At 40.8% G+C, this 72,089-nt stretch overlaps 2 protein-coding genes across 7 annotated transcripts; one reads left to right on the forward strand and one right to left on the reverse strand.

Annotated features, from left to right (window-relative positions):
- The first annotated feature begins 359 nt into the window (after positions 1-359).
- ZNF792 (zinc finger protein 792) lies at positions 360-33,815 on the forward strand. Of its 6 annotated transcripts, XM_067720180.1 has the most exons (5): positions 11,725-12,111; positions 22,519-22,645; positions 23,541-23,663; positions 24,277-25,575; positions 33,145-33,815. In XM_067720180.1, the coding sequence occupies exons 1-5, from the start codon at positions 12,079-12,081 to the stop codon at positions 33,162-33,164; spliced, it is 1,602 nt and encodes a 533-aa protein (XP_067576281.1). In that variant the 5' UTR covers positions 11,725-12,078; the 3' UTR covers positions 33,165-33,815. The 6 variants fall into 6 exon arrangements, with proteins under 6 accessions (XP_067576278.1, XP_067576281.1, XP_067576276.1 ...); XM_067720177.1 differs by lacking the exons at positions 11,725-12,111; positions 33,145-33,815 and adding an exon at positions 360-483 and having other exon boundaries at positions 24,277-27,486; XM_067720175.1 differs by lacking the exon at positions 33,145-33,815 and having other exon boundaries at positions 24,277-27,486.
- A 9,261-nt stretch (positions 33,816-43,076) lies between these two features.
- On the reverse strand, positions 43,077-50,553 carry ZNF30 (zinc finger protein 30). Its single transcript, XM_067720805.1, is given in 6 exon segments — positions 43,077-43,906; positions 44,115-44,181; positions 44,183-44,256; positions 44,258-44,907; positions 48,815-48,947; positions 50,545-50,553. Coding segments are annotated over 6 exon segments (1,605 nt in total). The 3' UTR covers positions 43,077-43,234.
- Positions 50,554-72,089: the final 21,536 nt, after the last annotated feature.

A 72,089-nucleotide genomic window follows, 5' to 3' on the forward strand; every position in this document is an offset into this window, starting at 1 on the left:
CACATTATGAAAAAGGATTCAGGAAGACTGGTTAGGTAAGCACCACACAGATACCCGTACTGCAGACAGCTACAATCAGAGCCAGGGTGGTCTTCTCTGCTAGAGGCTCCCGCCAGAAGAGAGAGAGTGCTGGCCATTTCCTCATCCTCTGAGAAGTGTCAGTGCTTGTTGCTACAAGGAAATACTCTGAGTGAGTTTCCCCTTGAGAAATAAGGGAGGCAGGCAGTACTTAGGTCCCTGAGATGCAATAAAACACCACAGGCAACAGAAAATAATGGTTTCAGGGGAGGATGTGTTGGTGCACCTGAGTGCTAATTTTTTGATCCAAGCAAAAATTCATTGGGTATCTACTGTGTTGCAGGCACTGTCTTAGGAAGTGATGCTACGGAAGAAGATAAGACATATAGAGCCATCATTGCAAATCAGAATCCATTCTAAACGATGCAAAGACCTAACCGTAAGGCACAGAAGCCATGAAATACTGTAAGTATGGAAGAGTATTTTTTTAAATTAATCTCAGATTTGGAGTGGTCTTTCTATGTATGATGTCATAAAAATTTTAAATGTTCACATTTTTTTAAAGAATGAAATAATGCCATTTGCAGCAACATGGATGGACCTAGAGATTATCGTAGTAAGTGAAGTAAATCAGACAGAGAAAGACAAATACCATGATATCACTTACATGTGAAATCTAAAATACAACACAAATAAACTTATTTATGAAACAGAAACAGACTCTCAGACACAGAGAACAGACTTGTGGTTGCCAAGGGGGATGGGGGGTGGGGCAGGGGAGGGTTGCAAGTTTGGAATTGGCAGATGCAAACTATTATATATAGACTGAATAAACAACAGGGTCCTACTGTATAGCACAGGGAACTATATTCAATATCCTGTGATAAACCATGATGGAAAAGAATATGAAAAAGAATACATATATATGTATATGTATATATATCTGAACCACTTTCCAGTACAGTAGAAATTAACACAACGATGTAGATCAACGATACTTCAATAAAATATATTTTTAAAAAAAAGAAAAATAAGAAAGTCTCCCAGTTCAAAGCTCCTAAGATTAAAAGGCTAATTGGAAACACCTGGATGTTTTATTCACCCAGATGAACTTTGGAGTCACCCAGATGGCCGTTTGGTCTCTCCTCAATTCCTTGCCTGAAATTTAGTCTATAGCTTTAACAAAATGAGAAAATAAACTAGATCAGCTCCTCAATTGGCAACAGTGAGCAATTTTTACTCCTTCCCTGGAACAAATGGTATTCTTTTGCTTCATCTGCCAAAAACAGATGGTAAAGGTGGGCAAGGAAGAGAGCCACCTCGGGCAGGACTCTTTCTCTATTGGCAATTAGATTTTATTAACTCCCTATATCTTATGGTTATAAATATATCCTTATCATTATTCACATGTCTCTCATTGGATCAAAGCCTTCCCATGTAAGAGGACCACCATTACTACTGTTGATGAATTTCTGTTAGAATGATTTTTCTCCACCTGGGAATTCCTCTTGCCCTGTCTGTTGAGTGTGCAAGTGGACTCTTAAATCTAAAATTGCATATTTTAAGGAAAAAAAATTTTTAACTGGAAAAAAAGACATCTAAAACTGCAAAACTCTCAGAGGAACCTGGCTTCCATGGTCCAAGGTTTTACCTGGCTTCGATAACTCTCTATCTTCACCAACAAGGCCACATCAACTCTTCCTCTATGAGATAATTACTGGAAGACCCATGAGAATTCCATACATGTCATGGGCTATAGAAGATTCCAATTTGGTCAGTTCAGACATTCTCTACTATTAAAATGAACTCATTAACTTATCAATTTACCCATATTTATCACTTACCAATTTATCCATACTCATCACCAGATTAATGTTGTTTTTCCTCCTGTCCTCCCATCGAAACTACTCCACATATAGAAATTGGAGATCTGGTTCTCTGGAAATGGCATTATCAAAGATTAACCTTGGACCTCATTGAAAGGGTTCATATCTGCAAGTCCTAACTCCCCCACCCGCAAACAACAGTACTGTAGATCACATCCTCCACCCCTACACTTTTCTTGGAATATCCTCTGTCCACAGCACTCGTGTAAACTCCAAGAGAGCCCTGATTTATTTTTTATTAATAATAGACTTTATGTTTTTTAGAATTATTTTATTTTATTTTTAACATTTATTTATTTGGTTGTGCTGGGTCTTAGTTGCAGCAGGCAGGATCCTTAGTTATGGCTCCTTAGTTGTGGCATGTGAACTCTTAGTTGCAGCATGATGTGGGATCTAGTTCCCTGACCAGGGATCGAACCCAGGCCCCCTGCATTGGGAGCACGGAGTCTCAACCACTGTGCCACCAGGGACATCCCTAGAATAATTTTAGATTTACAGAAAAAAAAATGAGCAGATAGTACAGAAGTTTCCTCTATACTTCTTCCCTACACACATAACATCTTACATTATCTGGTACGTTTGTTACAATGAATGAGCCAATATTGATACATTATTGTTAACTGAAGCCTATAGTTTACTCAGATTTCCTGAGTTTTTAATCTAATGCACCTCTTATGTATCAGACTCCCATTCAGGATGCCATATTACATTTAGTTGTCATGTCTCCCTAAGCTCTTCTTAGCCATGACAGTGTCTCACTTTCCTTGTTTTTGATAACCTTGACAGTTTTGAGTAGTACTGGTCAGGTATATTGTAGGAGGTGCCTCTATGAGAATTTATCTCATGATTTTCTCATGATTAGACTGGGTTAATGGGATTTGGGGAAAAAGAGAATTGAGGTAAAATGTCATTTTCCCCACATCATATCGAATGTGCTACGGTATAACAAGAAATATATTTGGTCTTTGTCTCTGGTTCCTGAAAAAATCTCCCAAAGCCCTTGGTATTTCCTGAGTGATAGAAATGTCTTTGTTATTCATAGAGACCTTTTTTTTTTTTTTTTTTCGGTACGCCAGCCTCTCACTGTTGTGGCCTCTCCCGTTGCGGAGCACAGGCTCCGGACGCGTAGCCTCAGCGGCCATGGCTCACGGGCCCAGCCGCTCTGCGGCATGTAGGATCTTCCTGGACCGGGGCACAAACCTGTGTCCCCTGCATTGGCAGGCGGACTCTCAACCACTGCGCCACCAGGGAAGCCCCATAGAGACCCTTTTGAGCACACCTGAGTTTATGTTAATGAGGTGACTTAGGGTAAGGTCCCTAGATAGGCTTAGGATGGGACCATCACCAAAAAAGACCAAGTGATTTAAGGTTGGAACTTTCAGCTCCATCAGCCTCTGGGAAGGGAAAGTGGTAGTGGTTGGAGGGTACAGATTAAACTCTATAAAAACTCTTGAACAACAAGATATAATGAAATTCTAAGTTGAATTTGGTGACCTCATCCATGGGGACAGCATATCATGGGGACAGAAGCTCCTGCACTTGGGACCTTTCCAAACCTCACCCTATGTATCCCTTCAACTGGCTTTTCATCCGTATCCTAATAGCCTTTGTAATAAACTGGTACACATAAGTAAATGTCTCCTTGAGCTCTGTGAGCCAGTCTAACAGAGGATCAAATCCAAGTAGGGGGTTGTAGTAACTGCTTTTTTTTTTTTTTTTTTTTTTTGTGGTACACGGGGCTCGCACTGTTGTGGCCTCTCCCGTTGTGGAGCACAGGCTCCGGACGCGCAGGCTCAGTGACCATGGCTCACGAGCCTAGGCGCTCTGCTGGATGTGGGATCCTCCCGGACCAGGGCACGAGCCCGTGTCCCCTGCATCGGCAGGCGGACTCTCAACCACTGCGCCACCAGGGAAGCCCGGTTGTAGTAACTTCTGATTTATAGTCAGTTGGTCAGAAGCACAGGGGACAATTTGGACACGCAAATTGGTGCCTGAAGTGGGGGCAGTCTTGTGGGTCTGAACCCTTAACCTGTGGGATCTGATACTATCTCCAGGTAGATAGTGTCAGAATTGAGTTAAATTTGTAGGACATCAAATCAGAGTCTGCTGAGAACTGGCGAATTGCTTGGTGGTGTTGGAAGACACACATCAGAATTAGAGGTACACAGTATCAACTATCCTGGCTTTGCCCAACCTCAGCAACTTATAAGACTGATAATGAAATAAACCATGATAATCCTAAAAAAAAACCATGAGTAGAGTACACATTCTTTTCAAGCTCACATACAACCAAGATAGACCACATCCTGGGCCATAAAGCAGAGCTTAAAAATTTAAAAGAATAGAAATCATACAACGTATGCCTTCAGACCACAATAGAATTAAACTAGAAGCCAATAACAGAAACATAGTTGGAAAATTCTCAAATATTTAGAGATTAAACAATGCAGTTTTAAATAACATGTAGATAGCAAGGGTATCTCAAGAGAAACTAAAATATATTTTGAACTAAATGAAAACAAAAATATAGCTTACCAAAATTTGTGGGATGCATTGAAAGCAGTGTTTAAAAGCAGTTGTTAACAATTTATAGCATTGAATTTATACATTAGACAAAAAGAAATATTTAAAAGTCAGTATAGCTTCCACCTTAGGGGGAAAAAAGAACAAATCAAATCAAAGTAAGCAGAAGAAAAAAAAATTAGAGCAGAAATCAGTAAAACTGAAAACAGAAAATTAGTAGACAAAATCAACAAAACTAAAAGCTGACGCTTTGAAAAGATTAATAAAATTGATAAAATTCTAGCCAGGCAAACTGTATTACTCTGCTCATGTTGCCATACCAAAAGAACAGAGTAGGTGACCTAAACAACAGAAATTAATTTTCTCACAGCTCTGGAGGCTAGAAGTCCAAGATCAAAGTGCTATCAGAGTTGATTTCTGGTGAGACCTCTCTTCCTGGCTTGTAGATGGCTTCCTTCTTGCTGTTTTCTCACGTGGTATTTCTTCCCTGTGCATGTGGAAAGAAAGTTATCTCTGGTGTCTCTTTCTCTTCTAATATGAACACTGATCCTATCAGGTTAGGGCTCCACCCTTATGACCTCATTTAACCTTAATTACCTTCCTAAGGGCCCTATCTCTCAATACAGCCGCTTTGGGGTCTAGAGCGTCAACATATGAATTTTGTGTGCAAGGGAACACAATTCAGCCCATCAGAATTAACAGACTAAAAAAGAGAAAGACACAAATTACTAATATCAGAAATAAAGGAGAGACTATTCACTACTGATCCCATGGTCATTAAAAGAATAATAAAGGAATATGATGAACAACTCTATCACAGATTTGATAACCTAGATGAAATGGGCCAATTTCTTGAAAGACATAATCTTCCAAAACTCACACATGTAAATTAGATAACTCAATTAGACCTATATCCATTAAAGAAATTGAATCAATAATTAATAACTTTTCAAAACAGAAAAAACAACAATAATAAAAACCAGGTCCAGATGGGTTCACTGGTGAATTCTACCAAACATTTAAGGAAGAAATTATACCAATTCTCTAAAATTTATTCCATTAGACAGAGGTAGAGGGAATATCTCCTAAGCCATTCTAAGAGGCTAGCATTTCCTTAATGTCAAAACCAGACAAAGACATTACAAGACCAGTTATAGACCAATACTTACTATGAACACAGATATAAAATTTCTCAACAAAACATTATTAAATGGAATGTAACAATATATAAAAAGAATTATACACCATGGTCAAGTGGGTCATACACTGCTGGTTCACCACTGGAAAATTAATGAAGGTAATCAATCTCATCAACAGATTAAAGAAGAAAAATCACATGATCATATCAATAGATGCAAAAAAAAATGCATTTGATAAAAATCTAACATCCATTCATGATTTTAAAAATCTCAGCAATCTAGGAATAGAGGGGAACTTCCTCAATTTGATAAATAACATTTTAAAAACCTATAGCTAACATCTTACTAATAGTGAGAAACTAGATTCTTTCCCACTAAGACAGGAACAAGACAAGGATGTCCCCTCACATCATTCCTATTTAACATCGTACTGGATGTCCTAGATAATGCAGTAAGATGTGAAAAGGAAATAAAAGGTATACAGATTAAGAAGGAAGAAATAACACTTTGTTCACAGATTACATGTTTGTTTATGTAGAAATCCTAAAGAACTGACCCCAAAACCCTCTCAAAACAAACAAACAAAAAACCTCCTGGATCTAATAAGCAATATAGCAAGGCACGTGGTTAATACACAAAATATACAAAAATCAGTTTCTTTCCTATATACTAGAAATGAACAATTGGAATTTGAAATTAAAATACAATACCATTTACATTAGCACCAAGAAAATGAAATATATTAAAATATAAATCAAACAAAATATGTACAAAATCTATATGAGGAAAACTATGAAACTCTGATGAAAGAAATCAAAGAAGAAATAAACAAATGCAGAGATATTCCATGTTCATGGATGGGAAGACTCAATTTTGTCAAGATTTCAGTTCTTCCCAACTTGATATACAGATTTGAAACCACATAACTCAGATTGGGGCTTGAATCCACTGTGTTTTAATTGAGATCGCACCTGGTCTCAGGACTTAATTAAGCTCAGGTTCTTTATGTCTCATCACAGAAAGAATTCAGTGAGAGACAAGGTGATAGGTAAGAAGTGGATTTATTTAGAGAGATACATATTCCAGAGACAGAATATGGTCCATCTCAAAAGGCGAGAATGGCTTTGGGAGGAACATACTCCACAGACAGAGTGTGGGCCATCTTAGGTGAGAGGCCCTGAAATATGGAGGTGGTTAGTTTCTATGGGCTGGGTAATTTCATAGGCTAATGAGTGGGAGGATTATTCTAACTCTCTGGGAGAAGGGGCAGGGATTTCCAGGAATTGGGCCACCACCCACTTTTTGACCTCTTATGGTCAGCCTCGAAATTGTCAAGGTGCTGGTGGGTGTGTCATTTATCATGTTAATGTATTATGATGAGCATATAATTAGGCTCAACGCCCACTAGAAGTCGAATCTTCATCCATCTTGAACCTGGTGGGTTCTAACCAGTTTATGTCATACCCTCAAGGGCTATGTCATACTTTTAGAGTTTGTACCATGCCCCCTTCCCTCCTGTTTCAGATTCAAGGCAATTCCAATAAAAATTTTAAAAATCCCAGGAAGTTATTTTGTAAATATCAACAAACTGATTCTAACATTTATATGGAGAGGCAAAAGACCCAGAATAACCAACCTAATATTGAAGGAGAAAAATAAATTGGAAGACTAACACTATTTGATTTCAAGACTTACTATAAAGCTACAGTAATCAAGGCAGTGTGGCAAAAGAATAGACAAATAGGTCATGGAACAGAATAGAGAGCTCAGAAATGGACTCATACAAATTTAGTCAACTTGTCTTTGACAAATGAGCAAAGACAATTCAATAGAGCAAGGATAATCTTTTCAACAAATGGGTGCTGGAACAACTGGGCATCCACATACAAAAAAAAAGAAGTAAGGTCTTTACACCATCCACAAAAGTTACTCAAAATGGATCCAGATATAAATTAAAAATGCAAAATTAAAAAATTCCTAGAAGATAGCACAGGAAATTTAAATGACCTTATGTTTGGCTATGACTTTTTATATACAATACCAAAGGCACAATCAGTGAAAGAAAAAAACTGATAAATTGAACTTTATTAAAATTACAGAGTTATGTTACCGAGTACAAGCTTGCTAAGCTCGCCTCATGACAGGCCAATAAATCGGAGACGAGGTACTGAGGCAAGGAGTATGACTTTATTTGGAAAGCCGGCAGACTGAGAAGATGGCAGAGTAAAGTTTCAAAATAACCATCTTATCAGAGTTTGGATGCCAGGTTTTTTTTATAGCACAGAGAGGGGGAGGAGATGAGGAAGTAAAGTAAAAAGGCCATAAGTTTTGCAAATATCACCTGGAATGGCCAGCCTTGGGGAGGGGATGTGTTAATTTCTTCTTTCTTGTAGCCATCCACAGGTGGACAAGGTCTGGATGTTTCCCTGAACAAAGGCACTTCAGTTTAACATTCAGGCAGAGGGGCAGGGCTCCCCGAGGCAGGCCATTATGTACAGACAGTATCCTTTTAGTGAACAAAAGTAGTGGAAAGCAAAGGTTAAAGTAAAAGAAACAGATCTAACAGGTAGTCAGATTTGGTTCTTCCCTGTTACAGTTATAAATATTTTTACCTTCCTCCTGGACAATAAAAGGGACTTGGAATATTAATCACTTTGTCTCATTTCAATTTCTATGACTTTTCTGGTATGCATGCGTAGGGGAGCAGGATTTGCCACCCTAAATTATGTCTCTTTGGCACTTTTTTTTTTTAGCCGGGCGGGGCCAGCATGCTAGTTCGATTCTAGTTCGCTCAGGATTCTAGTTCCCTGCCAGGGATCAAACCTGTGGAAGCATGGAGTCTTAGCCACTGGACCGCCAGGGAAGTCCCAGCATATTGTTTTAAGCTGGTTATTTTCTGAGAAACAGACAGGAGAAGGGCTCTGAAGACAAAGTAGGAGTTGCCTTCGTGTAACAAACATTTCCATTTGTAAGGGAAATCTCCATTGTGTCTCCCTGGAAGAGAAGGATGAGCAAATCTCTAGAAACTCTTATCGGGTGGAGATTTAAATGTGCATCACAATCACCCTTGTTTACTTTGCTATTGCTGGTAACCTCCCATAACTGACTCCTCCTACTCTCAACATCCGCTTTGATCTTTTTTTTTTTTAATGGGATTTTAAAAAATTAATTTATTTTTGGCTGCATTTGGTATTCGTTGCTGTGCACAGGCTTCCTCTAGCTGCAGAAAGCGGGGGCTACTCTTCGTTGTGGTGGGCGGACTTCTCATTGCCATGGCTTCTCTTGTTGCGGAGCTCAGGCTTTAGGCACGTGGGCTTCAGTAGTTGTGGCACGTGGGCTCAGTAGTTGTGGCTCGTGGGCTCTAGAGCGCAGGCTCAGTAGTTGTGGCACAGAGGCTTAGTTGCTCCGTGGCATGTGGGATCTTCCTAGACCAGGGCTCAAACCCATGTCCCCTGCACTGGCAGGCAGATTCTTAACCACTGCACCACCAGGGAAGCCCTCCTCTTTTGTCTTTAGCTGAAGATGTTATTTAAGGTGAGGGTTTCAGCCATTTTGGTGAGTTACTCAATTTTTCTGGGTCTCTCCCACGTATACATGATACTAAACCTTGTTTGATTTTCTCCTGTTAATCTGTCTCATGTCAATTTAATTCTTAGATGAGTCAGAAGAACCTAAAAGAGTAAAGATAAATTTCTTCCTCCCTGACACATGGTAATCCCATCATTCTATCTCCACAAGGAAATATTATTCATGTTTCATACAGATAATGAATAGCTGTATTAATCAGATACACTCCTCTCTCAGATCCTCATTCCTAGAAATACAGAGCTTTCACCTGGAATCACTTTTTATTGTTCTTAAATACAATCTTTAGAATTGCATTTTCTGCAGATTAATTTCTCTTTTTTTTGGCTTGAAATAATCTTATTTCATAAAAATGGAAAATTCTTGAAAGATGCTTTGACTCTGCATAGAAATCTAGGTTGGTAGTTGTTGTGGTCTGAACACGGGTTGGAAAAGAATTTCCAGACATAAGGCAGAATGTAAAGAAGACAGAATTTATTAGAGGGAAGGGTCGCTGCCAGAACCGGCCGACTTCCTAATAGTCTGGGAGAGTCGAGCCCAAACATGTGCTATTGATCAGTTTTTATAGCCAGAAAACAAAGGAATGGTCTGAGGTGAAAATTTTGTTTACTGATTGGTCGAGGCACATATACCTTCCTTCTATAGGGTGGGAGTGGGACAGGGCAGATGCCTTTCCTTATTTGGGACAGGTCCTGCTGCCCAGGTGGGCGTCACCCAGGTGGGCTCAGGAATTTCGTAACCATCACAACATGGTGGGGAGGGCGAGTAAGAGTCCGGTAGGGGGTGTAACGCTGACACTTTTTCAGGCAGGGTCGTCCTTTTTCCTTGGAGCACCAGAGTAGTAATTCCTTCAGTGGTTTGAATAGGTCCTTTCACTGTGTCCCGGAACCACAGCTATGTATTGGGAATGAGAGATGACAGATAACTTATTTTGTTTATAATCTCCTGGCCTTAGGTTAGGTTGGGAGCGTAAATACTAAGACTGAGATTGAACCAGTGACTAGATGGGGTTTGGGTTGTCATATAAGAGAGAGGCTGAGAGTATTGACTGGGTAGGAGTAGGAAATGGGTTAACAAATTGTTCTTGAAACTGGTTATATTCTCACCAATCCTTTTTTCTCTTTCTGTTCACCAAGCATCCCTTACATTTAATTTGTACCATGTAAATGAGCTTGGGGTGTCGACTGAAAAAAATGCACCACTTAAAATTGAAGAATTATGTTATATTTGGGGCATTACCGAGGACTATAGCCCGGGAAGGCGGCCTCTCAGAGAGCTCTGAGGAACTGTTCAGAAGAGGTAATGGAGGAGCCAAGATAGACACAAATTTTTACTGAAAAAAAAAAAAATATATATATATATATAGTAGTCAAACATCAAAAGATTACTGCTAATCACAAAAAAAAGACATCTTTTTTTTAAAAAAAAAAATTTATTTATTTCTTTGGCTGCACCAGGCCTTAGTTGCAGCATGCAGGATCTTTTAGAGGCGGCATGTGGGATCTAGTTCTCTGACCAGGGGTGGAACCCGGGCCCCCTGCATTGGGAGCACAGAGCCTTAGCCACTGGACCACCAGTGAAGTCCCCAGACATCTTAAGTTAATGATTTCAGTGTCTTTCTATACATGGGAAGATGCAAGTCTGGGCTCACTGAAATTATTCCTTAGCTATGCAGAAACCATGTGCTAGGCCCTGTTACCTACCTTGAGATATATAGTGTTATTTCTCCCTTTTTTTTTTTTGCGGTATGCGGACCTCTCACTCTTGTGGCCCCTCCCGTTGCGGAGCACAGGCTCCGGACGCGCAGGCTCATCGGCCATGACTCACGGACCCAGGCGCTCCACGGCATGTGGGATCTTCCCGGACTGGGGCACGAACCCGTGTCCCCTGAATCGGCAGGCGGACTCTCAACCACTGCGCCACCAGGGAAGCCCTTATTTCCCCCATTTTATTTACTGAATGTTAATGAGAGTCCCTTTTCCTTAAACTGGAATCCCCCGGAAGGCTTGTTGACACACAGAAGGCTGGGTCCCACCCCCAGGATGATTTCTAAGTGTCTAGGTTTAGGCTATTGCCTGAGAACTTGCATTTTAAACAAATTCCCAGGTGATGCTGACGTTACGGGTTTGAGATGCACTGAATTAGAGCAACATTTAATGTTAGTACACAAAGAACCCGTAAATTAGATATTAGCTTCATTTTTCCATGTAAATTAGGGTCCTCGGGAGCCTGAGAGGTAAAGGGGCCAGCTACGCCCACACAGGTACCAGGGGGTCTCATATTACAGACCTCTGAGGGCGGACGGGACTTGGCCCCAGAGGCCTGGGGACAGCCCCTTAAGGAGGTGCAGCTCACGGTGCAGCTCGGCCAATGTCAACCAGCAAGGTCCGCTCTCCTGCCCCGCCTGCCTCCCTCCCGCCTCTCCCCCGCCGCCCCCGACCAGCCTGGCCGGATGCAGGACAGAAAACACGGTCTATTAGGCTGTGCCGGTGCGTCACCGGCTGGCGCTGGGCCAATGACAGCCCCGGGGAGTGTCGTTTCTTAGGGCCGAGGAGGTGGGGGCCGGAACTTCCTGCGTTTCAGCGCAGCAAGTCATTTCCCCGGGCCGGTGCGCCCCGAGCCGTGGGCCCGGGGCTGGGCCAGTACCGCTCTTCCCAGCTGGTTTTCCGAAGCGGTCGGGGAAGGACAGGGAGGCCAGGACCCTCCTCCGCGCCTTTGAACTAGTCGTGAGCCCCTGGGACGCGGTGTCCGCCAGGGTCCCGCCGGGTCTCCGCGGCCCCAGCGGTGGCATCGGGCTCTGGGTGCCCTTGACCCCGGGGAGACTGAAGTGCCACCTCGCCCCGGGCAAGGCGACGCGGTGCTAGGCTGAGCCCGCGATACCCGCCTCGGTCGCCCGCCTCTTAGGGCCCCTGCGTCCACGGGCTGCGATGGCGGCGGCAGCGCTGATGGACCCGGCGAAGGTGAGTGGATGGGCTTCAGGCCCTCAGCCGCTCAGCCCCCCACCCTCACGTGCCCGGCGCCGGGGTATCAAAGATGGGCGATGCCCTACGACTTCACTTCTTTTTCATCTTTCTGCTTTTGAGTCCCGGGTCTCCGAGGGTTTGAGAGGGCGAGCAGTCCCTCCCAGCCTAGGGTCCTGAATCCAGGCCACGGATTACAGAGAGCAGTTCCCATTTCTAAACTCTAGTGGGATGAGGTGGGAAAGGGTTTCCTAGGCACGGGAACCAGCACTTGCAAATGCCTGATTGACCTGGGAGTGTTCAGAGAGCAGGTGGGCTGAGGTCAGCCCTGGAATGGCGGGGTGGGGAGCTGGGGCTCTCTACTGAGAGTGTTGGGAGCCACAGAAGGTTCAGAGCAGAGGAGGAAGATGATCTGACTTCGGTCTTAGCAGGGCCCTATGGATGCTGAGTGGAAAATTGACTGCGGGCTGAGGGTGAAGGCGGGGAGAGCAAGGAGTAGGCTGTTGCGGTACTGCAGCCCATGTGACTAGGGCAGGTGGCTGGAGGCCGAAGGAGCGACTGGATTCTAGGTGTGTCTTTTAAGCTAGTCTGACCAGATTTTCTGATGTGGAGGCCGACAAAGAAAAGAGGTGACGTGATGGTTTTGGGTTTTAGCAGGTGGAAGGATGGATGAACCGTCAACTGAGAAGGGGAAGTTGGCTGTAGGAGGAATTTTCAGTGGAAACAGAAGAAGTTAGGTTTTGGCCACGTTGAACTCTGATGTTCCAGGGACCCCTGCGTGAAGTTGAAGGTTGAGGAGCCAGACACACAGTTATGGTGTTCTGGGGAGACTTAGTTTAGGTTATGAGACACCAAATATACAAAGGGACAATTGAAAGACTATATGTAAAATAGAACTCTGACCCACAACCTGCAGCAATCTGTCCAGGCAACCAACCCTCTTATCGACAATAAACAACCCAGGAAGCCATCCTGCTGAAAGTTAGCCTCGCAGGAAGCCAGATTGCCATCTCTAGTGACAATCCAGAAAGTTAAACAGTAACTTCTGTAACAATTGGCCCCCAAAGACCAGGGCTTAATAGCTGACAACTCCTCTAGTTTTTGTTCCTACTTCCAACAGAGGACCAACCAGGGAAAGCCAAATATGCACCCCTAACCAACCACATAGGATGCCCTGCGCCTAGTTAGCCTGCCCACAGCTTCCCCATGCCAACAGGGCGTACCTGAAGCCTTCCCTTTTTTTCCACTTCTAAAGCTTTCCCGCTCCTCTGCCTGCCTCTGAGTCTGTGCCAGCGCATAAGCGGTTGACTCTCTTTCTATAGCAAACTCAGAGTAATTAGCCTTTGCTGTTCTCATTTGGTTGGTCTTTATTTTCACAGTTAGAAACATCAAGGGACTTCCCTGGAAGTCCAGTAGTTAAGACGCCACGCTTCCACTGCAGGGGGGGGGCGGGTTTGATCCCTGGTCGGGGAACTAAGATCCCACAAGCCGTGCGGCGTGGCCAGAAAAAAAAAAGAAAGAAAACAAAAAAAGAAACAACAAAGATGTGGCATCTGGTGTGTGGGCAAGGGTGTGTCGGATTTAGGAGGGTGAAACTTCGGGTCATGGTGGCAGTGATGTTAGGGGGAAGGGGGAGGGTGGGGCCTGAGAACTGAGAACGGGGTATCTTGCTGGCTTGTTTGGCATCATAAAGACAGATGAGGGAGAGTTAGTGTTCATGGTGGTGGTTGGGCAGGGTGCTGTGTGTAGGGAAAGGTGGGTCTGGCAGGTGGCCAAATTTTCCTGGGGGCACAGATATGAGAAGGGGGGCTAAGCCTTCATAGTACTGGAGGTCATTTTTCAGTGAGGCCTTGGCTGGTGCTCATTCAGCCATCTTCGTTCTCACCAGGGCTTTGTGGACCCTTGAGGGGGCCTGGGGATTTTCAGTCGGGCTGGGGAATCAACTCAGGGGCAAATGGGGCAAGATGAGAGAGCCGTTAGACCCTGGTGGGTGGGGGGTAGGAGGACCGGAGCGGTTGGCTTTTGAATGAGTGACTGATGAAGGGACAGAAGAAAAGGGCCAAGGGCATCTGATGTAGTCCTGGGTGGCTTGGATTGAAGCCAAGAACGGGGCCGAGTGGGGAGGCCTTCACATCAAGGGTGGATGTTGCCCTTGGCAGTGGGAGCCACAGAAGGTCTGGGGCAGGATGGGATCATGGCTGTATTTGCCAAGAATTCTCCGGACTGCCAGGGAGGGGGCAGCTTCCTCCTCTACCCTTCCTTTGAGTTCTTGTGGTTGGACTAATAATAAAAGTAATATTAACAGGAGAAAAACGAATTTTAATGCACATGAAGGTCTCACAGAAATGGGACCTAAAAAGTGGCCACAGCAGGCAGCTTTTATACTTATTAGACAAGGAAACAATACATTTGTGAGGAACTGACTGGACAAAGAAACTTAGGTTTTGGGTGCCCAACTAGTGAAGAAGCTAAGCAAAGTTCGGGTTTCAGGTAGTAAATTAAAGAAGTAACAGGTTTTATTTACGTAGGTTTCTTGGCCCAAATTCCCCATCTTTGGCAATAAGGGTGTTCTTTTTTTTTTTTTTTTTTAATGTTTATTTATTTATTTATTTGGCTGCGCCGGGTCTTAGTTGCTGCATGCGGGCTCTTAGTTGCTGCATGCATGCAGGATCTAGTTCCCTGACCAGGGATGGAACCCGGGCCCCCTGCATGGGGAGCGCGGAGTCCTAACCACTGGACCACCAGGGAAGTCCAAATAAGGATGTTTTTTATGTCCAGATGCAGGGAGTGCACTTTTTGCGTGAGAAATTTATTTCCTGTTTTCAGGGAGACAGAAAGGAGGGTCGGAGTGTCCCTTGTGTTGGCTGTTTCTTCAGTAACTTTAATTCAAAATAATCAATATGCCATTGAGAAACATTTAGGGGAGGCCTACCTCGGGTCTGACAGTTCCCTCTGAATCGTCCTCTGTGGAGAGACAGAATGGGTTAGTGGAGTCCTACAGTTCATTGAACCATTTTCTTAGTTCTGAGAACAGATTAGTTCAGTTAAACAGTTATACCTTATTTTAGGAGGCAGTGATGCAGGGGGGCTTCCAAAGCTAGGCCTATGTGCAAGCAATCAGGTATTTAATAGGAGACATTTCTAGGGAATCAAAAGAAAAACAAAGGTTAATGATCAGAGCAGATTATCAACCAGTTTATAGACCAGGATGCAGTCAGTCAAGAAGATTTCTAGATGTCAGGGTTGAAGCATCTTTTGCAGTTTGAAATGTCTCTGATGTCACCAGGTGTTCAGGAAAACTTTCTGAGTGGCTCATACAGTAAAAGGCACGAGGATAGTTTAAATGTGAGCCGTGGTGGCAATTTCTCTGAAGTTTATCAAGTCGTTTAGCTTCAATTTGCAGGGCTTCAGGAAAAGGGCAATTTTAGTTCTCAATGATTCCAACTCAATGATTCCACACTCAGTTTTAGTTCTCAGTGATTCCAGCTCAGAAGGGTGAGAAAAAATTGGAAACGTGAAAGAGTTGTAGCCAGATATTGGAGGAAACCAGAATAATTCAGGATCCAGACCAGTTTTCAGGCAAATAACAAAACCTCAATGAAAACTAATAGCACTAGAATCATATATACAAGTGTGCATTATAGTTTCTACTGAAACATAATTTTGTTCTCTAAAATCACTCTCATTTCTACCAAAGATAGCCAAATCAAGACGAATTTGTTTGCAGAGTAAGTCTAGATTCCATGAACTTGGCCTGATTATTTATACAGGTCCAGCAAGAATAGGGCTTAGCCATATAGGCTCTTCTGAATCTGCTTTGCTGGAACTTTTCATAAGGAATTTCCAGATTGAACTCTTAATAGCCTCTCGAGGCCAGGAAGCCACGTCAGACTTATCATCAGACTTGCCTGTGATACCTGTAGAATTGGGTGAATTCCTCTCTTGAGATCCCCCAAATATCCTGAGGTTCCTGTGCCTGTCAGAAGTGACCGTCCTTACTCACGTGGTAAGGCGCTGGGAACCCTGTTAGCAAGGTACCAGGATGCTTTTCCAAAGGCTTTGATTGGCCCATAAAGTCAATTTTGGGAATTCCCCGGTGGTCCAGTGGTTAGGACTCCTCGCTTTCATTGCCTAGGGCGCGGGTTCAGTCCCTGGTCAGGGAACTAAGATCCCGCAAGCCGCACAGCCAAAAAGAAAAAAAAATAATAATAATTTTAAAGTAAAGGCAATCTTAGTTCCTTCAAGCTGTCTGGTCATATCTGAGTCTACATGTGTCTCTCTCAAATATGACTTTCCAGTCAAAGCCGTGGCAAGATAACCAGTGTTTCTAATTGTGTCCTATTATGAAGAGAACAGATTCTTATTGAACTTATGCAAGTAACTGTATTGCTAAGAAAATAATACTCACAGAGAGTTTCTGAATTCTGGAGAGATCAGGTAGGGGGAAAAAGATAAATGTTTCATTTTTGCTTACAAAGGTATAATTTACCAAATTGCTGTAAATCTTTTAAAAAAAACTTCCTTGTATTTGGAAAACAAAAGGTTAAAAAATCAGTAATATTTTAAACAAAAAGTCACAAAAATTATAATCATATTCATCAGTTCATTCAATCCCATGTAATTAATTCTTGTTCTGCTCTGAGTCCAGTTCTTCCGTTAGTTCTGTCAACTTTGCCTGATGATTGAGGATGAGAGCAACAGTGATACTTCCATGAAGTTTGTGAGGTTTTTTTTTAAGGCTCCTATGATTTGCCCCGTAAGGTGGATGCCTTGATCACTGGAGATTGTGGAAGGTATACCCAAATGGAAAACACATTTTTAAAAACCGTTTCTTTGCCCTTGTGAGGGCATCAGCTTTGTAGCAAGGGAGGGCTTCAATCCATCCGGAAAACATACATGTAATAATAAAAACATTCTGATAACCCATACGTAGTGGCAGTTGAATGAAGTACAGCTGCAGGTGCTCAAAGAGTCCAGAGAGAAAATGTCTGAGGCTTCTGGGGACAAAAATTGTTTTTCCCCAGGGTTATGGACTTGACAGGTCAGACATTGCTGGTAGGCTGCTTTTGCAATTTTATAGAAATCTTCCTGCCAATGTCTATTTAAATGCATCTTAAAGACACTATGGTGGGTGAAGGGATGCAAGAAAAAAAAAAAATGAGGTTTGCCAGGGAGCTGGGAAGAACCAAGTAGCCATCTTGGGTTTCCCATAGCCCTGACTGTTCATTTAATTTACAGCTATTGTTTACCCATTTTAATTTCTCTTATTCAGAAGTAGACTGTTACCATGGTACAAGGACATCAGAATGGCAAAATCTGGCAATAGGGGTCAGGTTTTTTGCAGAAGCAGAATGGATTTTATCTTCATGTGCCACAGTCTTTACAGATTCTGTTGCTGCTGCCTTTGCATGACAGTCAGTGCATTTCCCTGATACCTGGGTTCAATCCCTTTAGTATGAGTCTCCATTCTGTTGACAGATAACATTTTATGCCAGGACATATATGACTTCAGAAATTTCACATAATTTCTGGAACACTTGGAATACATACCTATACAGACACAACATAAAGGAGACTTAACATGACTTCTTATGTGACAACAGTTTCCATATAATTTAACATATTAAATACACCTAATTAGTTTAATATCGTTTTATAAGGAGAGAGAATAAATCTTTGAGGGTATTTCAGAGGGCCCCTGAAATATCTCACATCTCAATGTTAGTTCTAAGTCAAAAAGTTTTCATTTAGAATTTGATTTGGGAGAAGTTTGTCAAAAATATCAAAAAATATTTGACTTAAATAGGTCGCTGTGAAGCAATGCTTCGTTATCCACTTAACCAAAGTAATAATTAAAGACTTCTTAGGCAAATATAGAAGGTTATATAGTTCTGAGCAAAATTCAGGTCTTTTAATAGCAATAGGACTGGGTTTACTTACTGAATCAAAGACCTGATAAAGACATAGAACATAAGTAATTACTTTGACAAGACAGAAGATCTTTGTTTTTTTCTAGGCACATTACTTAAAGGTAAAGAAAAACCTTTCATAATCTCTTATTATCAAGAGCAGACCAATAGAAAACAAAAACAAACAACCAAAAAAACTTTGTTCTTTTAACAGAGAGAAAAACAAATTCCAATTTTGTACCAGTTTACTTTGATATTAAAACTTATTTACATAATTAAATTCATTCTAATCTTGTTCCGTCATGACCACACATAAAATTCCTTTCCAAAGAATCCTTTATTCACAAACTTAAAGTTGTCCATTTTAGTTTGTCCCTTGTTTTCTTTCCCATTTAGAACTAACCAGCTTTAGGACAAAATCACTTTCTTCTTCCTTAATAAAAATGTCTCCATACCTTTTCTTATCCCTTATTATATCTGCAGCTTTAATTAACATATATTAATTGGAATCCTAGTGAAAACAAAGAAGTAAACAATTGTGAAATTTATTAACATTTTGTGGTGTGACAAACACAAATACATTTTATAATTTCTAGAAACATGCTATTTCATAGTACAATCTTTCAATAAAGCACAAGATATATTTACTAGAGCCGAACATACTTAGTTTCTCTGTATCAAGAGCCAACAAGTAGGTGTAAACTTAGACTTGTTTAGAAACTAATGTTTCAATACCCTATCGTATTTGGAAATGATTTAGACATCCAGTTAATTCCCATCGTTTAAGTTAACGTAGCAAAACTCTAAGGGTATAAATTACCAAACAGATTTAGGAAACTATTTAAATGGACATATCATAAAACAATTATTGTCTAAAAGTTCACCTAAAAACTCATCACATTTATATCTGTTCAATTTATTTTTAACAATCAGATTACTCATGAAAATTTCATGAGACATTAAAGCAGTTAGTCATTATCTTGTTTGTTCGTTTGCTGACAAACTGCAAAAGAGACAACATTAGCCCGTTTGACTAGTACACCCAGGTAGAACAAAGGTTGTTTATCTACATTACATTTAATGCTAACTCTGAAGATATACCTGTATTAATTTAACCAACAAGTAGCTTTTATTTCCTAAAGATTATCTGAGGATATACCTTCAGGTAACTCTGAAGATATATCTGTATTAATTTAACCAACAAGTAGCTTTTATTTACTAAAGATTATGAGAAATGTTTGGGTTATTTTTTATTACATATTTGAGACTTTTTATATAAAAAAAGTCTTTATTTAAGCCAATTAAATAGATCTCTTTTACAGATTAATTTTGGCAGTGCCATCCAGAGGTAACATACACATATGGACATATAGATAAACTCAACCAGAGATCTCATAGTTCTTATTTTAAAACTTTAGTCATGAATCAGGTACAATAGAAAACTCACTAGTTTATCAGTAACAGTTGGAATGAATTAGGTTATTTGCTCAGCTAGCTTGTCTTTTATTATTTGTGTAGAAGACTTTTAAGATCTGTATTTGCCCTTGACAAGCAATTCTAGGGAGGCTGTGACTTATTAGAGTTTGAGCAAGAAAGTCCTTTTAACAGTGGGTGTTTGAAAAAGCCTCTCTCTCTTTTTTCTTTTAATTTCAGGTTTTACTGATTGAATTAGTCCAGGCTCAGGGTCAGGCTCTGTGGGCTGTGTTTACATTCAAATACATGACATAACTTGAAGGGACAGAGAAAGAAAATATGTTTTGGAGTATACTTGTCTATTATCATAGGTCTTAGGGTAATTATTAAATGTTTTTCTTAAGTAGAGGACAAGTTTGCACCAATATTCTGATCTACTGTAATATCTACAGGCATTTTGAGAGGACTAGGTGAGACCTTGGGACGAGTAAAGTTCGATGGGCTTTGACTTGTTTCTAGAGTTGTACTTCTGGTTTTGTAGAGCTTCATAAGACAAGCTTTGTAAGACAAAGACAGTTGTTTCTATAAATTCTTAAATATTGGCCTCCAGCCCATTTATTTTCTGATTATTTGTAGGAGAGCCTGAGAAATTGCTGAGAAGATGGGGTGATTTTTAAGAAGGAGAATTTATGTTGGATTTTTGTTTTAAGTGTAATTTCTGTTTTTTTTTTATCATTCTCTAAGACTAGTCATTATACCTTTTTTTTTCTTTTTATAGAGAATTTGGTCCTCCCATAAGTACCAGTATGACAGCTGTTTATTATGAGAGCTCTCAATTGTTTTTTTCCTTTTAAATATAGCCAATTTAAAGGATCTATCATCTGGCCATTGACAAGTAGGATCTTATATTTTCACATAGTGACTGAAGCCAATAAGTGTTTTATTATGGCTTAACCAAAGATGCAAGAGGCATCTTACAAGAAGAGTATATAGCCCTCACAAGATCCAAAAAGCCCACTCCCAGAATTAGTCTAAGAAGGTAGAACTCCTTTGTTGCTACAGGTGGTGAGAATGGTGTAGGGAAAATGGTGTCACCAGTGTTCCACAAAAATCTGGGGCGCCTCCAGCCATAAAACCGATAATTTATGGTATCCGGCAGGCGCTACTGGAATGGGACTTTTCCAGCACTAACAACTAATGAAGGTTGTGATGACAGAGGCCCGTTATGGACTGGGACGCCTAATGACAAAGTCCCCTGAGAGCTGGTATGGCCGGACAAAGAGCTTGGCCACCAGATGCACCCCAGTAAATGCACCTTCTGGATGGTAGAGACCAGAGACAGTATTCTCACTGGACACAAAGCCAAGCTCTGAGGACATAAAACAAGATGGAAGGAAAAAACCTCGTCTTTTTTTTTTTTTTTTTTTAATAAAGAGCCCAGAGCAGGACTTCCCTGGTGGCGCAGTGGTTAAGAATCCGCCTACCAATGTAGGGGACAAGGGTTTGATTCCTGGTCCAGGAAGATCCCACATGCCACGGAGCAACTAAGCCCGTGCACCACAACTACTGAAGCCTGTGCGCCTAGAGCCCATGCCAAGAGAAGCCACCACACACAGCAACAAAGACCCAACGCAGCAAAAAATAAGAACCCAGAGCAAAGTTTGTCTAAACAGATGCCGGTCTGGTGAGAACTGCTAATTCACCAGTGTGTGAGGCTGGCTTGAACAGCAGGCTCATAGGGCCTATGCCTGTGTTCTGCCCTCTGGTTCTTCCTCGTGACAAACAACACGACAGACAGAGACAGAGAAAAACAGTGACCATCTCTGGGAGGTGAAGGATGAGGATTCCCAAGTCACTAATACAAGGAACTAACCAGCTCCACAAATATTTTCTCCTGCTAATCTAAATTTAGAGGCAGAGAAAGGGGAGTCTCACCACTTTCTCTCCCACCAGAACTTGCAGGCAGAGACCCGGGAGGCCGACTGGGTAAGAAATCTCATTACCTTCTGCAGTCTTTGTCCGATGCCCCCGGATCTACAGCATCCTCAGGGCGGGAAGCAGGCTCCAGCCAGCCACCTGCCTGGCTCACCAACTGTCAGGAAGAGGGAAATTTCCCCCTCTGCCCCTCTTTTGAGATTTTGTGGCTGGACTAATAATCAGATTGACACAAGACAGATTAATAGGTGAAAAGGAAACAAATTTTAATTCCTGCTCATGGAGGTCTCATAGAAATGGGACCTAAGAAGTGGCCAAAGCAGGCAGCTTTTATACTTTTTGGACAAAAAAACAATAAATTTGTGAGGAATTGACTAGACAAAGAAACTTGGGTTTTGGGTACCCAATTAGTGAAAAATCTAAACAGAGTTTGGGCTTCAGGTAGTAAATTAAAGAAGTAACTAAGTTTGTTTATATAGGCTTCTTGTCCCCAAAATCCCTATCTTTGGTGATAAGGGTGTCTTTCTACCTCCAGATTGAGGTAGAAAGACACCCTTTTACATGAGACATTCATTGACTTTTACATGAGAGATTCATTTCTTGCTTTCAGGGAGACAGAAAGGAGTGTCCCCCTTGTGCTGGCCGTTTCTTAAGTAAATTTAATTCAAAATAATCAATATGACATTGAGGCACATTTTGGGGTGGCCTACCCTGAGCCCCAGCAATACCACGTAAAGAGTGACAGCGCATGGAGATGGCTATGATGTGGGCTGGGATGGGGAGGGGCTACAGCAACGATGGGCATGAAGTGGTGAGGTCCAGGGTTTGAGGGAATGTACAGTCCAAAGAGTGATATGCATGTGGGGAGGGCATGCGAGCTGTTGCCCCCAGGGCCCTGGTACTGGGGACTATGGGCCCATGTTCGTTTGTATCTGTAAGGCATGACATCAGCGACACTAGGGGCCCTGCACTTCAGGCCCAGAGCATTGCTGGCATTGCTGTGGGCTGAAAAGGCAGTCATAGAAGGCATGGAACCAGGGCCTGGGATCTCCTCTGAGTTGGGAAGCTGGGGAGGAGGGTGAACAGGGGATAGACAGGGAGTCCTGAGGAGAGAAGCTGATCATGGAATGAACTGTCCCCATCATGGCAGGACTGTGTGACCTTTGAGGACGTGACCATTTACTTCTCCCAGGAGGAGTGGGGACTCCTTGATGAGGCTCAGAGACTCCTGTACTGCGATGTGATGCTGGAGAACTTTGCACTGATAGCCTCACTGGGTAAGGCTTTCACACCCACCCAGGTGTCCTCAGCTCATCTCTGCCCATCCTCTTTTCCCAAGAAGAGGCTCTTTCCGTCCCACAGCCGGACCGTGGGCACTGCTTCCTTCCCCCCACCTTTTTTAAAAAAAAAATTTATTTATTTTATTTATTTATTTTTGGCTGCGTTGGGTCTTCGTTGCTGTGTGCGGGCTTTCTCTAGTTGCAGAGAGTGGACGTTACTCTTCATTGAGGTGTGCAGGCTTCTCCTTGCAGTAGCTTCTCTTGTTTAGGAGCACGGGCTCTAGGCACGCAGGCTTCCATAGTTGTGGCACGTGGGCTCAGTCGTTGTGGCTCACAGGCTCTAGAGCGCAGGCTCAGTTGTTGTGGCTCACTGGCTTAGTTGCTCCGTGGCATGTGGGATGTTCCTGGACCAGGGCTCAAACCCATGTCCCCTGCATTGGCAGGCGGATTCTTAACCACTGCACCACCAGGGAAGTCCCCCTTTTCCCCCTTTCTGGTATATGTGCGGTGGGTTCCAGAGCTCAGCTGTGTGCAGGGTCCCACGCTGCCCCCAAGCAGCCCCAATACGTGCTGCCCTGAAGCCTTGTGGAGAAGGGTCCCAGAAGGAAGACCAGTGGATCCCATCTGACTCAGCCACTGCCCGCCTGGGTGATCGTCCAGATCTATGACAGTTCTGTTCTGCTCTTTTCCTTTAAAACTAACATTTCCTAAGGCCTGACTGCCAGGAATTCTAGGCACTGGTGGTTACTATTTGCTATGACCACTGAGATGTTCCTGCTAGACCTCCCTTGTGTGTTCCTTTTGTAATATTTTGTTTTCTTTCCTGTGGTCTGTTGTGGGGTAGTTCACCAGGGCAAGTGCTGGCCCCTTACCTGTCCTGTCTTTCCCTTAGGACTTACATCTTTCAGGTCTCATGTAGTTGCCCAGCTGGAGATGGGGGCAGAGCCCTGGGTGCCTGACCGAGTGGACATGACGTCAGCCATGGCAAGAGGGGCATATAGAGGGCCTGGCTCAGGTAAGTGAGAGATGGGGGACCATGTGACATCACTACTGTCTTCAGATCATACCTGCCACTTTTCTCGTGTTCATCGTTGTTTTGGTGCCAAAGCCTTCTATCTCTTCTACCTTTCCTTTCCTGTTCTTGACACATTGCCTACTTGTCACTTCTGCTTTGACTTGGGGCCCCTGGCTGTGTCCCTCACTGTTTCCACAGCTCCCTCTGCAGCACTCTCCAATGTGGACCTGCACTTAATATGTCATGCGATGTACACATTTCCTCTTATAGTCCTTGAACACCAGCTAGCCAGTTGCAATCAGATTTTCCTGGGCCTGAACACATCCTTCTGCACAGTCCTCATGGGTTACCAGCAGCCAGGGCTCCCCTGAAAAGCCTTTGTAGAGAAGTGAGGAGGAGACTTGCCTTTCCACCTGATACTGTGCACATCTTTGTGTCCTTGCTTCTGGTAAGGCCTCCCCTATTTCGTGACCTTACCAGGCACAGCACATTAGAGAAGACCATTCCTTATCCTGACCTCAGGCCTTTCATCTTGCCAATAATCCCATGGACTCATTCCTGTATCAGACTTGCATTTGTGATTGGGTTGTCACCAGCATTTTTCTACTTTCAGATTTTTGCCATGGAACAGAGGGTGAGGAGTCACCTGCTGAGCTTAGTGTTTCTGTAGAAGTGTCACAGGACATGAATCCCAAGGTGGTTCCATCCACCCAGAAAGGCTACCCCTGTGACCTGTGTGGCCTACACCTGAAAGACATTGTGCACCCAGCTGAACACCAGGCAACACATCCCTGGCAGAAACCACATGTGTGTGAGGCATACAGGAGAGAGTTCAAGTTCAATGCCAACCTTCACCAACCACAGATGCAGCAGAACGTGGACAAGCCTATCGCAAGGAACGAAAGCAGCGCCTCGCTTGTGAAGAGCTGCAGAGATGACACATCAAAGAAACCTTTCACACTGAGGGAGAGTGGGAAGGCCTTTGTGTCCAGATGTGGTTTTCTCCAGCACCAGGTCACTCCCCGTGTAGTGGAGCCACACCACAGCTCCGAAGGCGTGGTGGATTTTCCCACTATGCAATGCCGTAAGAAGCGCAGTGAATTTCAGAACGCTCTCAGTGACAAATCCTCACTTGTTCAGCAGAGGACCCACACTGGAGAAAGGCCTTATGAGTGCAGCAAATGTGGGATATTCTTCAGCTACGCCGCTGGCCTCTTTCAACACCAGAGAGATCACAATCGAGGAAAGCCTTATGAGTGTGGTGAATGTGGGACATTCTTTAGCCAGCAGTCCAGTCTCATCAAACATCAGAGAGTTCACACTGGTGAAAGCCCTCATGTGTGCAGCGAATGCGGGAAATTCTTTAGCCGAAGCTCCAATCTTATTCAACATAAGAGGGTACACACTGGAGAAAAGCCTTATGAGTGCAGTGAATGTGGGAAATTCTTTAGCCAACGTTCCAATCTCATTCATCATAAGAGGGTTCATACAGGTAAAAGTGCTCATGAGTGCAGCGAGTGTGGGAAATCCTTCAACTGCAACTCCAGCCTTATTAAACATTGGAGAGTTCACACTGGAGAAAAACCTTATAAGTGCAATGAATGTGGGAAATTCTTTAGCCACTTTGATGGACTTGTTCAACATCAGATAGTTCACACTGGTGAACGACCCTATGGGTGCAGCGTTTGTGGGAAAGCCTTCAGCCGAAGCTCCGACCTCATGAAACATCAGCGAGTTCACACTGGTGAACGGCCTTATGAGTGCAGTGAATGTGGGAAACTGTTTAGCCAAAGCTCCAGCCTCAATAGCCATCGGAGACTTCACACTGGTGAACGGCCTTATCAGTGCCCTGAATGCGGGAAATTCTTTAGCCAACGCTCCAGCTTCAATAACCATCGGAGACTTCACACTGGTGAGCGGCCTTATGAGTGCCTTGAATGTGGGAAAACCTTCAGACAAAGTTCTAATCTGAGGCAGCACCAGAAAGTTCACAAACCAGATAAGCCATATAAGTGCAATGAATGTGAAAAGGCTTTCAGCCAAAGGTCTACCCTCATCCGGCATCAGAAAATTCACACCAGAGAAAGGAGTTCAGAGAATGTGCACCCTCCTTCTTCTGCACGACAGCACCCACTAGAGATTAACTCTGAGAGTGGTCTTTATGAGGGAGCTGTCAGCCAGAAGTTGAACCTTGTTCATCCAAATATCTATGCTGGAGAGATTCCCAATGGATGCTAGATATATTGGAAGCTTTCTGGAGCAGGGTTGCATTTTCTGACCACAAACTTTGCCAGAGTTTTTCTCACTGCTAATGTCTGTGGTAGAAGTCGTCTCAGTTCTACCCACTGGCAGGTCTCCAGAGTGTGCATCAGCCACTTTCCTGTGCTCACAAAAGACAGGCCTCTGTTTGCTCTTTCCAGGAGGGAATCATGAGTAGCCTGAGGCCATGGGAAGATGTCATTCCCTCCCCCTGTGACTGGTTTAGCTGTGGACATGACCCATCTTTGGCCATGAAGACCTGAGCTGGGTTCTACTGGCAGCTTGCAGAGGTTTCCCTTTTTCAAGGACATTTGTTTATCTTGTATGATGCTCATGATGGATTCATCCAGCTTCCACCTTACCCATCTTAACAACTATTTACTTTACATTGCTCTGGTTTGGGTGATAAGAGCCTTATTGATAAAGCCACCTTTAATCTTCCGTGTTCTGATAACTGTGGATTGGGTTGAGAACAGAATTAAGGTCTACCAAACCAAAGGGGTCTCCAAATTTATTGCCTCAGGGAAGAGCAGGATGGCAGAGCGCAGTTTTCAGTCCAGATTTGGCCTCGTTTGTGTTGCTACCCAAGGCATCCTAGGGAAGCTTGTAGGGCTTTGTGGGCCTAATGTTGTGGTCTGAATGGCATGAATTTTTGTGAATCAGCGATTACTCTGAGGAAGGGGAGGTTGTGCAACCTCCAGTGCATCTGGAAGCAGCCTGAGTTGGGCCCCTTGTTTACTGGGGATGCCTCCTATTCCTTAGCACTGTTGAGTAGACACTGTTTACCTGGCCCCTGCCAAGGAGTTATATGCCCTTGATGTCTAATGTTCCAGTATATGTCACCTACTGTAAGACTTACTGGGTCCAGTTGGCAAACAAGAGGGAATGTACCTGTTCTAAAAGTGCATCCACAAATGTTCCCTTAAATGTGACTGTGCAGGATTCAGGATTTGCAGAAGTTCTCAGGACCTCTAGACCTCTGTCCTTATGACTAAGGTCACCGGCAGAGCAAATTATCTAAAGGTTTTGTGGAATACTGCAGGCTCTCTGCATTATTCATGTCAAAGCCATTGCTGGGTTGGCAGGAAAATGGGGACTAAGAGAAGGTAGATCCTGTACGCCAGGGATGAGGCATTTGTGACATAGCCAGCCATCTCTGCTGCCAACACTTGAGGAGAGAGGTAGTAGAATCAATATGGGGTTGCCAAATCTTCTAGTTTTCGAAAATGAGTAGGAGATCAGATTTTTATGTGCAACAATTTCTTTTAATGCTTTGTTGAGATATAATTTTCATGGAATAATTGGCTGTATGTATTTAATGTGTACACTTTGATAAGTTTTAAAATGTGTATACACTCAGGGAACCAACACCACAATTATGATAATGAACTTATCTATCACCCACAAAGCTACCTCATGCCCCTTTACTATCCCTCCTTGCCTTCCCCAGGGAACCATTACCTACATCCCAAGGAAACCATTGATTTACCTTTTTTTCCACTATAGATTTGTTTGCCTTTCCTAGAATTTTATACGATTGGAATCATAAAGTATTTGTACTCTATTTTTGGTCTGTTTTCTTTCATATAGCATAATCATCTTGAGAATCATCCATTCTGTGTGTATGAGTAGTTCATTCCTTTTACTGCTGAGTAGTGCTCTGTTGAATGAATACCACAGTTTTTATGCTTTTTTTTAAATTAAAAAATATCTCATAAAATACACAACATAAAATTTACTGTCTTAACCATTGTTAGGTGCACGGTTCAGCGGTATTAAGTACAGTCATATTGTGCAACTATCACCATTATTCATCTCCAGAGTTCTTTACATTTTGCAAAACTGAAACTATACCCATTAAACAATAACTCCCTATTTCCCCCTTCCCCAAGCCCCTGAAAACCAATATTCTACGCTCTGTAATGGAATTTGACTACTCTAGTTATCGCATATAAATGGAGCTATATATTGTCTTTTTGTGACTGGCTTATTTCACTTAGCATAATGTCCTTAAGTTTCATCCATGTTATAACATGTGTCAGAATTACATTACTTTTTAAGCTGAATAATATGCCATTGTATGTATATGTCATATTTTGCTTATTCATTCATCCCTCAATGGATACTTGATTTATTTCCACCTTTTGGTTATTGTAACTAATGCTGCTGTGAACTTGGGTGTACGAATCTCTCTTTGAAACCCTGCTTTCTATTCTTTTGGGTATATACCTGAAAGTGGAATTACTGGATCATATAGTAATTATATTTTATTTTTTGAGGAAAAAAAATTGTGTTGTGTTTCCCACAGTGGCTATACCATTTTACATTTTCAGCAAGTGTTCTACTTTTTCTACATCGTCACTAACACTTGTTTTTTCTGTTTTTTGTTTGTTTGTTTTGGATAGTATCTATCTTGATGAGTATGAAGTGGTATCTTGTTTTGATTTGTATTTCTGTAATGATTCATGATGATAACTATTGTTTCATGTGCTTACTAGTCATTTATATATCTTCTTTAGGAAAATGTCTATTCAGGTCCTTTCTCCATTTTTGAATTGGATTGTTTGTGTTTTGATGTTGCTGAGTTTTAGAAATTCTATATACTGGATATTAATCTCTTATTAGGTTTGTGATTTGCAGATAATTTCTCCCATTCTGTGGGTTGCCTTTTTACTATGTTGATAGTGTGTCCTTTGATACACAAAAGTTTGAAATTTTCATGAGGTCCAAGTTGTCTTTTTTCTTTTGTTGCCTGTGCCTTTGGTATCATATCCAGAAAATCATTGCCAAATCCAAGTTATGAAATTTTCCAATGTTTTCTTCTAAGAGTTTTATAGTTTTGGGTCTTACATTCAGGTCTTTGATCTATTTTGAGTTAATTTTTGTGAAAGGTAAGGGTCCAGCTTCATTCTTTTGCAGGTGGATATTCAGTTTTCCCATTGATTGATTTTGTCAAAAATTATTTGACCGTATATGGGAGGGTTTCTTTCTGGACTCTATTGTATTCCATTTATCTATACTTTTTTCTTTATGTCAATACCTCACTATTTACATTAATGTGGCTTTGTAGTAAGTTTTGAAATTGGAAAATGTGAGTCCTGCAATATTGATCTTCTTTATCAAGATTGTTTTAGCTATTCAGGGTCCCTTGAGAATCCATATGAATTTTAGCATAGATTTTTGTTTCTGCAAAAAAAAAAATTACTTGGATTTTGGTAGGGATTGCATGAAATCTTTAGATTGCTTTGGGTAGAATCGACATCTTAACAACATTCAGTCATCTAATCCATGAATGTGGGATATGTTTCCATTTATTTGTCTTCTTTAATTTTTTTTCAGTAATGTTTTATGGTTTTAAAATAAAGTTTTTACCTCCTTGGTTAAGTTACTTCTTAAGTGTTTTACTCTTATTGATGCTGTTTGTAAAAGGAATCGTTTTCATAATTTTCTACTCAGATTGTTCATTGTTCGTATATAGAAATGCAACTGATTTTTCTGTGTTGGTTTTGTATCCTACTTTGTTGAATTAATTTATTAGTTCTAATAGTAATTTTGTGGAGTCTTGAGGGTTTTTTAGATTTAAGATTATTTCATCTGTGAACAAAGATAATTTTACTTATTCTTCTCCAATTTGGATGCCTTTTATTTCTTTTTCTTGCCTAATTGCTCTGGCTAGAACTTCCAGTACTATGTGGAATAGAAATGGTGAGAGTGGGCATTCTTTCCTTACTCCTGATTGAAAAGCTGTTAGTTCTTCACCATTGAATATGATATTAGCTGTGGGTTTTTTATACATGGCTTTTATTATGTTGAGGTAGTTTCCTTCTATTCCTAATCTGTTGAGTGTTTTTATTGTGAAAGAGTGTTGAATTTTGTCAAATGCTTTTTCTGCAGCAATTGAGATGATCAAGTTGTTTTCTCCCTTTATCCTGTTAATGTGGTGTTAGATGATTTTCATATGTTGAATGATCCTTGCATTCCAGGAATAAATCCCACTTGAACATGGTGTTTAGTCCTTTTAGTATGCTGCTGAATTCTGTCTGCTAGTATTTTGCTAAGGATATCTGCAACAGTATTCATAAGGGATATAGGTCTATACTTTTCTTGTAGTATCTTTTTCTGGCATTGATATCAAGGGAAATGAATTAATGTGTTATCCTTTAAGTTTTTGGAAAATTTTTGACAAGGATTAATGTTAATTCTTCCTTAAATGTTTGGTAAAATTCACCAATAAAGCTTTCAGGTCCATAGCTTTGTTGTTGGGAGGTTTTTGATCACTCATTCAAATGAATGAATTCATTGAATCCTCTCATTCATTTTGCTTAGTAGTTACAGTTTTATTCAGATATTCTCTTTCTTCATGGCTCTGTCCTGATAGATTTTGTGTTTCCAGGAATTTGTCTATTTCATCTAAGTTATCCACTTTTTTTCATACACTTGTTCATAGTACTTTTGTAATCCTTTTTATTTCTGTAGAATCAGTTGTAATGTTTGTACTTCTATTTTTGTTTTTAGTAATTTATGCCTTTTTTAGTCATTCTAGCTAAAGGTTTGTCAATTTTGTTAATCTTTTTTGAAGAACCATCTTCTGGACTCGTTGACTTTTCTCTATTGTTTTTCTAGGTGTGCTGTGCGTTTTGTTTTCTTTCATCTCTGATTATTTTCTAACATTCTCTGTGATTTCTTCTTTGTTCCATTGATTGTTTAAGGGTATGTTGTTTAATTTCCACAAATTTGTGAATTTTTCAGTTTACCTTTTATTATCAATTTCTATCTTCATCTGGTTGAGGTTGGAGAAGATACTTTGTGTAATATCTATCTTTTAAAATCAATTAAGCCTTAATTTGTGGCATAACATGGTCTATTATGGAGATGTCCCATGCACACTTGAGAAGAATGTGTTTTCTTCTGTTGTCAAGTACAGTATTACATACATTTCTATTAGATCTAATTGATTTATTGTGTTGTCAAGTCTTCTGTTTCCTTATTGATTTTTTTTGTCTGGTTGTTCAATACATTATTGAGAGTAGAGTATTAAAGTCTCCAACTATTACTGTAGAACTGTCTATTTACTCTTTTAATTTAACTGTCAGTTTTTGCTTCATATAATTTCTTGGTCTGTTATTAGGTGCATAAATGTTTATAATTGTTATATCTTCTTGCTGCGTAGAACCTTTTATTGCTATATGAAATATCTTTTGGCTCTTGTAACTTTTCTTTTTTAAATAAAGTCTATCTTGTCTGCTATTAGTATAGCCAACCTCACTTTCTTTAGTTATTTGCATGGAATATGTTTTTCCATCCTTTCACTCTCAACCTACTTGTGTCTTTGGATCTAAAGTTAGTCTCTGTAGTCAGCATATAGTTGGGTCATTTTTATTTTTTTAATTAATTTATTTATTTTTGGCTGTGTTGGGTCTTTGTTGCTGTGCACAGGGTTCCTCTAGTTGCGGTGAGTGGGGGCTACTCTTCATTGTGTTGCACGGGCTTCTCATTGCAGTGGCTTCTCTTGTCACCAAGCATGGGCTCTAGGTGCGTGCACTTCAGTAGTTGTGGGTCACAGGCTCAGTAGTTGTGGCTCACGGGCTCTAGAGCTAAGGCTCTGTAGTTGTGGTGTACGGGCTTAGTTGCTCTGCCTCATGTGGGATCTTCCCGGACCAGGGCTTGAACCCGTGTCCCCTGCATTGGCAGGCAGATTCTTAACCACTGCACCACCAGTAAAGCCCTAGTTGGGTCATTTTTTAAAAATCCATTCTGTCAATCTCTGTCTTTGATTGTAGAGTTTAATCCATTTACATTTAAAATAATTACTGATAAGAAAGGATTTACTTCTGTCATTTGCTGTTTGTTTTCTATATGCCTTATAGCTTTTTTTTTTGTCCCCTATTTCCTGTATTACTGTCTTCTTATGTTTTTGATTTTTTAACGTGAATATTTTAATTCCCTTCCCATTTCCTTTTGTGTATATTCTATAGCTATCTTCTTTGTAGTTATCATGTGGTTACCATCCTAAAATTATAACACTATAATTTGAATTTATACCAGCCTAACTTCAATAACATACAAAAACTCTGCTCCTATACAGTTCCATCTCCAACCCTTTCAGTTATTGATGTCACAAAATTACATCTTTATATACTGTATATCCAAAAACAAAGAATAATTGTTTTGGGAAGTCTTGAGTCATCAATTCTTCAAGCTATCTCTCTTCCCCTTTCTTCTTCTTCTGGCACTCTTTGGTGATATTTCCATTTTTCATTTCCATTTCCATGTCTTTAGTTCTTTGATTATCTACAAGACAGTTGTTTTAAAGTCTTTGTCTAGTAGATCTGCCATCAGGTCTTTTTAAGAGACAGTTTCTGGTGATTTCTTTTTTTCCCCCTTGAATGGGCTGTGCTTTCCTGTTTCTTTGTATGGCTTGTAATTTTTTGTTGAACACTAGACATTTGAATCTAATAATTTGGTAACTTTGGAAATCAGATTCTTCACCTTCCCCAAGGTTTGCCTTTTTTTTAAATTTATTTTTTTATACAGCAGGTTCTTATTAGTCATCAATTTTATACACATCAGTGTATACAAGTCAATCCCAATAGCCCAATTCATCACACCACCACACCCACCCCATCCCCCCCAGCTGCTTTCCCCCCGTTTGTTCTCTACATCTGTGTCTCAATTGCTGCCCTGCAAGGTTTGCCATTTTTATTTAAAATTTTTTTTTAATTGTTGTAGGCTGTCTCTGCTGGTGATCAACCTGAGGTGTAAACTTAAGGTCTTCTCAGGTCTTTTCTGAGCTTGTGCCTTTACATGTGTCATGACTTTCTAAATTCCCCTGTATATGTGATTGCTTTGAAATGTCTTAGCCCTAAAAATCTGGCTTCCAAAAGGAGAAAAGAGAAAAATGAAGGGGGGAATATGTGCTGGTGCAAATCCCCTGGAAGTTGCTTCAACTGGAGAGGGAGGGGCTTTCAACAATGCAATGACGTTTACACAAATGGTTGCGCACTTCTGTGTCTTCACCTCTGCAGTCAGAAGCAGCAATAGATCAGAGCACAAGTCCTCAATATTTAAAGAGCAGGGTTTCACCCATGTTCCCATCAACTGCGTGCAAGCTGCTCCAGGGACACATGCAGAACTGCCAGCCATGGGGCAAGTGTGTGGGGGATGGGTAGCTGTTACAGTGCTACGGGCTGAAATTGACCAAACTGCAATTTAGTGTCTTCAGCTTTCGTCTGGAAGTTGTAAGCCTTTGAACAGACCCCAGAGCTCCAAAATAGGTATGTGAGATACATTTTGTCAATACAATTGTCTAGTTGGGGAGACAAGTTCCTGATGCTTCCTGCTCTACCATCCTCCCAGATTCCTTAATCAAATGCACCGCAATTTTTAAACACTTTCTTCTGTTAAATGACATACAGGTTTTTGGCTATTACAAATTAAGCTACTATGACCATGAATGTACAGGTCTTCATATGGGCCTATGCTTTTATTTCTCTTGTGTTAATATGTAGGAGTGCAATGCCTTTGTCACAGGGCAGGTGAATATTTAAAAATTTTGCAGACTGCCAAATTGTGTTCTAAAGTGACTATACCATATGTGTTTCACCCAGCACTGAATAAAGAGTTCCAATTCTTCCACATGTTCACCAGCAACTGCTATAATCAGTGTTTTTAATGTTTGCTATTCTAATAGGCATGTAGTAGTAGAATCTCATTGTGGTTTTACCTTGAATTTCTGTAATGACTCATAATTTTGAGCATTTTTTATGTGTTTATTTGCCACCCATATATCTTCTTTGGTGAAATGTCCATTCATATCTTTTGCCTATTGTTAAAATGAACATTGGTTGATATTTCTATTTTCATTAACAGGAATACATTGAAACTGCAAAGAAATTTGTTGGAATGTCAGTCATTTATCAGTGACGTCAGTAATTTATTTGCTTAATGGGGTAAAATTTTTTGAGTACTGAAAGAATATTTCCTTGCAATTCTGTGCTGTACCCAACAGACAAAATACACCTTTAAGTTTAATCTGAATTATTAACATACTCTCTACTTTCTTAAATCTTCACATGAAACAATAAATCAAGCTCTGAGTTGTAGTGTTTACCACACAGTCAGTTTCAAGCTACAACATGATGTCTGTGAATGTGAAATTAGGGCAAGGTGTGTAGTAGCACAGCATCATATTCTGTTTCTACCATACGGGGATACATTAAATATAAATACTTAAAGCATGGATAATAGTAAAACGTAGTAAAATAATGAATGATGAGTTTTAAGTATCTCTTAGCTTAAAAAATCCAGCCTTACTCAAGTCTAAACTATACATATTTAACATGTAAAATTTGATACATGTTTCTACCTATGAAATTAAAGGTTTTTCTTGAGCCCTTTGTAATCTCCCTCTGTACTCATCCATCTGCTGGAAACCACTGATCTGCTGTCTGTCACTACATATTTGTTTACATTTTTTTCAGAAAAATTACATTAATCTGGGAGCAGTTTAGGTAGGCAGTTAGAGTTCAATATCCGCTATGAAATTGCAGGCAAGCTGTCTACTGGGGTTGTAGTCTCTGAAGACTTGCCTGAGGCTGCAAGATTCAATTCCAAGGTTTTTTTCTGTTGACAGGAAGCTTCAGTTCCTTGCCACATGGGTCTCCATAGGAATGATCATGATGGATACTCTCAAATAAAGCAAGTGATCCAGGAGCAAGAGAATGCACTAAGAAGGAAACCAGTGTCTTTTATAACCTAAAATGGAGGTGATTTGCCCTCACTTTTGCTATATTATGATTCATATAGGTCAACTCTAGTAAAATGTAAGAGGGCTACACAAGAGTGAGAATACTGGAAAGTAGGAATTTGGGGGACCATCTTAGATCCCCCAACTACAATTGTATGTTTTATCTTTTTTACATTAATTTTCATATACCAAACCCTGCATTTCTTGTATAAATTACTTTTTCTTGATATGTTACTTTTTTAATATTTTTGGATTTGATTTGCTAAAATTTTGTTCAGGTTCTGCATCTATGTTAATGAAGGATATTGGTCTATGGTTTTCCTGTAATGCTTTTGTCTGGTTTTGGTATGTTACCTTCACAGAGTAAGTTGGAAAGCATGTCTTTCCAATTTTTTGGAATAGTCTGTGTAGAATTGGTATGTTTTTTTCTCTAAATGTTTAGTAGAATTCACCACTGAAGCATTTATGCCTGAAGTTTGCTTTGTGTGAAGGTTTCTAATTCCAAATTTAATTTCATAAATAGGTGTAAGGCTATACGGGTTATCTTATATGATGACATCTGTATTGGTGTCTCTTCTCTCATTCCTGATATTGGTAATTTGTGTATTTACTCTTTTTAATTTGATAAACTCTTGGCTAGAGGTTTGTCTATTTTATTATTATTATTTAAAGATTTGTTGTTGATAGCTTTTAAAAATATATATATTTATTTATTTATTTTGGCTGCACCAGGTCTTTGTTGCGGCATGTGGGATCTTCATTGTGGCATGTGGGATCTTTAGTTGCCGCATGTGAACTCTTAGTTGCAGCATGCATGCAGGATCTAGTTCCCTGACCAGGGATCGAACCCAGGACCCCTGCATTGGGAGCATGGAGTCTAACCCACTGGACCACCAGGGAAGTCCCTATTTTATTATTCTTTAAGGCTTTGGGTTTCACTGACTTTCTCTGCAGTTTATTCTGTTTACTTCATTGATTTCCACTTAGATCTGTATTATATTATTTCTTCTCCTTTCTTTGCTTTTCTCTTTTCCTAGTTTTTAAATATGGAAACCGAGATCCTTTTTCTGATACCTTTTCTTTTGTTTAATGTGTTTAAAAAAAACATAAACGACCTTCACCTAGCCATCAGTTCTGACAATCTTCTTCTGTTTCCTACTAAATTATTCATACATTTATATTTTATATTTCAGTCGTGATCCACCTTGAGTTCATTTTTGTTTAAGGCATGAGGTTAGATTGATGTTAATTTCTTTTGCCTATGGATGTTCAATTGCTCCAGTATTATTTGTTGAAAAGACTTCCCTGCCTTCATTTACTTGATTTAGTTGGTTTGTCAAAAATCACTTGGTAAGTTTGGGTCTATTTCTGGATTCTCAGAATGGTTCAGAACAGAATAGTTCTATTGACCTATTTTTTAAAATTAATTAATTAATCAATTAATTAATTTATGGCTGCATTGGGTCTTCATTGCTGTGCACAGGCTTTCTCTAGTTGTGGCGAGTGGGGCTACTCTTCGTTGCAGTGCGTGGGCTTCTCATTGTGGTGGCTTCTCTTGTTGTGGAGCATGGGCTCTAGGTGCATGGGCTTCAGTAGTTGTGGCACACAGGCTCAGTAGTTGTGGCTCACAGGCTCTAGAGTGTAAGTAGTGTGGCAAATGGGCTTAGTTGCTCCACAGCATGTGGGATCTTCCCAGACCAGGGCTCGAACCTGTGTCCCCTGCATTGGCAGGCAGATTCTTAACCACTGTGCCACCAGGGAAGTCCTTGACCTATGTTTTTAATCCCTGCATCAATATCATGTTATCCTATTTACTGTAGCTATATAACCCTTATCATCATGTAACCCTTAACACTAGGTAGGATGCTTCCCCTCAAATGGGACCCCCTCCAACAAAGGCTCTAAAATATGTCAAATTTAAATCAACAGGCATATCTGTTAGTGCCCTCCAAGATTATTTCACTGTTGATGCCATGGCAACCTCTTCTCGTGTGTCCTGGAGTTTCTGGACCACCTTTAATGGCCATAAGTTGGTCAAGAGCTTCTGAAGCAAGAAGATGCCCCTCTTGGCCTCTGCTATACAGCATTGAAACAAAATGACTGACTACATACTGAGCTCTCCTGGAAACAGAGGTTCTCACAGACCTTGAGCCTGTGACCCTTCATACCCAGCTGCCAATTAGGCATTAGGTCATGGGAACAGTACCCCACAAGGTTGGCATGGCTACTGAGACCTCCTTAAGACAAGATGGAGCCAAACCTGGAATCTCTGGTATATTTTACCTCCAGGAGGGGGTGGTATCACCTTTCCTCAAGATGCCACAGTGCTGGAAGAGGTCACTCTTGCTCCAGACACTTTGGCTATCTGGAGAGTCCCTTGGGATTAACTGAATGAGCAGCAATGTGATTTCATAAACTGTACAAATGACACTATGAACCATCAAAAAATCAATGGTTTTAATTGTTATTTTTTAATCAGTGGAATGTTGCTACTTTCATTCCTTAGTCAGGATGACCCTGATAAAGGTTAGGACCTATGGATCAATACAATTGACTGAACTTCAGGCAGTCATTTTAGCACTAAATGTCCCAGCCAACAAATGGCCCAATCATTTCATTTATTACAAACTGTTGGGCCATTGCCCCCATCAGGGTAAAAAAACTCTGGGAATCTCTTGCCTCAGAGATATCCAAAATATAAATCAAAATCACGTGTCTCTACATATACTAAGACCACGTGCAAACTTGCCAGGACACACCTTATTCCCTTTATTCCCTTTGGAGTCATAGACATTACAATAAAAATCAAGGTACACATTTGAGTTCCCAGAATACACAATACTGGGTGTCCAGTAAAGCTTTTCAATAGGACTTTCATGTTTCTGATAAGTCTCACATAGCCAGCTTAACTGAGAGACATAATGGTCTGCTTGAGACAATTCAAATTCTAGTCCAGAAAACTGAGCCTAAATGGGTTTCTCTTTTGCCCCAGGCCTTAATCTATCTTTACAAATTGTCACTATTGTCCCCATTCTATAAGGGCTAGAGGCCAGATTGAGGGTGCATATTCTCTGGGGACCCATTTGAACCTAAACTTCCACCAGAAAAGAAAAACAGCACATCAGTTGCAGCTGTACACACTTTTGACTGTTGGTCTCATTTCTCACTGGTTTGGGTGCTTTCATTGGTGTAGACTCTTTAAATAAGCCATTGTTTCAACCATTGTTTCACCATTGATAAACGGTGAGGTCTACTTGCCATCAACCTTGGCTAATACAAGCCCTGTGATCCAAAGACCTTGCCAGCTTGCCTGTCACCAACCAAACCAACAACTGAGGCAAAGGGCTTATAATAACTGGCCAAATTAGAGGGCCTGTCTATAGGCTATACTGGAGCTCCAACCTCTTAGCCTGGTAACACCTTAGAGCCATAAAATCAAGACCCACACCAGCTTGAGTGGGTATCCACTTAAAGAGGATACAGAGTGTCCCCTACCAGATGATGTCGCCCCAGCCCAGGAGTTCACTGGTGGAGATGACTTTGTCACCTGCACCAAAGACAACTTCACACTGGACACTAAACCTGCCACTCCAGCAGCACCCATGGATTGCCTCTCCTAAAGAAGAAATTTGACACAGGAGATCTATTGCTTTTCCTCCCTTGATATTAGGGATTCTATTGTTTTCTAAAGCTCACCATCTGCTTAGCCCATGATCCTGGTATACTCCTTTCTCCCTGTCACCTTGTACACACCTACATTCCCATGCCAAAAGAGAAATATTACCATTCCTGAATAATAATAAAATCTGCATCTTAAAATAATTCCGCTTTATTCTTTTTAAAAACTGTTTTAACAGGAATTCCCTGGCGGTCCAGTGGTTAGGACTCGGTGCTTTCATTGCCAAGGGCCCGGGTTCAATCCCTGGTCAGGGAACTAAGATCCCGCAAGCCACACAGTGCAGCCAGAAAAAAAAAAACCCAAAACTGTTTGAGCTCTTCTAGGTCCTTTACTTTCCATGTACAGTTTAGAATAAGTGTGTTTATATCAACAAAAAATCTGTGAGATTTTGATAGGAATTGTGTTAGTGCTCTAGGTCACTTAAGAAACAATTGACATTTTTACTATGTTTATCCAATCCATAAATGCAGTATATTTGTCCATTTATTCAGATCTCTTTGATATGTTTCCTTAGGTTTTGTAAATTTCAGCACACATATCCTGCATTTGTTTTGTTAGATTTCTACCCAAGTATTTTAAGTCTCTGGAGTGACTGCCAATGGGACTGCGTTTTTAATTTCAATGTCCTCATGTTTGTTGTTAGTATATGGAGATGTTATTAATTTTTGTGTGTTGATCCTATGTCCTGCAACTTTGCTGAACTCACTTACTAGGTTTAGAAGTATTGCAAATTCCTTGGGACTTTCTATGTAGACTGTTACAGATTTGAATTGTGTTCCCTCAAAATTCAGTGCTAAGGACTTCCCTCATGGCGCAGCAGTTAAGAATCTGCCTGCCAATGCAGAGGACATGGGTTCGATCCCTGGTCTGGGAAGATCCCACGTGCCGGAGAGCAACTAAGCCTGTGCACTACAACTACTGAGCCTGTGCTCTAGGGCCCACGAGCCACAACTACTGAGCCCGCGTGCCACAACTACGGAAGCCCGCACGCCTAGAGCCTGTGCTCTGCAACAAGAGAAGCCACCGCAATAAGCCTGTGCACTGCAACAAAGAGTAGCCCCTGCCTGTGTGCAGCAACAAAGACCCAATGCAGCCAAAAATAAATAAATTAATTAAATAAATAAAAAATTCAGTGCTAACTTCCACAACCTTAGAATGTGACTGTATTTGGAGTTAAGGCCTGAAAGAGGTAATGAAGTTAAAATGAGGCTCTTAGTTTAGGCCCTAATCCAATCTGACTGGTGTGCTTATAAAAGGAGGTGATTAGGTCAAACAGAGAGAAGCACACCAAGGATGCACTTGCACAGAGAAAAGGCCATTTGAGGACATAGCAAAAAAGTGGCTATCTACAAGCCAAGGAGAGAGAACTTAGGAAAAATAAGACCTGTTCACACCTTGATCTTGGATTTCCAGCTTCCAGAACAGTGAGAAAATAAATTTTTGTTGTTTATGCTATCCAGACAGTGGTATTTTGCCAGACAGTCCTGGAAAACTAATATATGGACCATCATGTCATCTGAAGATGTGGACCACCTGTATTTCTTCCATTCCAATCTGTACACATTTTATTTCTTGTCTTGCCTTATTAGTGGCTAGAATTCAATATAAAATAAGAGTGGTGTGACCAGAAATCCATACCTTGTTCCTGGTCTTAGAAATGAAAGAGGAGAAATTACAACCAATATCATAGAGATACAAACACTCTTCCAAAACTGAATCAGGAAGAAAGAGACAATCTGAACAGACCAATCACTAGTAGTGAAATTAAATCAGTAAACAAAAAACTCCCAGCAAAAAAAAAGTCCAGAACTGGATGGCTTCACAGGGGAATTTTACCAAACATATAAAGAAGAGCTAACATCTATCCTTCTCAAAATATTCCAAAAAATTGAAGAGGAGGGAACACTCCCAAATTCATTCTATGAGGCAATCATTACCCTGACACTAAAGACAGACAAAGACACTACAAATAAAAGAGAAAATTACAGGGTAATATTTCTGATGAATATAGATGCAAAAATCCTCAACAAAGTATTAGCAAACAATATATAAAAAGGATCATATACCATGATATAGTGAGATTTATTCCAGGGATGCAATGATAGTTCAATACCATCAAATCAATCAATCAATCAATGTGATAAACCACATTAACAAAACAAAGGATAAAAATCACGATCATCTCAAGGCATTTGACAAAATTCAACATTCATTCATGATAAAAAAAAAACTCATCAAAGTTGGTAGAGAGTGAACATATCTCAACATAATAAAGGCCATTTATGACAAACCCACAGCTAATATCATACTCAATAGTGAAAAGCTGTAAGCTTTTCCTCTAAAATCAGGAATAAGACAAGAAAATAAGACAAGTGGCCCATTCTTGCCACTTCTATTTAACAAAGTATTGGAAGTCCTAGCCACAGCAATAGACAAGAAAAAGAAATAAAGGTCATCCAAATTGGAAGAGAAGAAGTAAAACTGTCACTACTTGTAAATATGATACTATATATAGAAAACCCTAAAGTCTCCATCAAAAAACTATTAGAACTAATAAATGAATTAAGTAAAGCTTCAGGATACAAGATTAATATACAGAAATCGGTTGCTTTTCTATCAGAAGGAGAAAGCAAGAAAACAATTCCACTTAAAATCACATCAAGAAGAATATAATACCTAGGAAAAAACTTAACCAAGAAGGTGAAAGATGTATACTCTAAAAACTATAAAACACTGATGAAGGAAATTGAAGATGATATAAAGAAATGGAAAGATATCTGGTGTTCATGGATTGTAGGAATTAATATTATTCAAATGTCCATACTACCCAAAGCAATCTACAGATTTAATACAATCCCTCTCCAAATACACATGACGTTTTTCACAAAACTAGAATAATCCTAAAATTTATATGGAACCATAAAAGACCCTAAATAATCAAAACAATCTTGAGAAAAAGGAACAAAGCTGGAGGTATCACACTCCCTGACTTCAGACTATACTACAAGGCTACAGTTATAAAAACATATGGTACCAGAACAAAAACAGACACAAAATCAGAAGAGAATAGAGAGCCTGGAAATAAACCCATGCATATATGACCAATGAATCTATTGACAAAGGAGGCAAAAATATACAAAGGGGAAAAGACAGTCTTTTCAATAAGTGGTCCCAGGAAAACTGGACAGTTACATGTAAAAGAATGATATTAGAAAATTTTCTCACACTGTATACAAAAATAAACTCAAAATGGATTAAAGACTTAAATATAAGATCAGAAACTGTAAAACTCCTCAAAGAAAATATAGGAATGAAAAAGGAACGAAATTGGGTCATCTGTAGACACATGGGTGGATATAGAGACTGTCATACAGAGTGAAGTAAGTCAGAAAGAGAAAAACAAATATTGTATATTAACGCATATATGTGGAACCTAGAAAAATGGTACAGATGAACTGGCTTGCAGGGCAGAAATAGAGACACAGATATAGAGAACTAACATATGGACACAAGGGGGGAAAGTGGCGGGGGGTGGGGTGGTGGTGTGATGAATTGGGAGATTGGGATTGACATGTACACACTAAGATGTATAAAATGGATAACTAATAAGAACCTTCCGTATAAAAAAATAAATAAAATTCAAAAAAAAAAAGGCAGGACTCTAGCAAAAGATTAATATTTAGGGGTGAAGTCTACAACTTCCTCTTACATGCAGAAATAACATGTACCAGATAGAGAGAAGGAGATAGAGGTAAAATAAATAAGGCAAAATATTACCAAAGATGTCAGCAATGTTACCATTCCTTCTACTTTTCTTTATGTTGAAATTTCCATTAAAAAAGTTGCAAAAGAAATTTCCAAGTGGACAGTTTATTTTTTTCTATCCTATTATTAATTTCTATCGCATCCTGAATTTTGGACAAAGAATGTGGATTACAGGCACACACATTAAAAGGCTGGGTAACTTTCATGAATTGTCTGATTCAACTTAAGAGACGAGTTCTAAATGAATATCCTCTCGTTTCTTTCTTTCTACAAAGTTTTATCCAGGAAGATTTATCTAAAAATTCTAAAATGGATACATGGAGAGAGGGGCATTTCTAAATTAATTACACCTGTAGGGTCTTACTCTCAAAATTTCACTAGCAGTTTAAAAAATATGATAATAATAAAACTAATGACTATTGAGCATAGGTTTTTACAACTATGTAGGTTCTATTATCATCACCATTTTAAAACAACGCCCTGAGATGAAAAGTACGGTGCCTAGTGTCAAACAGGTTGTTAGGTGTAGAATAACAATGATGCACGTTAACGTGCGTGATAAGGCTAAAGGCTTTCCAATATGTATCACATTAACTGGGTTTTAAAAATTAGGATGAATTATCTGAAGTTCCAAATGATTTAAAAGCAACTGGAAGGTTTTTCAATTCACTTATTCAATCATATTAGAACATGTCATAAAATTTCATGCTATCAATGCTGTGAGCATTAATAATGTTTCCCACCTTTTCTGAATTGGCCACCAGTGTGGTGATGATATTCTGATAATGTAAACACAGGAATGACAAATGAAGGCTTTCTTATGTTTTCTGAATTACATTATGAATTTTTTTTTTTCTTTTTTGGCCACACCTTGCAGCTTCTGGGATCTTAGTTCCCCTACCAGGGATCAAACCCATGCCCTCAGCAGTGAAAGCACAGAGTCCTAACCACTGGACCAGCAGGGAATTCCCATCATGAATTGTCTAATAAAAGAAGGATGAGAATATTTTCTAAAGGCCTACCAACATATTTTATATTCAAAAGTTTCTCACCAGCACAAATTCTCTGATGCTGAACAATGTTTAAGCCAAACAAAAAGGACTTCCTAAATTCCTTAAATTCTTAGGGCTTTACACCCATATGGTTTCTCTGATGTGCTTTAAGGGCTGAACTATATCTAAAGGTCTTTCCACATTCCTTACATTCAAAGGGTTTCTCACCTGTATGAACGCTCTGATGCCCAATAAGTTGTCCATGCACAGTAAAGGCTTTCCCACATTCCTTACATTCATAGCATTTCTCACCGGTATGAATTCTTTGATGCTGAATGAGGTAAGAGCCAGAACTAAAGGCCTTCCCACATTCCTTACACTTACAGGGTTTCTCACCAGTATGGATTCTCCCATGTTGTACAAGGTATGAGGCACGACTAAAAGTTTTTCCACATTCCTTACATTCATAGGGTTTCTCATCAGTATGAACCCTCTGATGCACAGTAAGTTGATGGCGACTAATAAAAGCCTTGCCACATACCTGACATTCATAGGATTTCTCACCAGTATGAACTCTCTGATGCTGAACCAGGTATAAGCCAGTACTAAAGGCCTTGCTACACTTCTTACACTCATAGGGTTTCTCACCCGTATGAAGCCTTTCATGTTGAACAAGGTATGAGGCACAACTAAAGGCTTTCCCACATTTCTTGCATCCATAGGGCTTAACCCCTGCATGAATTCTCTGATGTGCATTAAGAAATGAACTAAGGGCTTCCCTGGTAGCGCAGTGGTTGAGGGTCTGCCTGCCGATGCAGGGGACATGGGTTCGTGCCCTGGTCCGGGAAGATCCCACATGCCGCGGACCGGCTGGGCCCGTGAGCCATGGCCGCTGAGCCTGCGCATCTGGAGCCTGTGCTCCGCAACGGAAGAGGCCACAACAGTGAGAGGCCCGCGTACCGCAAAAAAAAAAAAAAAAAAAGAAATGAACTAAGTCTAAAGGCCTTTACACATTCCTTGCATTCAAAGGGTTTCTCACCAGTATGAATACTCTGATGTCGAGTAAGTCGTCCATACAGTAAAGGCCTTGCCACATTCCTTACACTCATAGGGTTTCTCACCTGTATGAATTCTTTGATGTTTAACAAGGGGGGGAGCTAGTACTAAAGGCCTTCCCACATTCTTTACATTCATAGGGTTTTCCACCAGTATGAATACTCTGATGCCGAATAAGCTTTCCATACACTATAAAAGCTTTCCCACATTCCTTACATTCATAGGATTTCTCACCATTATGGATTCATTGATGCTGAACAAGGTATGAGCTACTATAAAAAGCTTTTCCACATTCCCCACATTCATATGGTTTCTTACCAGGATGCAGACTCTGATGTACAGTAAATTGATGGCTACTGCTAAAGGTCTTCCCATATTCCTCACCTGCATATGGTTTCTCACCAGTATGAGTTCTTCCATGCTTAACGAAGGCTGAGCCTTTAATTAAAGCTTTCCCACATTCCTTACATTTATAGGATTTCTCACCAACATGCAGCCTCTGATGTACAGTGAGCTGATGTCCATTACTAAAGTTCTCCCCACATTCTTTACATTGGTAGGTTTTTTCACTAGAACATATTCTTTCATGTTGAACATGCTTTGAGACTTGACAGATAGTCTTCCCACATTTCTGACATTCAAATGGTTTCTCTTTATGAAGATTTCTCTGATGCAGAGCAAAAGATGCAAATTTTTCTTAGGTGAGCATTTCTTTATAGCTGATTATCTCATCCTTCAACTGAAATTCTGAAAGAAAATTTAAAAACCCCAAATATTTTGTTTTCCTATATGAGAAAAACTGGATTTCAATGGAGTAAAAGAGACAAATTGAAGAGTATCCACTAAAAATAAATAACCTAGGTAATACTAAAATACTGTTATGAAAGCCAAAAAAAAAAAAAAAAGTCAAGGAAGAACGCAGAGATGAACGAGAGTTTATGTAAAATAGGAAGGCTGGTGATTAATAACATAGGCTTCATTTCTGATCTTTAGATGTGGATAAGAATCTTTGAAGAGTTTGTTAAAAAATTGATATTCAGGGCTTCCCTGGTGGCACAGTGGTTGAGAGTCCGCCTGCCGATGCAGGGGAACGGGTTCGTGCCCCGGTCTGGGAGGATCCCACATGCCGCAGAGTGGCTGGGCCCGTGAGCCATGGCCACTGAGCCTGCGTGTCCGGAGCCTGTGCTCTGCAACGGGAGAGGTCACAACAGTGAGAGGCCCATGTACCGCAAAAACAAAACAAAACAAAACAAAAATTGATGTTCAAGGACCATCCCAGGCCTCATGAATCAGAATACACAGGGGACGTTCCTGGGCACTGACATTTTCAACATTTCTAACAAATGCTTCTGGTATAGATGAAATTTCATCCCCCTCCTCCCACACCCCCACCCACCCCCAGTCGTTTCTCTTTACACTTAGGATAGAATCCATGTATCTTTCCATGAATAATATGGTCTCTGCTTACCTATCAGGCCTCATATCAAGTCATAATTCCTTTCTTTTGTTCCCTATTTACCTCACTACCCCCCTTCAGCACCTGGAATGTGTCACAAATTTTCTCATCTTTTGGTTCCATCTGCAGGTGGCGTCAACTCCCAAAAGTCCTTTGGCATGTGTCGTTTGCAGACTGTAACTCTCTCATCCTGTATATGTTTAAGGTAAAATGTCACTTATCAGGAATACTGGAAACTGCTGAACTTGTCTAACAATGTCCACGCCTTTATTTTCTGTCCTAACGCTTCATTCCTGCCATTCCGACCTGTTTTCAATTGCATAATTCTTTCTCTTTGTTATGATTTTTATTTCTCCCAAACCTCCCTGTGGTAGACAGCATTTTGGCCTTCATGTCCTTTGCCCTCACCACGCGTATGAAGATGATACATCACATGGAAAATGGTATATAATCAAGTTTACTAACTAGTTGATTTACTATAAGGAGATTATCCTGGATTCTCTGGAAAGGCCCTTCAAAGAGCTTTCTCTTGGCTCAGGGCAGAAGGGGAATCAGAGACGTTCAAAGTGTGAGAAGGACAAGACTTGCCAGCTGCTGGCTTGAAGACGGAGGGGGGCCACATGCAAAGTGTAAGAAGAAAATAAATTCTGCCAGTAACGAGGGAGCTGGGAAGAGGACCCCATGCCCTAAAGAACTGCAGTCATAGCTGGTACCTCGACTTAGCCATCACATGCTGAACTTCTGATCTATAGAACTATGTGATAATAAATAAGTGTAGTTTTAAGCTACTAAGTTTGTGGTAGTTTATCATACAGCAGGAGACAACTAATACACTCCCCAAGAGCAAGCCCAACCCCTGTTTCATTCAGCACAGAGCTATAACCCTCTGGCACACAGTAGGAACCGATTTCAAAAACAAAAAACAGAAAACAAATCCCTAGACAAGAGAAATGAATTAAGATATTATTAAAAGACACTATTACAAAAAGAATTCACTGATAATGAAACTGAGGACCCTGTGGGGCTCCTGAACACAGAAGCCTTTTTATCCCCCATTTCTTGTAGGCAAGACTCCAGCCGCCATGACCTTCCCTGAGTTCCAAAGGGCAGATTCTGAGTGAAGAGCAATGTGAACATTCTTTGTATAATTTGCAACTTTTCTGTAAGCCTGAAATTATTTTTAAAAAAATGTTTTATTCTGCTCAGGGCGATGGTTATGTGGATATCTGCCTTATAATAACTCATTAAGCTGTATATTTTATTGTTTGGTTTCTATCTTGTATTTAATAGACATTTAAAAAAATTAAAGTTGGAAAAACATAAATTAGATCATGGCTTCTAGTCACTTTCAGAAAATAATCCAAATTCCTGATAATTAACAAATATATAACTTGGCCCTTTCTAACGTTCTACCTTTTTTCTTGTTACTCGCTCCTCATTAGTTATGTTTTACTCTGCTATTGCTTCTGAAGCACACAAAGCTCACTTCCACCTCAAGGAATTTACATTTGCTGTTCACTCTGCCTGGAATGTTCTACATAATCAGATGGCCTAAGCCCTTACTTCTTGTTCTTATCTCTGTCCAGTTACCAACACCTCAGAATATATAAATAAATCTAAATGCAAAAGAGGAGGTGAACGCCGTCAAATTAAAAACACAGCTGAAACCGGTTTGCAGGGCAGAAATAGAGACACGGATGTAGAGAACAAATGTATGGACACCAAGGCGGGAAAGTGGCCGGGGTGGTGGTGGTGGTGGGATGAACTGGGAGGCTGGGATTGACATATATACACTAATATGTATAAAATGGATAACTAATAAGAACCTGCTGTATAAAAAAATAAACAAAATAAAACTCAAAAATTAAAAAAAACACAGCTGAAGTATTATACTGGGAAAGAGAATAAGCCTAATAAAGTGACTGGGAAATATGATGAGAGTGAATGTTAAAATTGGTAAAGAGTTGGAAAATTTGGTGAGATATTCATCTTTCCCCCAAGTCTCAGGCCTTTGAAGGGTCTTCCAAACAACCTCTCAGAGATGTGCCTACTCCCTGACCACATGGGCTGTTTCCAGCAGTGATGGCTTCTCTACCCAACATACTCTTACTCACCTGTGTATTGTCTCCCTTGATCTTTCTTCACTATCATCCAGGGCTCTTTCCATTGTTCCAATAAGGTAATCACATGTGGTTTAGAACAGGAATGACGTGCTTACAAGATAAGAAGGCCATATAATGAGAAATAAAAGATGAATTCAAAAATACTTTAAGCTTGTGTTAAATTTGTAATAAACTAAAGGTCAAAATGATTGCTAAGCACTACAGAGAAGAGAATGGCAAGAGGATTCAAGAATCCAGATAGGAGGGGAAAGGTCTTATTTTAAGTGAAATCTATCTACCTATCTACTTACCTACCTACCTACCTTCTGTGTCTTGACAGAAAGCATAACATTGTAACTGAGAACAAAGACTGTGGACCCAGAGCACCTGGGTTCAAATTCCTGGTTCTGCCATGTACTAGCTGTGCGACCTTGGATAACTCAAACTCACTGTGCTTCAGCATTCTCATCTAAAATGATTACATATATTTGTATTTGATTTGTATCAACTGATTTTTCCCCCCACAATCACCTTATGAAGTACTATGTTTATAAAGAGCTTAAAATAGTGACTGGTCCACAGTTAGAACAATGCAAGTTATCAACATTATTATTATTTTTCTAAGAGAAAAAAGAAAGTTTCCTGAGACATCTATGTTTATAATTCATTTAATCCTAAATGCAAAGCTCATGGATTATAAATTTTAACTACAAAATCAGGTACATTGTTTTGGAAGAAATAAAATGATGTAATTTCAGCTTTAAATAATTTATGTTTATCTAATGCACCACTAAATAAATTGCACAGGCTCTTCAGATGGAACAAATCAGAACCTTTGTCTAGCAGTTTTGCCTGCAGGTGGGCTCACCATTTTGGGCATAAACACAACAGGAAATCTGACCTTTGTCAATATTTATAGAACACCCCAGGATTCTAATCCTGCCATTTCATCAGTTCCAACCTAACAAAGCTCAAACTACTTCTTTGAGAACAGGGAGAAGAAATCACATTCACTTCTTAAGACAGCCCTAAAATGTACAACGAAGAAAGTATTTCAGGCAGCAGATTCTAATTTATTTGAGAGATGTAAACCTACCCAGAGAGACCAAGTTCCTATAGTTCTCCAACATCATATCTCTGTCCAAGTCCCTCTGAGCAGAATCCAGACTCTCCCACTCCTGCTGAGCGAAGGCTATGGCCACATCCCTGAATGTCACTGATCCCTGAAACTGCAAACCCACATATTTCTGGTGAAATTAAAGGAAATGTAGCCATAGCTAAGACCCGAGGCAGGCAAAAATTAAAAAAAAAAAAAAAGAAAGAAAGAAAGAAAGAAAATGTTTTCAAGATGAAAGGAGAGGAAATAAAGAGTTCCAATGTAACAAAGTAGCAATAATACAGCAATCAAGTAGGCTGGTGGCTCATGATATAAAAAGTAAAGGAAGCAGATGCAAACTATTATATATAGGATGGATAAACAACAAGGTCCTACTGTATAGCACAGGGAACTATAAATATCCTGTGATAAATCATAATGGAAAAGAATATGAAAAGAATATATATATATGTATAACTGAGTCACTTTGCTGTATAGCAGAAATTAACACAACACTGTAAATCAACTATACTTCAATAAAATTTTTAACAAAAGTAAATGAAGCAGAATATCTTCATGTTCTAGAAGAATCTTGTGCTATGGACAAAATTTCCTGTTACATTGTGGCATACCACAATACTCCAGAGCTATTGGGAAATGGATAAAATAATCCAAGTTTCTTTGTTAAATAAGAGTATACACAAAGACACTGCCTGCTAGGTGCCCCAATCCATTCTCAAGAACTATTAGTCTCTACGTTATTTTCCCTTTAAGAGAAAAGGTTTGGGGTTTTTTTCAAGCATAAAAATCTCTATTTTAGAAAATAGATATTATACAACTTTGTTAATTCCTCAAGCTTCAAGATCATTATGTCAGATCATATCATAAGCATTTTTCCTTGTATTGATAAATATATTTTTCATGATGGCATAAAAGTACATCTCAGGGATACAAATATCAGAGTTTGTAATTTTTATATTTATATGAGATTGGACCAAATGCCCCAGGTTTCCCCAGTTCTGGTCATCTATGTTAACCTACTACTTATGATAATATGCTTATTAGTATATTGTCATGCAGCATTCCTCACTCCACACTTTGTCTGTTCTTCAGTTAGTGGATAATGATGCAGATGATTCAGAATCAAAAGTAAGTCACCCAAGTCCAGCAGGTCCCATTCCACAACAAAACTGACCTAGTACCACTCTCTCAGGCATCACCTGGCAAGAACCATGCTATCAATGTTTCCATGTCACAATCACATCTCTAATGTGTCCCTAAAAGCCTCACAGAGCATGTGAGCTCATCATAGTAAGACTGAGACCAATCAATACAAAATCCCATCTTATCAGGTCTGTGAAAAATGTTTAATTTTCTGATGTATGGTAAAAATGAGGCCAGTATCTCGAACTCACCAAACCACAGACTGACATAAGAAGCTCAAATAATTTTCTCGTGGGACTTCATATTTTCACTGCTCCATCACAGCCCTTCAGCAAAGACATATCACATAGGACCTGTTCAGTAATTTGCTCAGTGAATTCATGAACACCAATTAGAAAAGGACATCTCATAAGGAGGAAGCAGTTATTTGGCACTGTTTCACTAGGAGGAATCAGGAAGCGGGTAATTAGATGGTGCTCTACTAGGAAGAACACTGTAGGTTAATGAATGACAATTATCTATGTAATCTAAAAATCCCAATATTTCAAGGAGAAACAACAACTTACTTGGGCCATGTTATCAGAAATGTAAGAACTGATCAGTCTTCCTTGGGCTTCTTCTATCCGAAGGGTTCAAATTCTAGAAAATTCAGAGCTGAGAGACGAAAAGGAGGCTTTAGTGTTCCCCATAACTTCGGCCAATAAAACTTGTCCCCCCATTTCAGCTTCCAAACTATGACACAACCGCCCTCACATAACATTTTGTGGAAGAACAGAGGGATTCCGGATAAATCTAAACCCAGTGAACCAAGCTGTAAACAGCTGGTTGCAGAACAACAGCACTTCTTCAGTGAAGCCAGAATCAGACACTTCCGTAGGTTTTCTGGCTAAGCCTCCATTTTGGGAAGGCTCATGTGGATGGTAAGATTGGGCTGCACAGTTCTGTTGTGAACAGATTCTCCTCCCTCCATTCCTACATTCTAACCAAAAAAGAGACCGTATCACCCAAACCAGAACTTCCTTTGTGGCTTCAGGATAAGATAAACCACCTGAGAGGGAAAATATAGATGATATTGATCTGACATTTACAAACATCTCAGTGGCTCAGTTTTCTCATCATTAAAATAGGGATAAGAATATCAGCTACTACATATGGTTATCTTGCAGAATAATAAGAAAATTCAGTTAAAACACGTACTAGAATAGAATAATTGCTTAACACGGGTTAGCTATTCAAGAACATTACATGCCTCTTATTTCATTTTTATTTTTATTTTTAATGAACATTCTGTATTTTTATTTGCTCAGTCTGACAACTAACTTGGAAGTATCGCCTTTTTTGTTTGTTTTGGCCGCGCAGCACAGCCTGCGGGATCCTAGTTCCCCGACCAAGGATTGAACTTAGGCCTTGCCAGCGAAAGGGCTGAGTCCTAACCACTGGAGTGCCAGGGAACTCCCTCATTTTTATAAAAGTAAAACTTTGTTTCCAATTTTTGCTTATCTCTGGCATGCTTTTTTTTTTTTTTTTAATTGATTGGAATCAGCTTTTCTTTAGGAAATCTTCTAGGGACAATTCTGACATATTTAAAATAACTGTTCACAGAGATGCAATCCACATGCGCATTCCGACAAATCCATGAATCAGCAATCAGAATGACAAGCTGTCTTGTATTCTATCTAAAACATTTAGAGCCTGGCCTTAGGAATGCAACTCTTCTTTTAAAAAATAGCAGAAAATATTCTCTGACATTTAAATTTCCGCTTTAATTTCTTCGTAGAAATTACAGAGAGAGGCACCATTCTGCAATAAGATGCAAAACTACAATAATTCACAAAGGTTGAATCTCGTTCTTTCTGAGCAATACGGAGACTGATGTAAATGTTTAGAGCCAATATCATCTTATTCTCTTTTCTTATATAAAATTACCACTGGAAAAGTAATTTGAACAACAGATCCTTGGAAGTCATTTTTCCTGCTCTAAAATTCCAATCTCCAGATCAATTATGTGCCTTCCTGCCGGGAAACTTCATACAGGGGCTCAATAACCGACCTCCTTCTGGGGACCAGCTGTCTGGGGCAGACCCTTGTGGCTGGGAGGGGAATGGGGCAGGTGGCAGCAGGCACCTGTAACACGGGTCCCAGTGGCACACCTCTCAGCTGAGAATCCAAGTTCACAGGGAGGTCCTGGCTCCAGTCTTCGCGGACTCACACCCGCACTCTCTCTCACAAATTACCCTCCCTCCCCTGACCGGAGCAGCCCTGCCTCCAAGCCAGGAGCGCCTCGTCCACCCTCCCACTGCCCGCCTGGCAGGGTCCGGGGTCCGCACCGGCCCGCACGCCCCGCACTCACTGCTTCCCTTCCCGGAACCCAGTTACCCGGTGGTGCTGGTCCGAGTCTGCAGAGCTCTCCCCCGAGGCCGGGCTCTGACTTTTTCCTTACAGAAGTCCACAGCTCGCTGCCGCGCCGACAATCACAATCGATAGGGGGAAAGGCAGAGGTCTAGATTGCCCCGGCGGCCTGTGGAAAATGTAGTCCGGGGTGATGAAACCTGAGTACCTGCGCGGCCCGCCGCCTACGACAACCGCTAATCCCGCGCCCCATCGGTAGTGGGAGTTCGCAGGCACAGGCTGACACCAGGCCCTGACTCTGCCCACCTTAGAGGCTGGGTTTAATGGGTTGGTCCTCCCGGAGTGAAGAAGGAGAATTGTACTCCAGGGAAGGCGGAGTTGAGGACACAGGAGTTGACGATCGCTTGAAGCCTAAAGAAGAGAGCCAACCCAGGACATTACCATACCAGACCCCCCAAACCATAATAATATATACTAAAATGTGTTATTACTTTAACATAAAAGTATGAAAAATAGGTATTTGAAATTACTTATGGTTCTGTATTGTTTACTTTTCCGTTACAGAAATGCTATTATTAAATAGAACATCAGTAGAACTAATAGTGGCAATTAGTAATAATAGTAAGACGGATTAAACAGGTGTGTGAGACAAATGATCCTGTCCTCTGATACAGCATTTTAACTTTTTATTAGATATTAGATATTTAAATTTTGTACACTGGATTATGTGTGTGTATATATATATTTATTTATTTAGTGGCTGCACGGCTTGCAGGATCTCAGTTCCCCAACCAGGGACTGAACCCAGGTCACAGCAGTGAAAGTCCAGAATCCTAAACACTAGGCCACTGTGGAACTCCCTATGTATTCTTTAGATTCATAAATGTAAGAAAATTTAAGAGTGTTGGGCTAATTAAACAGATGTCATCTTTATTTAAAAGAAATGTTTCTTTCTGTTCCATGGTACATTAAGATATTTTTACTCTTTCTGTTTCTTTTTCCAGTGCAACTTCTCTGAACTACCTGTAGCCTTTATGACACTCTTCTTTTCTTCTATACAGTGGTAAAACTGAGTACAGTCAAACATAAAACTCACTTTGACTTGCAGATTTGGTCTTATCAAGCCCGCGTGACACTCATTCTTGCCGTCAACCCAATGTTATGACATCAAGCAAAATATCATCTCAACAAAGTATTTGCATATGGAATACTTAGGATTTTACTTAGTTTCCAGTGCTCCCAAAGTGTCCTTCCACTTTGTATCTACAGGCTTTTTTGGTCAAGTAACTGTTTGCTGGCCAGAGCCTTTACATCAGCAGTCCCCAACCCCTGGGCCACTGACCAGTAGGGTCCGTGGCCTGTTAGGCACCGGGCCACACAGCAGGAGGTGAGCAGCGTGCTAGTGAGCAAAGCTTCATCTGTATTTACAACTCCCCAACAACTCCCCATCGCTCACGTTACCGCCTGAGCTCCGCCTCCTCTCAGCGTTATGGTGAGTTGTATAATTATTTCATTATATACTACAATGTAATAATGATAGAAATAAAGTGCACAATAAATGTAATGCACTTGAATCATCCTGAAACCACACCCCCCACCCCGGTCCGTGGAAAAATTGTCTTCCATGAAAACTGTCCCTGGTGCCAAAAAAGTTGGGGACCACTGCTTTACATTTGTAAGTTAACTGTATATGCTACTCATGTCTGAAATGCCCATCATTTTCAAACACTCTGAAGCATACTGGATGTCAATGGAAGTTAAGCCTCTTTTTCTCAGGGAAAATGACATTAAATCACAGAGGCAGTATGAACTTGTGAAACCGAAGTTGGAGTCCACATAGGTAGCGTCATGCATTCATCAACCACTTATTGAACATCTGCTGCGGGCCTGCCTGTTCTAGTCTTGCAGACAGAGTGGTGAAGAGTAGCTCATGTTCCAGGGTTGAAGACAGAGCCACAAAAAGGAACTAAATAAATGACCAAGATAATATCAGATGAACATAAAGGTTCTGAAGACAACCAAATAGAGTGAAGAGATTAAAGAGACCTGGAGTGACTCTGCATGGGGCAACCAGGGAAGGCCTCTTTGAGGATGGGATGCTAGAACAAGGCAGGGATTAAAGTGAGGGAGCCAAATGGAAGATAAATAAACAAAAAGAAAAGGTCTTGATGATGATCATGGCTATGATGAATATCAACAGGGCTTTGTGCTAGAGAGTAACCCATGTCCTGTTATGTGTTTATACTCTATGGGACAGAATACTTCTACATACTATCATTATGGAGTATTTTAAAAGGCTAACTTTTCAAATGTAAATAAATGTCTTATAATAAGATAAATGTGGATTCTCCGTCAGTGGGAAGCCATATCCTTTTGCCATAAATAGATGGCAACTACAAAGATAAATCCAGTAAATTTCTTGACTTCCAGACTACCCAGGGGCCCTCCTGCTCCAGCAGAGATGCAACAATTCTAAAGATGCTGCTTCTCCTACTGTGCCTTTGCCCTTGAGGGTTTTGCCAATTCTCCCAGCCCAAGAAGGCCCCAGGACAGGATTCTTCCCCAGATGAGCCCTGAAGTTCATTGAAGTCCTCCGAGAAGCTGTTCCCTTGGAAAAGCATGAAGACCGATGCTCCCTGGGATTCACTGGGCACTGGGAACATAAATCACACGTGTAATTTTATCAGGTCCCCTCAACCCAGGAGAAGGAATTGTCACTATTTCCTTGTTAGACCAAAGAAAATGGAGTCTAAAGGCAGCAAGAGGACTTAAGATTAGAACCAGCAATAGGGACCTCTCCATACACCCCCTGGATTCAGGACCCTGGGCGGGAATGATACCCTTCCCAGGTCTCCAGGCTCATCAAATGTTTCTGAGTGCCCACTTCTTATCTTCTGCTTTGTCTGAACCAAGGTTTAATCAGGCTTTTCTCCACCCACTGGCCTTTAAACTCTGGTTCAACCTCCAGCCATTAGCAAGCACTAGAAGGCGGAATATGTACCCCTGCACTTGCCCCCACCCCCATCAGCTTATCCTGAGAATCAACTGAGAAGAGCAAGACAACTTTCCTATCAAACTGCTGCTGACCATGCTCCCCCTTGCTTGCCCAATGTCCCTTTAAATTTTCTGCTTTTGCTTACCCCTCCCTATAAAAGAAAAGCTTTTATTCTGTTCAGATGCTTGCAGACTTCTATATGTATATTTATTTATTTGTGTTTGGTTGTGCCGGGTCTTAGTTGCGACAGGCAGGCTCCTTAGTTGTGGCATGCACGTGGGATCTACTTCCCTGACCAGGGATCAAACCCAGGCCCCCTGCATTGGGAGCACAGAGTCCTAACCACTGCACCACCAGGGAAGTTCCTGCTTGCAGATTTCTGAGATCGAGTTCTCTCTATCACTGGGCAATCTTTTTGAATAGTCTCTCCTTATTGAAGTCTGTATTTGTTTCTATTCAACAAGAACAGGGAGAGGGGAAGTCTCAGACAGCATAAATCCCTATACTGTGCACCAGGACCAAGAAAGTGGGAGCTCAAGAGTGTGAGGGACCTTGTGGGCAGAATGAGGTAGTGAGAGGCAGGCGAATGGAGCAGGTCCTTCAACTCAACAGACCACTTCATCCGTGCTCTGGATGGGAGTCTCAGTGCCCCTGCTCCACTAAGATTAAGATTCACACAAGAGGGGCTTCCCTGGTGGTGCAGTGGTTAAGAATCCGCCTGCTAACGCAGCGGACACGGGTTCAAGCCCTGGTCTGGGAAGATGCCACATGCTGCAGAGCAACTAAGCCCGTGAGCCACAACTACTGAGCCCACGTGCCACAACTACTGAAGCCCACGTGCCTAGAGCCTGTGCTCTGCAACAAGAGAAGCCACCGCAATGAGAAGCCTGTGCACTGCAATGAAGAGTAGCCCCCGCTCGCCACAACTAGAGAAAGCCTGGGCGCAGCAACGAAGACCCAACACAGCCAAAAATAAATAAATAAGATAAATTTATTTAAAAAAAAAAAAAGATTCACACAAGACTCAGGGCGCCACCCAGGGGCAGGGGTGGGGGACAGGGGGGAGGGGGAGGAGGAAGAAGGGAGCTCAACCCAGTCAGGGGTCAAGAGTCTCAGGAAACTGAAGACGTCACTGGGGGATATTGCTTGTACGGGGGCGTAGTGATGGGTCTCATCTTCGTTACCCAGCCCAGCTCTCCTGTCCCCACAGCAGGTGTAGACCCACCAGTCCCCAGCTAAATGACCTAAATGCCAGAAGTCCCATCCCCACTCCTACAGGCTACAAAAATACACTCCCCATCTGGGCTATGATTGGTCCACACCCAGGTCGATGCCCAGGATTCTTAGGAAGGCAGTTTTTGCGGGGCATCCTACCAAGCTATGTGTTGCCAGACGCAGTGAGGCCAAACAAAAGGCTAGAATTTGGGGCAGAGAAAGGTTCATTAGTCGAGGAGGTGCCAACTCCGAAGATGGGAGACCTACACTCGTCTCAAATCCATCTTGCTGGCTGGCCAGGGCGCAAGGTTTCTTTCCCGTTGCGGAGCGCAGGCTCCGGACGCGCAGGCTCGGCACGCGCAGGCGGCACGCGCAGGCTCGGCACGCGCAGGCTCGGCACGCGCAGGCTCGGCACGCGCAGGCTCAGCGGCCATGGCTCACGGGCCAGCTGCTCCGCGGCATGTGGGATCTTCCCGGACCGGGGCACGAACCTGTGTCCCCTACATCGTCAGGCGGACTCTCAACCACTGCGCCACCAGGGAAGCCCAAGGGTACAACATTTTTAAAGGCAAAAAGGTAAAGGGCAGGGAGTCTTTGTGAGTTCAGCTTCCTGATAAGACCTCATCTGCAGACTTCCCAGGACTGTCTTGTGACTCCATGTGTTACTGGTGAATATAATTGATCTATGTGCTCCTGCAAAGCAAACTAGTAAATCATGGTCTTGTGATCCCTTAACTTCTTTCTAGGAGAGAGCAAAAGCAATGGTTGAGGCATTTTATTATTCACTTAGAACCTTCCTGATGGTTCAGGAGTTTTCAGTTCTTGATTGACACTCCTGGTGTCATCAATTTTAAGTCCACTTGGGGGCAGCTGGTTAAAGCCACAGGATGTTATCGTAGCAGTTTGGGGTCATAAATCAAGGCATTTGTTTCAGCTAACAATCATGGAAAGACTATGTTGGGCTTGCTTTTCCTTTGTTTCTGCATTCTGTCACTTCCCTGGTTAGTAACAGTTTGACTTTGTTCTTTGGAATTCAGGGAAGGCCTAGGAGACTAAAGCCTTTTTCTACAAACAAGAAATTGGGGGAAAAAAAAAAAAAAAGAAATTGGGATGTGGAAAGGCTTTTGTACCCCGGGGTCCTGTACAGTTTCACTAGGGGAGAACTTGTAGTTTCTGGAAAAGGCCAGCAGGCACCAGGAGGGTCCCTGGGGAAAATGTCTCTAGATTACATCTAGAGTGAGGCTTTGCTTCCCCTTAAAGGGTCATACCCAGATTTTCCGGGCCACTGCGGGCCACACCGGGCCTCCAGATCTCCACCAGTGACCTGCACCTTGGACACACAAGTCCTGATGGGTTTTGGGTGGTCACGGTCTCTACATCAAGCCTCTGTCCTTCCAGTCTGTGTGGTCCTGGACAAGAAAATGAACTTCTCTGAGACTCTGGAGACTGACTTGTAAAGATAATACCTCACTCCAGGGCATTAGTATGACAGCAAATTTTCCTCCAGTTCAGGAGTTCTTAAATGTAGTACCTGAAAGAGCAGCATCAACCTCACCTGGCAACTTGTAAGAAATGCAAGTTCTTGGGCTCCACCCCACACCAACTGAGTCAAAACTCTGGGGGAGCCCAGCACTCTGCTTTATGCCCTTAAGGGCTTTCTGATGTTCACTCAAGTTTTAGAACTGACTCTAAGATTCCAGTGGCTAAAATGGGAAGCTTACTTCATGGGAGGTGATATGAAAAGCCCAGGGTCTGGCCCACACTTAGTGCTGTTATTTAACTGTTATTATCAGTACTATAACCACAAGGGTGTTGAATATCCTCCTGTCACAGGGTGGGGCAGAAATAAGTGTTTGCAGTGTCGCTGGTGATATTTGTCAAAACATAAAATACCACTCCTGCCTCAGCAAGCGGCTTCATAGGTAATGTTTAAAAATTTTACAAAATGTACACTTTTGTACCATTTGACACATTAACTTTTTAAAACAGCACATGCAGGAAGTTTCATAAATTAAAGATAGACCAATTATGCAAGGATGTATTCTCGTAGGCCACGTGCCTCAACCCTTGAGAGCATCTGGAATTAGTGGCCTCAGGCCAAAGTGGAGAGTGCAGTTGATATGGTTTCGAGTTTGTGACATAAGCTGACATGCTGTCATTCACGTCTGATTCTCAGGAACCAGTTGCCCCTGCTTCCCTTCCAGTCTTTATGGCAGCCAGACCCAGGCACAAATGTGTGAACATGAGATGACCAGCCTGATGTCCAGTGGCTCAGAGTCTCTAAGTCCCATCCTAACCAAGACACTTTCTGCCCATCACTGGAACCTGCAACCTCCAAGAGAGTACTAAATCCAGGGAAGGTGGGAAAACGGGAATCACTGAGGAATAAGAAGGCCACCCTGGGAAGAAGCACAAATGAGAAAGCCTAATGAAGACAGAATTTCATAATTACCTCTGCCCATTTCCCATTGGCACCAAGTCATTTGCATGGTCCAAGTTAAGTGTAAGAGAATCTGAGATGTGCTGTCCTCCCAGGGATCTAAAAACAGAAAAGAAATTGATGAACATCTAGCCAGTTACTAGTACAATCCATTAATTTTGTTACCGGTTAACACATTTTATTTTTCCTCCTATACATCCAGCACTCTGTTCTCTGCTCTCTGACCTCATGTCTCTGGTGAATTACCAACTTTAAGGGAGTCTTTTCTCCACCTCTTAATAGCAAAAGGATTTAAGTAAGGAAAACACTAAGTATCCTACGTAGCCCACATAAATGAAATACAAATTGGAGTGTTCACCTTTTTCCAAATAGCAGTTATGGAATGAATGCATCTTTCTAAGATGGAAAATAATATACAATAACGGAACAAACACTTTTTCTAAGAAAAAATTCCAACTACAGTTGAACCAGTTACATTTACATTTTGCTATTTCCCATCTTGCCTTTGTTCACAAACTTACATAAAATCATATCACAGTTTCCCACTGAAATGACAGTGTAGACTGTAGCATTATGCTTTTTTCACAAACTTTATCTTAGTTTGAACTATATGAAATTGCCATTCCTCTAAGTCAAAACTGGTCAAATATTTGCAATTTAATTTTGTCCAATCTAATAAAATAAGCACTCTCCAATTTAATTCAGTCACCACAATTATGATATTTGGATGGTGGTGAGTTATTCTATTCTGTCAATAAAATAATGTTTTACTTTACTTATTTTCCTTTTTAGAGTCAGATTATCTCAGGAGCTTTTTTTTTTAACTTTTTATTTTATATTGGAGTATAGCCAATTAACGATGTTGTGATAGTTTCAGGTGCACAGCAAAGGGACTCAGCCATACATATACATGTACCCATTCTCCCCCAAACTCTCCTCCCATCCAGGCTGCATAACATAACATTGAGCAGAGTTCCCTGTGCTATACAGTAAGTCCTTGCTGTTATCCATTTTAAATACAGCAGTGTGTACATGTCGATCCCAAACTCCCTAACTATCCCTTCCCCCCCATCCTTCTCCCCTGGTAACTATAAGTTCGTTCTCTAAGTTCGCTCAGGAGCTTCTGATTATTATATGCTCTAGAATGTAATATAATAAATTACCTGCACACACAAAACATTTTTCTTCCTTGGATTTTTTTCATTGAAGTATACAATATTATACTAGTTTCAAGTGCACAATATAGTGATTTAATATTTTTATAGATTATCATCTCTTTTTTTTTTTTTGGCCGTGTTGTGTGGCTTGCAGGATCTTAGTTCCCTGACCAGGGGTAGGATTGGTACCCCCTGCAGTGGAAGCAAGGAGTCTTAACCATTGGACCGCCAGGGAAGTCCCTATCCTCCATTTAAAGTTATTATAAAATATTGGCTATATTCCCTGTTCTATACAATATACCCTTGTAGCTTATTTATTTTATACACAGTAATTCATACCTCTTAATCCCCTACCCCTACTCTGCCCCTCCCCCCTCCCTCTCCCTACAAGTAACCACTAGTTTGATTTCTATAAGTCTGTTTGTTTTGTTATAGTCATTCTTTTTTTTTTTATTGCTTAGATTCCACATAACTGATAACATACAGTATTTGGCTTTCTCTGTCTGACAATTCACTAAGCATAAAACCCTTCATGCCCATCCATGTTGTCACAAATGGTAGAATTTCATCCTTTTTTATGGCTGAGTAATATTATATTATATATATATGTGTGTATATATATATATATATATATATATATATATATCTCACATCTTCATTATCCATTCATCTGTTGATGGACACTTAGGTTACTTCCGTATCTTTCCTGTTATAAATAATGCTATGAACATTAGAGTGCATGTATCTTTTTGAACTAATGTTTTTGTTTTCTTTGGATACATTCCCAGGAGTGGAATTGCTGGATCATATAGTAATTCTAATTTTAGGTTTTTGAGAAACCTCCATACTGTTTACCATAGTGGCTGCACCAATTCTCATCACTAGTGTACAAGGGTACCCTTTTCTCCACATCTTCATCTACATTTATTATTTTTGGTCTTTTTGTTGATAGCGATTCTGACAGCTGTGAGGTGATCTCTTCTTGTGTGTGTGTGTGTGTGTGTGTGGTTTTTTTAAAATAAAATGTATTTATTTATTTAATTTTATTTTTGGCTGCGTTGGGTCTTTGTTGGTGTGCGTGGGCTTTTCTCTGGTTGCGGTGAGTGGGGGCTACTCTTCGTGGCAGTGCACGGGCTTCTCATTGCACTGGCTTCTCTTGTCGCGGAGCACGGGCTCTAGGGGCATGGCCTTCAGTAGTTGTGGCACGTGGTCTCAGTAGTTGTGGCTCGCGGGCTCTAGAGTGCAGGCTCAGTAGTTGTGGCACACGGGCTTAGTTGCTCCACGGCAAGTGGAATCTTCCCCAACCAGGGCTCAAACCTGTGTCCCCTGCATTGGCAGGCGGATTCTTAACCACTGCACCACCAGGGAAGCCCAACTTCTTGTGATTTTGATTTGCATTTCTCTGATGTTTAGCGATGTTGAGCATTTTTTCATGTGCCTATTGGCCATCTGTGTGTTTTATTTGGAAAAATGTCTACTCAGGTTTTCTGTCCATTTTTTAATCAGGTTGTTATTTGGATATTGAGTTGCATGAGCTGTTTATATATTTTGTATATTAACCCCTCATTGGACATATCATTTGCAATATTTTTCCCATTCTGTAAGTTGTCTTTTCATTTTGTTGATGGTTTCTTTTTTTCAAATATTTATTTATTTATTTATTTATTTGGTTGCACTGGGTCTTAGTTGTGGCAGGTGGGCTCCTTAGTTGTGGCATGTGAACTCTTAGTTGCGGCATGCATGTGGGATCTAGTTCTCTGACCAGGGTTCAAACCTGAGCCTCTTGCATTGGGAGCATGGAGTCTTAACCACTGTGCCACCAGGGTTAACTCTTCTAAGAGTTTTATGGTTTCTGGTCTTAAATTTAGGTCTTTGATCCATTTTGAGTTTATTTTGCTATATGATCTTAGAGAATGTTCTAAATTCATTCTTTTACATGTAACTGTCTAGTTTTCCCACCACCACTTATTGAAGAGACTTTTTTCCCATTGTGTATTCTTTGTTATAGATTAACTATCCATAAGTGCGTGAGTTTATTTCTGGGTTCTCTATTCTGTTCCATTGACCTATGTGTCTGTTTCTGTGCCAGTACTATACTGTTTTGATTACTGTAGCTTTTGTTAATGTGGTGTGTCACATTGATTGACTTACAGGTATTGAACCATCCTTGCATCTCTGGAATAAATCCAGTTGATCATGGTGTATGAACCTTTTTATATATTGTTGAATATGGTTTACTAATATTTTGTTGAGGATTTTTGTTCCTATATTCATCAGAGATATTGTCCTGTAGTTTTCTTTTTTTTGTAGTGTCTTTGTCTGGTTTGGTATAGGGTCATGCTGGCCTCGTAGAATGAGTTTGGAAGTGTTCCCTCCTTTACAGTTTTTAAAAGTAGTTTGAAAAGGATAGGTATTAACTCTTCTCTAGGTGTTTGGTAGAATTCCCCTGTGAAACTGTATGGTCCTGGTCTTTTATTTGTTGTGAGTATTTGATTACTGATTCAATTTCATTGCAAGTATTGATCTGTTCAGATTATCTATTTCTTTTACTTCCTCTGCCTCCCACAGCTACCATTCCAAATAAATGTCTTGTGTGGCCATTGCCATCTCAGTGTCTGCTTCCCTGAGAACCCAGACAGTTAGATTAATTTGATATTACCGCATACTTGGTTGAATTAAATCAAACAATCTATGTAAAGGAAGAGAGTAAGAGAATACAGGAATAAGCTATCAGAAACGGAGATAGCAGAAAATTGTATATACTGGAGGTTCAGAGGTAGACCCATAAATTGAATTTTAGAGCATTGATACAATAGAACTATAACATAGTGCCTTTCATCTGAGAGAAGAGTTCCTGAATTAATCATTTAAGAAATAGATCGATTTAGACTAAGGAGATGAGATCTTCTGGGCTCTTTCAGATAGTGAAGTGAGGGCTGCCACTGGTGGCAGGTAGCCAATCTAACTGTAGATTTCCATATGCAAATTTTTTGGAGGAAATCAGAAATGTTTTAAAAGCTAATAGTAGATAACAAGAGCATTGATGGCTTATCTATGAAAACATTTTAGATCTAGAAGTTCACTTTCTAAAACTGCCAGCTTGCCACTGATGCTGTTCAGTTTCCAAGTGGAAGTGGGCAGGTACTTTAAAAATATGAAGAAAGGATTTTTCTTCAAATGCTATGGTGGTAGTAAAGTATGTATAAGCACCATAACTAGAAATAATATTTTGTCCAAAACCATCATATAACATGCTACATCAGTGCAAGTGTCCCCCAAGGAGAAGATACCACGACAGGATGAGACTTGCAAGAGATTTGTGGGGGCAACACATCTTCAAAGGATAAAGGGGAACAAGAGGAACACAGAGCTTTCAGAACTCAGTGCATGTGGAACACATGAGAAAGGAGAGAGAGAAGGAAGGATTGGGTAGAAAATACCTCACACCTCAGCACAGTTAGGAGAAATTCTTGACCAAGACAATAGGGGATCCTGGGGCCATATTTACCCTCTAGAAGATTATCCCACTGGGCAGGAAGGGCAAGGTTCTCATACCTCTGTGATGCATATCATTAGATGGGAACATCCCAGGGGAAGTTAGACCTAGAACAAATACTGGTGGATCTAAGAGCACTGCACCTGGAGGCTGTCAATCAGTTGTGCTCCAGCGCCAAGAGGATCTCTTGAAGGGATATCTGAGCAGGGCACTTCCATGGCTACGCTGGTGCTGCACAGATCCACTTGTCCATGTACATTCATGAGCAGTTCCTCCATTGTTCCTGAGGACCTCCATTCCTCAGTTGATGAAAAGAACCACAGGCACCATTACTGTTATATGTCTGGGGGTCACAAGTGGTACTCACTCTTCTAATATCCACTTTACATTTTGTTCACCCTCTGCTATCACCTCAGCAGGGCTTGGTGGCAAACTTAGTGGTGGGTGTGACCCAACTCTTTATTCTAAAGGGGAATGAGTCCTTAGTAATCATACGCTTCACAGGCTGAGGTTTCTTCACAAGTCCATTAACAGTAACATTTGGGCAAGGTGTATCAAGAGCTACCTAAGTGATCCCTGGAGTTACACACATTCTTTTCCCCCCTTCATTGTAAAAAAAGAAGTCCTACCTTCCTCTGCTCATCAAGATCAATTACCTCTGCTGAGTTAATCACTACTATTCCTGCTTGCTATTCCTTGGACACAAGGAATCCAAAGTTCCCTGGGTGCAGCCATAACTCATAGTTCAAAGGGATCCATGCTGTATCCCAGTCAATAGTGACCTCTTTTAGAATTAGGACAACTAACGAAAAAGATCCTAAACGTGTGGGTACTGTAAGCAAAAAGCTCCCAAGTGGACCATTGGGATTGATGATAGTAAGTAGGGTCACTTCTGCTTCTAGTCCTTGGTTCCCAGACCTATGTATTATTCCTGATAGGGACATGGAACCACATAGAAATATCACTGAGTTAATGCATATATTGTATCCCAAAGTATGGCCTCTGAGCTGGTGCTTCAGCTGTGATTTCAGTAGACCATTCCAGTAACTTAGGGACAGATTCTTCTTAAAGGTATGGTATGTGAAATGACCAGTAAGTTCCACAGTACTGGGTCCACTTCCTCAACCCCTGCACTGTAAGAGGTCTTTGGTCAGATGTTATGTGGTGTAGGATTCCATACCTGTAGATGAGACATTCCACGTGCCACAGATAGTGGTGCCGGCAGACGGTCTGTGAGCAGGAAAACAAACCCATCCCTGGGATAGGTACATATTCTTTTTTTTTGTTGTTAACATTTTTATTGGAGTATAATTGCTTTACAATGGTGTGTTAGTTTCTGCTTTATAACAAAGTGAATCAGCTCTACATGTATATATATCCCGATATCTCCTCCCTCTTGAATCTCCCTCCCACCCTCCCCAACCCACCCCTCTAGGTGGTCACAAAGCACCGAGCTGATCTCCCTGTGCTATGTGGCTGCTTCCCACTAGCTAACTATTTTACATTTGGTAATGTATATATGTCCATGTCACTCTCTCACTTCATCCCAGCTTACCCTTCCCTCTCCCTGTGTCCTCAAGTCCATTCTCTACGTCTGCGTCTTTACTCCTGTCCTGCCCCTAGTTTCTTCAGAACGTTTTTCTTTTTAGGTTTCATATATATGTGTTAACATATGGTATTTATTTTTCTCTTTCTGACTTACTTCACTCTGTATGACAGACTCTAGGTCCATCCACCTCACTACAAATAACTCAATTTTGTTTCTTTTTATGGCTGAGTAATAGTCCATTGTACATATGTGCTACATCTTCTTTATCCATTTATCTGTCGATGGACACTTAGGTTGCTTCCATGTCCTGGCTATTGTAAATAGTGCTGCAACGAACATTGTGGTACATGACTCTTTTTGAATTATGGTTTTCTCAGGGTACATGTCCAGTAGTGGGATTGCTGTGTTGTATGGTAGTTCTATTTTTAGATTTTTAAGGAACCTCGATACTGTTCTCCATAGTGGTTGTATCAATTTACATTCCCACCAACAGTGCAAGAGGGTTCCTTTTTCTCCACACCCTCTCCAGCATTTATTGTTTGTAGATTTTTTGATGATGGCCATTCTGACTGGTGTGAGGTGATACCTCATTGTAGTTTTGATTGCATTTCTCTAATGATTAGTGATGTTGAGCATCCTTTCATGTGTTTGTTGGCAATCTATATATCTTCTTTGGAGAAATGTCTATTTAGGTCTTCTGCCCATTTTTGGATTGGGTTGTTTGTTGTTTTGATATTGAGCTGCATAAGCTGCTTGTAAACTTTGGAGATTAATCCTTTGTCAGTTGCTTCATTTGCAAATATTTTCTCCCATTCTGAGGGTTGTCTTTTCATCTTGTTTATGGTTTCCTTTGCTGTGCAAAAGCTTTTAAGTTTCATTAGGTCCCATTTTTTATTTTTGTTTTTAATTTCCATTTCTCTAGGAGGTGGGTCAAAAAGGATCTTGCTGTGATTTACGTCATAGAGTGTTCTGCCTAGGTACATATTCTTTTGAGGATGAAGTGGTCACTCTTCCAGAATGGAAGGGGTCACATATAGACAACGTTCCACAAAGTGGCCATTTTGCCTCCTCAAGGACTTGTCTTGAGTTGGCCATTAGCAGTAGTAGCTAACTTGATACGTATATGTTGATGTTATTGGGCTGATGGGCTAGACTCCATCTCTACTGTGTTGGGCACTTCATTCATGTGCCCATTGTGCTAGTTACAGAGCTGCAGATGATGTAGATTACTGTCACTGGCTGAGTCATTTTATCTATTTGTTTGTTCATTGTCTGCTCCATAGTGGATGCTTTCAATGAATGTTAAACTGTGATACAAAAATCTTTACATTTCATACTCACTTCCATATTTCAGCTGTATGACTCTATCCAAAACTTCCAGTCTCCAGTCATCCAGTTCTTTTCTTTCAAGGTTTCTGACCAGACATCCAGGCCATTAGCCACTGCCCAGGAATCTATATACATCCTTACTTCAGGCCACTTCTTCCTCATAAAGTGGATGACCAGGTGCTCTGTTTACAGCTCAACTAAATGGGATTTTTTTCTCTTCGCTGTCTTTCAGTGCTGTTTCAGAATATGGCTGTAATGCATCTACACATGGAAATGTCCCATTCACTTTCTTCAGCTGGTCATAGAGGCCCCTTGTAAGGCTATAGGAGTGAACTGAGTTAGGGATGCAAATATGGTGGCTTTTGTGGACATGTGTTATATATGCTACCTGCTTATGTAACTTATTTTTGAACTCTGATCTTGCTCAGGCTCAATCCTGGATGTGCCATTTCCATTTTATGATGAACACCTGCTGGGTCTCTTCACGTTTGTTGAACAGAACGCTAGTTCACAAAAGGCAGTTCCAGATGCATGGTCAATTAGTGCCCCATGGTCAGGCAATACATTTTTACTAGGGCTTAGTAATACACCAGAAGCTGTTTCTAAAAAGGTTTCTAATTCTCTGCTATAGAAGGCATGGCCTTGCTCCAGAGTCAGGGATCTGCATTGTGATTCTTGCACTGGGTCGTGGCATCAAAACCAGATGGCATTTTTTCCCAACACTGATATTTCCAACAAAATAGGGTCTGCTGGATCTGCTGCTAAGCTCTAAGTCCCATTCAGATCTGGCAACCTTCTGTGCCACCCAGCATATAAGCCAATATAGTATTCCTTGGTGTGCCCCACATGCTAAGGACCCTTTGAGATATCAAGGGGAGCATCCTCAGAATTTTCCCACCAAGGGGTGGGAAGGCTAGGCTATTTCTCCACTGGTTCCTATCCCCACTAATTGAGACATATCTCTGCACAGATTATTCCCTACAGTCTGGTTAGTGCCTATGGGTGGAAGAAGATCTCAGGTCCAGTGTGTGTGTGTATGTGTGTGTGTGTGTGTGCACATGCACATACTTTCTTTTTATTAAAGTATGTCTAGCTGTTATATTTCGTTGTCTATGTATTTTGTATACTCTTTATAATGTTGCCTCTCCTTTGTAGTGTCCAGATATTATATCCATTTCAATTCATCAAAGAAACTTTCAAAGAAGCTTAGGAGGTTGGGACAGTTCACCTGGACCCCAAAACAATGGCAGTGGCAGTGGCAGCAATAGGAACATTGGAATTTTGTTTACAGAGCCTACAACTGGAGATGTGGGTAGAGAATTCCTGACAGCATATCTAACACCTTTCTTCTCTGCCTCTTCTCTGTTTTCAGTGAGGTTGGAGAACTGGCCAATGACCTTCATGAAGCTCTTCCTTTGCTGAGCTCTCTGGCAGCCCACTGAGGCTGAGCCAGAAAGCACCTGGATCACTCCTCCAAAGCAGAAGGTGATGGAAGCAATTTTCACATATTGAGGTATGGGAAGTCATTCTAGCTTATATGAGATTTAGCTTGAACTTTATGCTAACTAGAACATCCTATTTTGAGGTCTGTCAAACATGCATTGTAGATCTGCTTTCACCATTAAAGAAAATAATGTATTTAAAAATCAAAATGGAGGGCTTCCCTGGTGGTGCAGTGGTTGAGAGTCCGCCTGCAAATGCAGGGGACGTGGGTTCATGCCCCAGTCTGGCAAGATCCCACATGCCGTGGAGCAGCTGGGCCTGTGAGCCATGGCCGCTGAGCCTGCGCGTCCGGAGCCTGTGCTCCGCAGCAGGAGACGCCACAGCAGTGAGAGGCCCGCGTATCACACACACACACACACACAAAAATCAAAATGGAGTAACTGTGGTACATGCAGTCAAAATGGAGGGGGTTGGCCATTATTGATGTGGTTTCAGACGTGTTCCTGCATTACAGAGAACTTGACGTTTACTGAACTGTAACAGACTCAAGGACACCACCAACCATTCTCAAAACAATATCTGCTGTCTATAGGTCAAGATGGCAATGGGGGAGGACATGGAGTTCGCATCTCCCCACAACTAGGGCACCTGCCAGACGCTGGTGGGCAACCTCGATGCCCAAGGAGATGGCAGGAACCCCTGAGTGACCGGCCTACAAACTCCAGTGCTGGAAGCCTCAGGCCAAACAACCAGTAAGACAGGAACACAGTCCCACCCATCAAAAAAAACAAAAAACAAACAAACAAACAAAAACAGATGACAAGAAACTATGTCACAGATGAAGGAGCAAGGTAAAAACCGACAAGACCAAATAAATGAAGAGGAAATAGGCAGCCTACCTGAAAAAGAATTCAGAGTAGTGACAGTAAACATGATCCAGAATCTCAGAAATAGAATGGAGGCACAGTTTGAGAAAATAAATAAATGTTTAACAAAGATCTAGAAGAACTAAAGAACAAACAGAGATGAACAACACAATAACGGAAATGAAAGATACACTAGAAGGAACCAATAGAATAACTGAGGCAAAAGAATGAATAAGTGAGCTGGAAGACAGAATTGTGGAAATAACTGCCAAGGAGCAGAATAAAGAAAAAAGAATGAAAATAATTGAAGACAATCTCAGAGACTTCTAGGACAACACTAAATGCACCAACATTCAAATTATAGGGGTCCCAGAAGAAGAAGAGAAAAAGAAAGGGTCTGAGAAAATATTTGAAGAGATTAGAGTGGAAAACTTCCCTACCATGGGAAAGGAAATACTCACCTAAGTCCAGGAAGCACAGAGAGTCCCGTACAGGATAAACCCTAGGAGAAACACACCAAGACACATTAATCAAGCTAACAAAAATTAAATTCAAAGAAAAAATATAAAAGCATCAAGGGAAAAGCAAAAAATAACATTCAAAGGAATCCCCATAAGGTTATCAGCCGATTTTTCAGCAGAAATGCTGCAGGCCAGAAGGGAGTGACAGGATATACTTAAAGTGATGAAAGAGAAAAACCTACAACCAAGATTATTCTACACAGCAAGGATCTCATTCAGATTCAACAGAGAAATCAAAAGCTTTTCAGACAAGCAAAAGCTAAGAGAATTCAGCACCACCAAACCAGCTTTACAGCAAATGCTAAAGGAACTTCTCTAGGTGGGAAACACAACAGAAGAAGAAGACTTACAAAAACAAACCCCCCCAAATTAAGAAAACGGTAATAGGAACACACATATTGATAATAACCTTGAATGTAAATGGATTAAATGCTCCAACCAAAAGACACAGTCTAGTTAAATGGATAAAAAACAAGACCCATATATATGCTGTCTACAAGAGACCCACTTCAGACATAGGGACACATACAGACTGAAAGTGAAGGGATGGAAAAAGATATTCCATGCAAATGGAAATCAAAAGAAAGCTGGAGTAGCAATACTCATATCAGATAAAATAGACTTTAAAATAAAGACTGTTAGAAGAGATAAGGAAGGACACTACATAATGATCAAGGGATCAGTCCAAGAAGAAGATATAATATTTATATAAATATTTATGCACCCAACGTAGGAGCACCTCAATACATAAGGCAAATACTAACAAACAACCCAATACAAAAATGGGCAGAAGACCTAAATAGACATTTCTCCAAAGAAGATATACAGACTGCCAACAAACACATGAAAGAATGCTCAACATCATTAATCATTAGAGAAATTCAAATCAAAACTACAATGAGATATCATCTCACACCGGTCAGAATGGCCATCATCAAAAAATCTAGAAACAATAAATGCTGGAGAGGGTGTGGAGAAAAGGGAACACTCTTGCACTGCTGGTGGGAATGTGAATTGGTACAGCCACTATGGAGAACAGTATGGAGGTTCCTTAAAAAACTACAAATAAACTACCATATGACCCAGCAATCCCACTACTGGGCATATACCCCGAGAAAACCATAATTCAGAAAGAGTCATGTACCAAAATGTTCATTGCAGCTCTATGTACAATAGCCATGAGATGGAAACAACCTAAGTGTCCATCATCAGATGAATGGATAAAGAAGATGTGGCACATATATACAATGGACTATTACTCAGCCATAAAAAGAAACGAAATTGAGCTATTTGTAATGAGGTGGATGGACCTAGGGTCTGTCATACAGAGTGAAGTAAGTCAGAAAGAGAAAGACAAATACCATATGCTAACACATATATATAAGGAATTTAAGAAAAAAAAATGTCATGAAGAACCTAGGGGTAAGACAGGAATAAAGACACAGACCTACTAGAGAATGGACTTGAGGATATGGGGAGGGGGAAGGGTAAGCTGTGACAAAGCAAGAGAGTGGCATGGACATATATATACTACCAAACGTAAAATAGATAGCTAGTGGGAAGCAGCTGCATAGCACAGGGAGATCAGCTCGGTGGTTTGTGACTACCTAGAGGGTGGGATAGGGAGGGTGGGAGGGAGGGAGATGCAAGAGGGAAGAGATATGGAAACATATGTATATGTATAACTGATTCGCTTTGTTATAAAGCAGAAACTAACACACCATTGTAAAGCAATTATACTCCAATAAAGATGTAAAAAAAAAAAATATATATATATATATATTTAAGGACTTTCTAGATACATTAGTTTTTGGTTTCTACTTTAATTCCATTGTATGTGTTCAATCTTTTGAAATTTGCTGAGACTTATTTTTTCACACAGTATATGCCTATCTTTAGGAATAGTCTATGTTCACTTGAAAAAGAATGTGTGTTCAAATAATTTTGGGTATATTGTTTACAAATGCAATTAAGTCAAGATAAAATTTCTGTACTCGTTTGGTTTTGTCTACTTGTTCTAACTATTCATGAGAAAGAAATGTTAACATCTCCAATTATAATTGTAATTTGTATATTATCATTTATTTTGCCTTATATATTTTAAGTTCCTCTATTAAGTTCATAAATATTTAAGATATTTATATCTTCCCAATGAAGAGTCCTTAAGAAAAGTGTGTCTTCTGCTGTAAAAAATGCATTTTTTTATGTGCACCAGAATACATGGACAGAAACTTTCACAGCAGCATCCTTTTGATTACTGGTAACTGAAAGCAATACAAAGGTGCATCAGCAGTAGCATGGATAGATAAATTGCTTGCTCAACAGCAATTTAAATGGATGATACACAGGTACATGGAATAACATGGGCAAATCTTTATTTATTTAGGCTGCATTGGGTTTTCCTTGCTGCACAGGGGCTTTCCCTAGTTGCGGTGAGTGGGGGTCACTCCTCACTGTAGTGTGCAGGCCTCTCATCGTGGCAGAGCACAGGTTCCAGGCGTGCAGGCCTCAGCAGTTGCAGCACGTGAGCTCAGCAGTTGTGGTATGCAGGCCGCAGAGCACACGGGCTCCAGTAGTTGTGGCACTTGGGCTCCACAGCTGCGGCCCTCGGACTCCATGGCATGCGGGCTTCAGTAGTTGTGGCGCACAGGCCCAGTAGTTGTGGCTCTCAGGCTCTAGGGCACAGGCTCAGTGGTTATGGCGCATGAGCTTTGTTGTGCCGCTACAGGTGGGATCTTCCCAGACCAGGGA

This window comes from Pseudorca crassidens, chromosome 20 (assembly GCF_039906515.1).
Source record: "Pseudorca crassidens isolate mPseCra1 chromosome 20, mPseCra1.hap1, whole genome shotgun sequence".
NCBI lineage: Eukaryota > Metazoa > Chordata > Mammalia > Artiodactyla > Delphinidae > Pseudorca > Pseudorca crassidens.

Coding starts and splice junctions, on each gene's coding strand:
- ZNF792 (XM_067720175.1), top strand. CDS start 12,079: ATGGCGGCGGCAGCGCTGATGGACCCGGCGAAG. Junction 12,112..22,518: donor CGCTGATGGACCCGGCGAAG/GTGAGTGGATGG, acceptor CCATCATGGCAG/GACTGTGTGACCTTTGAGGA. Junction 23,664..24,276: donor ATATAGAGGGCCTGGCTCAG/GTAAGTGAGAGA, acceptor TTCTACTTTCAG/ATTTTTGCCATGGAACAGAG.